We start from the raw sequence: 72,089 nt of genomic DNA, 5'->3' as shown, positions 1-72,089 counted from the left end.
GGCAAAATAGAACTTCAAGATGATAATTGGCCTTTTTGATTGTTTGCATTGATGTATATATTCAAAAGCCCAAGCCAGGCAGTCTTGAATAGCTCTTCTCTTCAGAAACCCATATTGATTCTTATGGATGCATTGCAGAATGACCTTCTGAAGCCTATTTGCCAGTAGCTTAGTAAGGAACTTGAGGCATGTGTTGGTGAGAGAGATTGGTCTAAAATCCTCAGGTCCTCCAGGAGATAACATCTTAGGAATTAAGGTGATAAGGGATCCATTAATATTTTCCAAAGATAGGCTCCCACCATAGAACCCCTGAATTAAAGCCAAAAAATCCTTCTAAATGATTGGCCAACACCTCTTAACAAACATACCATTAAAGCCATCCGGCCCAAGAGCTCTATCAGTCGGCAACTCTTTTAGGACAGTGTTGATTTCTTCAGCAAAAAATGGTGTAGACAGACTGTCCAGACCCTCAACAGGTTGAATAAGGGCAGGCAAATCAAAGCCCATATTGATGCCTTGGGCCTGGCCCATTCTACTTTTAAAAGAATTCCAAAGGATTCCCGCCATTTGGGAATGGTCAGAAACTGGGTCAACACCTGCAACAGAGAGGCTAGCAATCGTATTCCTGCGCAGACGTTCAGAAGCCATTGCATGAAAAAACTTAGAATTCTCCTCACCCACCTTAATGTAACGGATTGTACACCTCTGCTTCCAATAAATATAGTGTATCCGGAGCAGATTCTCGTGGTGAAGTTTAACAGTCTTCCGAAAGATAAATTCAGGTGTGGTGAGAGGCCTCAACTCCTCCATATTATCAAAGAATAAGATAACTCTGGAGCAATCCATAGTCAGCCATTTAAGGAACGACAAGTTCTTGCTCCAAGACTTGAGGGAAGATCGCAAACGCTTAAAGTTGGTTGTTAGGACAGTAGAAGGAGACAAATCAGCAAACACCCACTGGCTCCAAGAAAGCTTGACACAGTCCATAAACCCTGGCATGTCCACCCAGAAATTCTCAAACCTGGAGACTCTAGATTTAGGTATGTTGGTATCAATTGAAACCACGTAGGGAACATGATCAGACGATGTTTTTGCCAGGGGTAGGACGACAGAGTTAGGATAAATAGAAATCCAGTCAGAGGTGGTGAAAAACCAATCAAGCTGCTCAAGCAATGGCTGCTCCTGCATATTGGACAAAGTGAGACTTCTACCCTTTAATGGCAATTCAAGCAAACCCAAATGGCCAATTATCTCATTAAAGAGGAATATATCATTGATATCACCACCTGGCCTGTTTCTATTATCAAAGGAACGAATGAAATTGAAATCTCCCAGAAGAAACCAATTCTCATCAGAGGGGATATTAAGGTGGTAGAGCCAGCTAACAAAATTATCCCTAAGGGGGCCATCATAGGGTCCATAAACGGACACAAGGGTCCACTTCTCAGCATTATGAACTGACTGAAAAGAAATAACAATGCCAAAGCTCTGAATTTCTACGAGGGTCCCATGGAAGATGGACGAGTTCCAAACCACAAGGATGCCACCAGAAGCACCAACTGTCGGGGAAAAAACAAAAGTATCGAAGCGCCAAGGACAAAAGGATCTAATTTTTCGAATATCAAAGTCCGCACACTTTGTTTCTTGCAAACAAACAATGGAGCATTGGCTCTCCTGAATCTTTGCTCTCACATCACGCTGACGAGCATCAGAATTCAGGCCACGAACATTCCAACAGAGCACACGCCAATTACGATAAGGTGTATTATCCATAAATAACTCGCGGCGATAAAATAAGTACTGTCAGGCATAACCTAGCAGTTTCATAGACCACAAACAGACGACCCAAAAGAGCATACAGAGCCACAAGTTCAGAAAACACATAACCACGAAGGAAATAAAAACTATGCCAGGCAATACTCCTCTGGCACCAATTCTGAAGACTAGGTTTACTCATCATCGGACAATGAATTAGAAGAAGAATTCTTAGGAGGAGCCGTAAGCTTCTCTGGAGTCAGAAGATCTGCAGGAAAACCAAGACGAGCGCCAAATTCCTGAAGGTCAGCGATGGGTGTTGGTGGAGGTATCGCCCGCGCAGCATCATCCTGATCGTCCGAGTCAACAACTGATGGCTGGGTCTTCTTGGCCCTCGGGCGGCACAAAGCAGAAGCTTTGATGGGAATGGCTGAAGTTGGTTTGTAGCCAGAGGCCTTAGCAGCACTGCATGTCATGCGTCTGATGGAGAAATCTGGAATTGGAGCCACTACAACTGATGACCGACGACCACGGCTGGCCTCACGTCCATGCTTGCCGAGCACTGAAGGAAGAACATACGTGAACAGGAAATCCTCATGGTTCTGTGGCAAGTCAGCAGATATAGGCTGCACAGGTTCATCATGATCATGAACAGAAGCTTTGGGCTCCATCTTATCTGAGGAGATCTCTTCAATAACAACAGACAAGCGAGGCGTGGAGGAGTTGATGGGCATCATCATGGATCCAAAAGAGAACTCATATTGCTCAGGCCAAACGCAGGTGGTGAGATGTGACTGCCATTATTGGAATGAGGACAGTGGAGCAGGCACTTTGCGGATGAAAAACTCGGGCAGCAGAGAACGGAAAGACCTCTCCCATATAAGATGTGGAGGAAGCGAAGGACCATAAACCACACGAACAATGCCCAGTTGAATTGGATCAAGGGGAGCCAGTGGGTGCTGCGCCACAACATGATGGATGGGCTGCTGAACTTCCTCCAAATCCATGTCATTGTCGGAATCCAAAGAAGGGTTAAGGACCATGGAATTCTGCTCTTGAACAATATCCTGCTGCTGGGCATGTACATCCTGATGTTGCTGCTGTGGCTGCTGAATCTGTTCATCCCAAGGGCCCCATCCATCATCATTGACATTATAGGCCTCAGTAGCACCCACACCCCAGCCGCCCACATTGTTACCCTGATTTGGATTATGGTTCGGTGGAACAGCATTCCAACCAAGCGCAGGATATGGTGGCATTGCCCAGAAGGGCTGTGGTGGGTTTACGCCTGGCATAGGATGTGGATTGCCGTCAAGAGGCATTGGGTCTTCGTCAGCAGGTATCATAGCATCTGTGAAATCACCAGTCAGGATGAAGCAACCAGCAGTCCAAGATACCATAGTACCACCCCAATTTGCAAAATTGCAAAAAAACACAGAACGCGGCACCAAGGCATTATCTGGAAAAGAGGCTCTGACCAGGGATCTAACCAGACGGCGGTCTGTTTGATTCCAGTAATGGAACTGACCAAAAGTTCCGACGACCTCCACCAAGCACTGCGTGTTGCGATAATCAAGAGGCACACCAACAAACATGAGCCAACCTGTCCTATGACCATGAATAGCCCTGAAACCTTCCCCCTGGTTGTGAGGAATAAACCTGACAAAAAATTCCTCTCCATCTTCATCCAATCCAAGGGGAAAAGGAGGATGCTGAGTAAACGAACCCCTCACTATAGGATCTTCCAACTCAAAAAGCCCCACCCCTTGGAACCAAGTCTGGGCAGAAAGCACCGGAATATGCAAAGTCTGTGTAAGAAAATCAAGCACCTGCTGACGACGGATAGCAACCAAGTGCGCTTCTGGTATGGGCTCAACTATTGCCACCATGTATTGCTCATGGTTGCGGGGTAGCGTGATTGCAGGCGTGTAGAATGTCCTTGGGAGCCGATCTTCTCCACCGTCAACGATATCATATCCAGCCAGAACAAAGCGATGCGGGTCAATCGCATAGACCGCCATTGGAGGTGGTAGCACTGATGCTGACGGCGCGGTGGAAGCAGGATCGGCCGGCAAAGATTGGAAGCTTGGCGGCGATGTGTGGGAGGCGGACGATTGAGTTTTTTGGGGGGGAGAGGCATCAGGTTTGGGGAAACAAAAGAGGCCGGAGAATTGTCTTGCTTGGCGCGAGCTCCAAAGCCTTTTGATGGGACTTTGGGCACCCAGAGAGGAGAGTTTGGTGGTTGGTCGGTACAGTCCCGTTTAATGTGACCAGACCGAAAACAATTCCTACACCGAATCCTGTTATTACAAGTCTCTATCCGGTGGCCCATACCCAAGCAATTTTGGCAGTCCCAAAACTTTGCAGCCATATCCACAATCATCTCGTCAAAGCTCTGCAAATCCCTGACTACATCCTGCAGCGATGGAGATGATTGCTCGAAAACTGTGGAGTCCCGTTGGGCCAAGATGTCCTCTTCATCATCAGAAATTTCAAAGGGCTGAGAGGAGGAGGAAGTGGGCTGTTGTGAAGGCCCAACACATTCCAACTGTGGAGAATCCGGAATGTCCACAAATTCTGGTCCAACAAACTTCAAACCAGCAAGAGATCCGGGGCTGCCGCCAACCGATTGCGTAGATTCCGGGGAAAGTTGGAACGAACCCAAAAAGATCGCCGGAGGCGGCAAGCTAGCTATGGACGGCACCGGAGATGAGGCGCCTGAGGCTTCTTGGGCTGACACATGATAACCAGCCTCACGTACTGTCAACACATCAGAGGGCATGGGATGATAACTATACTCCTTACGAGCAGGATAGTTGATGAACGTAGCAAAACTTAGCTTTTTCTTTGGGTGGCCAGAGGCAGATCTAGAACGCAAATAAGATTTACTAGGAGCATGTTTCATGGCCTGCAACCCAAGTAAAACCCTATGTTTTGTTGGACTAACTAAGGTCCATTCCTGCTGGCATTCAACTTGCCAGAGATGAAATTCTTTCTCCCAATCTGGACCGCCATGGCCCCAAAGATGAAAATAGCACTTGAAAAGATCGCGGACAAAACTACGTTGATGTAGAATGAAAAACCCCACTTGCTTGCAGGAAACCGTCAAAGAAAAAACCCGATCATGGAGGTATGATACCTTAAGCTGAGAGCAATATCCTCCAATAGCAGATTCAAGAGCAAGACCAACAGTATCCTCATCAAGACGAAATGAATGCCTGGCAAAGGAGACCACCATCGGGAAGTGGCCGGAGTCAGAGGTCGAATGCACAGATCTGTTGAACATGCGCTGGATCGCGGTTGCCAAAGCCATCCCTGAGCTAAAATCCAAGCCCAAGGAGATAGAAGCATGCACCGCCATGGAGAAGACAACCAACAAAGAGAGGAACGTGCGCCGGGGAGAGTGGTGCAATCAGATGTGAAAACCCATGGTCAGGTGGGCTGATCGCCGGTGGGGTGGGTGGCTAGGGTTAAGGTGGCGGCGGGGTGGAGGTGGGAGCCATACTTTCCTCTGGCTGCCTCGGTTGTTGCTTGACGTCCACTCCAAGTCTCCAGGTTTGCATTTGTTCCAAAAAGATCGTTCCCGAAGGTTTCATCCCGTTTCGACTCTGTTTGATATTCCTTTTCTTCGAAACACTGAAATAGGCAAAAAAACAACAATTCAGACTGGGCCTCCGGTTAGTAGGTTAGTCCCAAAAATGATATAAAAGTGTAAAGTAAATCCCATAAACATCCAAAACGGGTAATATAATAGCATGAAACAATGAAAAATTATAGATACGTTGGAGACGTATCAATTACAGAAATCGGTCTCACCGAGTTCATGCGACCGGTCTCACCGAGATGAGGTTTTGCCCTAACCCTAGTGCATCGGTCTCACCGAGTTGATGTTGTCTGTCCCACCGAAAAGCCTAACGTTCACATTTTCGACCAAGTCGCTCTCATCGAGTTTCACAATTCGGTCCCACCGAGTTTGGCAAATTATGTGTAACGGTTAGACTTTGTGTGGAGGCTATATATACCCCTCCACCCCCTTCTCCATTTGAGAGAGAGCCATCAGAACGTGCCTACACTTCTACTACTCATTTTCTGAGAGAGAACCACCTACTCATGTGCTGAGACCAAGACATTCCAATACAACCACAAGAATCTTGATCTCTAGCTTTCCCAAGTTGCTTTCCACTCAAATCATCTTTCCACCATAGCCAAATCTATGAGAGAGTTGAGTGTTGGGGAGACTATCATTTGAAGCACAAGAGCAAGGAGTTCATCATCAACACACCATCTATTACCTTTTGGAGAGTGGTGTCTCCTAGATTTGTTAGGTGTCACTTGGGAGCCTCCGTCAAGATTGTGGGGTTGAACCAAGGAGTTTGTAAGGGCAGATCGCCTACTTTGTGAAGATCTACCCAAGTGAGGCAAGTCCATCATGGGCGATGGCCATGGTGGGATAGGCAAGGTTGCTTCTTCGTGGACCATTTGTGGGTGGAGCCCTCCGTGGACACGCGCAACCGTTACCCTTCGTGGATTGAAGTCTCCATGAATGTGGATGTACGATAGCACCACCTATCGAAACCACATCAAAAATCTCTGTGTCTACATTGTGTTTGCTCCCTCCAAACTCCTCCCCTTTACCTTCATATGCAATGATTTACATTCTGCTTCTATACTCTTAGAATTGCATGTGTAGGTTGTTTGCTTGACTAGTGCTAAGTTGCTAAAATCTCCCAAATTGGGAAAAGGCTAGATTTTCATTTGGTCTAGTCTAATCACCCCCCTCTAGACATACTTTCGGTCCTAAAAACTCCAAGATGGGCAAATGCACATATATCTTGGACAAGGATCATCTTTCCAATACAAAAAAATACACTTCCGTGATGATCCGTGTTTGTCACAGTAGGTCGCGTTTTTTGTCATGCATGTACATCCATGACGATTTTATGACAGAATGAAGATAGTCATACCAGTGCTGTCGTAGAAGTGTTCCATGACATTACCAAAATTATCATCACAGAAGTGTCCACTTCCATGACAATAAATCGCGCGTCACAGAAATGCTTTAGTCAAGGGTGACCGACACGTGGCATCCACCGTAACGGAACGCCGTTAAGCTATCGGGTCCGGTTTTGGATCCAGTAACCCGTTAACAGCCCGGAATTATGGGGATTTTCCACCTATAAATTGTCATTGGCTGGAGGAAACACGTATCAGCTCCGTGTTGGCACAGGTGTCACTCATCCAATGGGCAAGATGCGTCTATGATATGTTGACACGTAGACCGGCCCAAAAGTGTCCCATAAAGTTTAAATGGGTCGGCCCAACTAAAGGCCCACAAGATTTTGTGGACCATAATGGGTCAGCCCAGCTAAAGGCCCATGAGATTTTGTGGACCATAATGGGCTGGCCCAGCTAAAGGCCCACAAGATTTTGCGGGCCATAATGGGTCGGCCCAGGTAAAGGCCCACAACATTTTTGTCAGCCATAATGGGTCGGCCAGGTAAATGCCCACAAGATTTTTGTGGATCATAATGGGCCGGCCCAGCTAAAGTCCCATGAGATTTCGCCGACATTAATGGGGCGGCCCAGTTGTAGGCCCACAAGATTTTGAGGACCCTAGTAGGCCGGCCCATTAACTGGCTGCCATGTTTTGGGCCAAATGCCGGCCCATATTTGATGTGATCCATTAATGGCCTGCCACATTCCGAGCCTATTAATGGCCCATATGAGATCTGGCCCGTTAAAAGCCTACCACATTCTGGGCCAAATTATGGCCCAGATCAGGTCCGGCCCTTTAAGAGGCTTTGGGCTAAATTATGGCCCATACCAAATTCGGCCCGTCAACTGGACGCTATGCTTTTGGGCCCACTTGCTAAAGGCCCATTTAGTAATTCGGCCTGCTATTAGTTTTGGCTTGTTAAGGGCCCGTTTAACATTTCGGCCCTATATTAATTTCGGCCTGTTAAAAGCCCGTCATATAGTTGGGCCTAACTACGGCCCGGTTTGCATCCGGCCTGCTCGCAGTCGATAATCTGATTGGGCCAAACAAGGACTGAGACAACTTTGGCATGTTAAAAGCCCGGGATTTGATTCGCACAATCATGGCTGGGGTCCATTTTGGGCTGCTGCCGGCCCGTGAGCTATTCGGCACGTTTCTGGCCCAACCTACTTCTCAGCCTCCTAAAAGCCCATTGAGTTTTCTTGCAAAAAGAGGGCCGGCGGTTTACTCAGCCTATTAAAGGCCCGAATCTACTAGTGGGCCAGTTTACATTTAGGCCTTTTAACGGACCAAGATGACGGGGCCCATGATGCGGATCATACATCGTGATTGCATGACGTCCCGATCATGTACCGTAAATTTACGGTTTGGCCGGTTTACTGCGAAGACATGATATATATACATTAAAAATACTACAGCATCGTGAATAAGAAAAAACCTAGACTATACAATAAAGAATTACGGCATATTACATCCACAGGGCATCAAAGTTCGCCACTATGATAATAAAGCACAAGCAAACAGAAGATTACATACACTGGGCATCAAAGATCGCCACCAGTGCAAATAATCACACCGACAAAATAATATACAAAACCGACAACACTTCAATACAGTTCAAGAAATGTTAGCCCTGCTGGGGAGCTGTAGCGCAAGCAGCTGAGCAAGCTGATGAGACTACGCTTGTTTAACACTTATATCCTCCTCACTCTGAAAGATAAACAAGCAGATAGATGACATGTTTTGCACATAAAAGTATCAGTGCTGAAAATTCATCACATTTCTTACTGACGAATAAAGTGACATAGTCTAAAATTGCATTAACACAATATGGTATTGTTCAGGTCAAGACATGGTAGGAAATAACATTGTGAAGGAGTTAGCAGCTTCACGACACCACTGGATAACAAATCAAGAACTCATAAGTATCAATGGTTAGTGTGCTGTCAATTTATCCCATTTCAGATTGGCAAATAAAGAGACGGTTTAAATAATAGTAGAATGATATGACATTGTTCATAGTTAAGACATTATAGAATATGACATTGTGCTATAGTGGGTAGGTTCACCACACCACTGGATTACGGATCAAGAACAAAAGCATACATGCAATGCAAAAGAAGATCACTTGCTATGTATAGTTTAATTTACATGGTATAAAGAAGGAACTTGGTTGTACAACTGAAAACTTAAATTGAGAAGGACAAACTTTTGTTTATGAACTACATAATAAACTTTAAACATGCAATATGATGCAAACACCAAAAATAAATAGTTGTTGCAGTCATGCCTAACCAAATATACACGACAAAGTTTGGAGGCTTGAGAAGGATAAACTTACATTATTGGTGAAGACAGACTCTATAAAGCCCTTATCCATGCTGATGGGGAGGGGGGGCAATTCAAGAAGTTTACCACATAATCTTCTTCATAAGCATTGCCTTTATTCTACATTTTGTTAAGAGTAAATATAGATGTGATAATATAAGAAAAAATGGAGAATATTTAAGATAAGATGAAGAGTGATGCTACATAACCTAGTAGCTATAATGTAAGTACAGCGATACAGGCAAAAGGTACAGCCAAGAACAATGAACAACTAAACTTCTTCAGTACCATCAGTGTTATCCAACCTTATGGTAAGAGTAAACAAGGTTGTTAGAATCGCGATTCTATTATACGATTCTATGACTTTACGATCCAAACTAACCCCTATGATTCTATGATTTTACTTCATAGAATCTACGTTTCTACGATCCTGATAGTGAAGATTCTACAATTTGCGATCCTACCATCGGAGCTCCGATCCGATTCAAAATCACGATTCTGACAACCTTGAGAGTAAATATAGATCTGATGTGTAGAAAATGGAGGGCAAAGGAAAATAAGTTGCAGAGTGATGGTACATGAACAACTACCTATCAATATCAGTACACTGATCAAGGACATCATGTACTTACAAGAACAATGCAGAGCTAAAAAAATTCATTGTTATTGGATATATTCTACACTAATGTAACCATTCATACAGATCTGATAATTTGGAGCGACAGTTGATAAGCAAGCTATCATGCATACTGCTGTCACATAATGAACCAGGTATGTATGCAAGTATAGTAATACAGGACAACAGGTACTAACAAGAGCAAACCAGTAGGCAGCATATTTGCGATATCCTGCCGTTCTTTTCAAACCGGAATTCTTCTTCGAGCAGATTTCCTGCAAAAAAGATTCATAAGGCACATGCGGAAAAGTAGAAGTTCAAATTGTCATGTGATTTCATAGACATTACCTCATCCTGGGAACGAGACCAGTGCATAACAAGGTTTTTCCATTCAATGTCTTCTAAATTTAGCAAAGGAGACTTCACCGGAAATTCGTTTGTAGACTTGCCATCAAAGTGTGATTTCCTTAGGTAACACCGATACTGCTGCAATGCTTCCTTGAAAAGCACAAGAAAGCTTTGCTCGTCATGACTATCCAGATTGACCCTCGCCTACTTACAACAATGTAATGTAAATCATTGATGTGTTCAATCAGCAGAAAACAGGAAAATAATAACCATGAATAATAGCACTTACATGTAAGTTGGACATGAAGATGTGAAAATGGTCTTTGTCTTCACTATAATCTTCCCACGATGGAAATATATGCACGTAGTCCCTAACAACATTGAAAGCATTGTCTTTTAAACAGGGAATAACTGGAATAGGGTTCCAATATGCAGGAATTGGCCGTCTCTGCAGTTGGGATAGGTCTTCAGTCGGTGGACTTGCTATACATTTTGCTGGAGTGGGATTTTTCTGTGGTACGGCTGGTGCTATGGCAACTGAAATTGGTATACCTTTTGCTGGAGTGCAGGTCCTGTGTGGTGAGGCTAGTGGTGTGGCCAGTGAAGTATGGGTACAGTCTACTGGAGTCGGTCCTACGTTTGGTGTCACTGGTTGTACAACCAATATAAGTGGGGTGTTGTCTAATTTCTCCGACACCACCATGTTTTTCAAGGACTTTGCTGGTGCTCCTTCGGGTTCGGCAATCACCCTCTTCCTTTTTGATGTTTGATGCATAAGAATAGCATTTGAGTGGAAAAACATGGTATGATGACAGATGGAATATGTATTGATAATGGATGGGCATGGCATCTCAACATATATGATGAGTAAACTAAGCAGATGGCGGTGCAACAAAGTAGAAGAAATGCAAGACAACATATGCAAGATACGGACAGTCAATAAAACCCTGCCAAATTAGAACAGGCACCTTGATGGGTGAATAGGACATGCCATCTGCCTTTGACTCCTCGAGGTTAGAATAGTCATTAGGATCATATTCTGACCAAGAATCAACAGGTGGGGAGCGTATGAGTTTCATTGCATCAGGATGGCACTCAATGCCTTGGTGCCAATTTTGTAAGTCATTGCAGTGTTTAGCTTCAAGAGTGGACTGCTTCTAGTGTGACACAAAGCAGCTACACAGATCATAGTGTAGATATAACGGGAAAACCGTAAGCATCAGAGTAAAATCAGCAAAGTGGAACTTGCTGGAATATATGTGCTAGTATTGCCGGTGCGGCTAGAAAGGCTTCGGATACCAGTTCTCTTCTACTGAAGGTGTGGTACTGTTAATATCCGTGTAACTCTCAAAGGCCACACGGGTCCCTGCATTTCCTTGCTATTCTTATAGGATTAAAGTGGGCAGGCCACCACAAATCCTATTCCTATGTTTACAAAATCCTACGAATCAAAGAGGCCCGAAGAGTTCAAAGTGTCCATCACAACCGACCGTATAGACCTCTACACTGCAAATGTCCCTGCTCATCTTCACTACAAGGAACATATTGTACTACTATCATACTCCATCCATTCCAAAATATAAGTCTTGGTAGAGATTTCCACTATGGATCACATACAGATGTATCCAGATACATTTTAGAGTGCAGACTCACTCATTTTGCTCCATATGTAGTCCATGGTGGAATCTATACAAAGACTTGTATTTAGGAATGGAGAGAGTACTTATTAAAGAAGAACGGAAGAGTAACATGGTAATGAAGAGCAAGAAGATTTGGGATAATAAAATGTTCGTTGCGCAGTGCCCACACATGATGAACCAGAGCGCATTAAGAATGCAACTCCCTGCTGTCTCTTGACCATTTCAGGCGGTTGGATGAAGATCCTATGTCTCCTAACCCTTCTTCTTCCTCGTCTCTGATTCTTCCCATACAGAACACCGCATGGGCCGCCGGCCGGAGCACCGGCCCCCATCGCCTGTGTTCCTCCGCCCCCCCCCCCCCCCCCCCGCCCCCACCCGTGTCGAGTTTTCTTCGTTCAGCGAGGCCCCACCCCTGCCCCCCCCCCCCCCACAACAACTATCCCCACCCGAGCCCTTTCGTTCGCACCGGCGAACTCTGGCGAGCTCTAAAAAATCGACTGACCCAATTTTGAAATTTAGTCTACTGTGATTTAACTAGTGTGGAATATAAAAGGGGAAAACCATAAGCATTGGGAGTATAGTGTTGAGCGTGCCATGGCGGATCTGAAGGTGCAAACCGGACAAAGGTAACTTCGCAACCAATGATTGCTTTCAACTAGCAAATAAGTGATGGACAAGAAATCAGAGTAAAGCAGTGGTGATCTATTTTCTTGCTGCGATAAATAAGTTGAGTAGATACGAAAGAGTACCGCCTCTGGTGCGGCGCTATGTATGCATCTGCTGAGAATTTCATGGTGCTGCGGTAGCGATGGCTATTGGCGGCGTGGAAGCATATCTAGGAGGGTAGATGGTGGCGGCGAGGCGCGGTGGACGAGACGGTCGTAGGAGCGGCGCCGGCCAGGTGGATGACAGCGGGGATGAAGCGAGAGGACGGGATGCAAGGATCCCGGTTCGAAGTCGTGGATGAGAGAGGTCGATCTCTTGTAATGGACGATGGCGTCGGGGTATCAGCTCCGGCATGGTGGAGGAGGACGACAGTAGATGGGGTGGCGGACGGAGGAGGCTGGGGTGGATAGGGTGTTTTGGCGCCCACGGAGTACGAATGGGGAAATGGAGGTAGAGAGGAAGGGGGAACCATGTCTTCAGGGCACGCTTGTCTCAAATGCGAGGAAATTTACAAACTTAGCCCCTGTTTCAAATTTCCTACATCGCAACAATATTAGTCGGTTGGGGATAGGACGGTAATCTCGCATACACCGAATATTTGTTGACGAGAGTTTGTTTTTGGCACCCACCGTGTATGAATCGGGGAGGGAGTCGATTTCGGCCAAGGACACACTATGTTTTGGCGCCCACCATGTATGAATCCGGGTGAGAGGCGGTTATGTCACGTTTGAGTGAAATTACAAACCTACCCCTATCGAAACCTATAGAAATCGAGCACATAGGCTTTGCGTGGCAGGGATAGGCAGTATAGTAATTTCCATCTCGCATATTTTGGTTTCGGGCAGTTACTGCGACTTTCCCCGCTTCGTTCAAATTTTGCAGAGTGCATGTTTACCGTGCCAACTCAATTTGAATCCCGTTTGTATTATATTTTTTTGGTGGGATCCATTTTCGATTGGAATAAAATTCCATATACATCATTTATATATATATACTTTCAAAAGCACAACAAAGAATTCTGCTCCTTTATATGTATAATATGATTTACAAATACAATGATCTCAAAATCATAAGGTTGAATTCAAAAAATTTAAACCAAATTATGTTCTACTAAAATGTATGGATCAGTAATATCTACATATTAAATAACATAGATGCGCGTGAATTCATATGAGTATGCATGTTTGATAGATCAATTTTAGTTCGAGTACGGATTACATGTATCATCATCTCGAATTCAAATATTTGAATCCCTTTTATGTTCACTCCTTTCACGCCCATCTCCCTTGCATGCATGCTCCTTCATGTAGATATCACTCTCTTTTCTCCAGCTCACCCGCACACTCACTTCATGTTACTCCTATCCTCGCAAACATGGTCTCTCGACGTCTCCCTTGAGAAGTGTCACACTCTCCCTATCATTATACATTACATGGTTTTCATTATCTTTCACGTCTCTACTATTCTCTGGTATCACTAGGTACCTAAGCTTTCTTTTTCACCGCCACACACACAGTCTCTACTCGTCTTTCACTTTGTCTTTCTCTCTATGGGATTCTCTCACAAACACTATATGTCTCTAGATATGACTCATACCACTAAAATTACTCTCTCTCTCTCTCTCTCTCCTGTAAACAGAACATTTGTTGTGGTCTCCTTTTTATCTCCATCCCAGTCTGACATTATTCATTTGTTTACCGATCAGAAAAACTCCCCCCCCCCCTCACACACACACACACACACAACTCCTGCTTCCACTCCCCTTCCCAACTACCATCTCTCTCACACACAAAAAAAACTCTCGCTTTCACACCCCCGACTCGTATTTCTCTCACGAACATTTATCGACTAGCCTCTAGATAGGTTTATACACCCGCACACTCGTGCTTCCACTATTGCATACATGTCTCTCTCCCGCTCATTGTACCTATGTAGATTTTTCTTCCCTTCTTGAGACACGCCCTCTCGATCGTGCACACACACACTATCACCTCATTTTAAGTTGATACCTCTCGCACACACACTCTTTGTGTCTTTGTCACACATGCACTCCGTCCTCCTCCTCTCTCCCTCTCTCTCTCTCTCTCATACACATGGGCTTTTTGCAACAACTAGCAAGATGCCCATGCGTTGCACGGAACATCAAGATGCATTTGTATGAGTAGTTTATCTTGTGGGAGAAAAGGATGAACGAGGGAAGGCCTTATTTGCAAATGCAGAGAGGGGTGTGGGTATCTTTTTGCAAAATTGCCATAGTTTCCTTCCTATCCGTGAGATATAGATCGGACGGCCTATATTGCAGGATGGCAGGCACACGATCATCACTGACTATGCTTTTTATAAGAGTAGGGATAAAAAACAGAGTTGGTGATGATGGTGGGCCTGCCATCCTGTAATGTAGGCTGCCTGATTTATATCTTACGGATAGGAAGGAAACTATGGCAATTTACCCGCACTCCTCTCCACATTTGCAGATAAGGCCTTCCCTCATTCATCCTTTTCTCCCACAAGATCTTGATGTTCCATGCAACACACGAGCATCTTGCTAGTAAGAGTAGAAATTAGACATATACCACTTCTCAAATCTTGAAACCAACAACATTCCTCCCTTATCTCATCAAAACCGCGAAAGGAATATATTTTGAGTGAAACATAACATATTTTTAGTGATATACGTATTTCAAAACTAGACTTTTTTTCTATCAAATCAGTGAATATGTATTAATCTACTTTGATCGTGTGGCAATGCATTGGCACATCGCTAGTAGTTATTATAATTTTTTGGACACCAGACAAATGGTGGAGTACATATACGAAGAGAAGAGGCGCATGCACGAAGTCAGTCTCTCGCTGTCTCGCACACATGAGTGTTACAGAAAGGCAACATCAACAAATAAACCCTAAAACCCTAGGTTCACGATTGCTGCATTCGCGGGTACCTTTGTAGGAATAGTCAGCTCGCGTGATAATTTGATCCATAGGAGTAGATGGTTGGGACTAAGGGAGTCCTGGATTAGGGGGTATCCGGACAGCCGGACTATATACATCGTCCGGACTATTGAAGCGTGAAGGTACAAGACTCAAGACTTCGGCCCGTGTCCGGATGGGACTCTCCTTTGCGTGGAAGACAAGCTTGGCGATCCGGATATTATATTTCCTTCCTTGTAACCGACTCCATGTAAACCCTAGCCCTCTCCGGTGTCTATATAAACTAGAGAGGATGGTCCTTAGAAGACGGAACACAATTACAATCATTCCATCATAGGCTAGCTCTTAGTATTTAGCCTCTACGATCTCGTGGTAGATTTACTCTTGTACTACTCATATCTTCAATATTAATCAAGCAGGAAATAGGGTTTTACCTCCATCGAGAGGGCCCGAACCTGGGTAAACATTGTGTCCCTTGCTTCTTGTTACCATCAGCCTAAGACGCACATATCGGGACCCCCTACCCGAGATCCGTCGGTTTTGACACCGACATTGGTGCTTTCATTGAGAGTTCCTCTGTGTCGTCACTTCAAGGCTTGATGGCGTCTTCAATCGTCAACAATACTGTCCAGGGCGAGACTTTTTCTCCCCGGACAGATCTTTGTGTTCGGCGGCTTTGCACTGCGGGCCAATTCGCTTGGTCATGTGGAGCAGATTGACAACTACGCCCCTTGTCACCAGATCTGGTTCAGAAACCTGAACTACAAGGTGGACATTCACGGAGACTTGATCTTCGACGGATTCGGGCCTGTGCCAGGAGCGCCGGACAGTCACGACGAGGACGGCCTAGACCTGCTGTCGGACAATGCTCAGGACATCATCCCTGCAGCAGCCCCAGATTCCAATCCGGAACAGGTTGCATTGCCCAAGGACGGAGGGTTAGACCCCTCCCCGCAGGCCACACACTCATCGGCGGTGGAGCCAAACACAGGTCGCATCTTTGTGGAGGCCTATATTCCCAGGCCCCCGGACTTGTATCCAGTCATTGGTCCCGGTCCGCACACTCTCGAGCCAGCCGAGCCAGGTTGGGCTCCGGTAATGGAGTTTACCGCTGCGGACATGTTTCAGCACTCTCCCTTTGGCAACATGCTGAACTCATTAAAGTCTCTCTCTTTGTCAGGAGGCTCCGGGCCAAACTTTGTTCGGCTTGAGTGGGAAGTAGGCGACGAAAAAATTCGCTGCCCACCCACCACCCACTTCATTGCCATGATCGATGATTTAACCGACATGCTTGACTTTGACTTCAAAGACATCAACAGTATGGACGATGATGCCGGAGACATACAGGAGCCACCGCCCACAGGACGGTGGATAGCCACCTCTTCATATGATATATATATGGTGGACGCTCCGAAAGAAACCAATGGCGATGAGGCAATGGAGGATAACCCCTCCAAGAAAAAAGCAAAGCATGGGCGTCGCCAGCACCGCTCCAAGCCCCGCCAAGGCAATACCGGCACCGGAGACGAAAACAATCCGGGCGGTGCCGATGATGAATACAACCCCAAAGAGCCTGCCTTCGAGCAGGCCGAACAGGAAGATGGACATGACAGCCCAGATGAACAGGCGACGGACGGGTATCCGGAGGAGGACAACTACATGCCCCCCTCCAAAGACGAGATTAGCCTCGGCGACGACGATTTCGGCGTGCCTGAGGACCCCGCGGAGCAGGAGCGCTTCAAGCACCGGCTTATTGCCACTGGGAGAAGCCTGAAGAAGAAGCAACAGCAGCTTCAAGCTGATCAAGACCTGCTCACAGATAGATGGACAGAAGTCCTGACAGCCGAGGAATATGGACTCGAGCGCCACACGGCTGACCGGCCGCCTCGAGGCGGGGATAAAGCGGCATATCAGCCCGAATACTAGCCTGCACCATCGTGCCAGTTTACTATGCCCCGGGGTAATACTCAGGACCTGCGCGATAAACTGGATAACACCGCAGGACAACCCAGATCGATCTACGGATCACGGGGGCGCGCCACAGCACATGACGATGACCGTCATACCGGATACACTAACAGCAAATCCGGCCGGGCCGAATACAACCAGTCATACGCAGCCGGACTGCGTCGCGACATAGCCCGACACAGAGGCGCCGCACACCCCCTCTGCTTCACTGATGAAGTGATGGATCATGAATTCCCAGAAGGGTTCAAACCCGTAAACATCGAATCATACGATGGCACAACATACCCCGCGGTATGGATTGAAGACTTCCTTCTCCACATTCACATGGCCCGCGGAGACGGTCTACATGCCATCAAGTATCTTCCCCTTAAGCTCAAAGGGCCCGCCCGACACTGGCTAAACAGCCTGCTCGCAAATTCCATTAGCAGTTGGGAAAACCTGGAAGACGCATTTCTTGACAACTTCCAAGGCACATATGTGCGACCTCCGAATGCCGATGACTTGAGCCACATTACTCAATAGCCCGGAGAATCAGCCAGGAAATTCTGGACTCGCTTCCTAACTAAAAAGAACCAAATAGTCGACTATCCGAACGCCGAAGCCCTGGCGGCCTTCAAGCATAATATCCGTGACGAGTGGCTCACCCGACACCTCGGCCAGGAGAAACCCAAGTCTATGGCAGATCTCACGACACTAATGACCCGCTTTTGCGTGGGCGAGGACAGTTGGTTGGCTCGCAGCAGCACTGCTCCACATTCTGGCACGTCGGATGTCCATGACAATAACGGCAAGCTACGGCGCAATAGACACAAGCGACGGAACAACGGTGACAACACCGAAGACACGACGGTCAATGCCGGATTCAGCGAATCCAAATCCGGTCAGTGGAACAAGCCAGTCAAGAGAAACAATCAGGGACCGTCCAGTCTAGACCGTATACTGGAGCGCTCATGCCAAATTCATGGCACCCAGGATAAACCAGCCAACCACACCAATAGAGGCTGTAGGGTATTTAAACAGGCCGGCAAAATAAACGCCGAAAACAAGGACAAGGGACTGCACAACGACGATGACGAGGAGCCCCGGCGTCCGAACATAGGGGGACAAAAGAAATCCCCCCCAAGGTGAAAACGGTCAACATGATCTACGCCACCCACATCCCCAAGCGAGAACAGAAGCAGGCACTACGGGACATCTACGCGATGGAGCGAGTCGTCCCCAAATTCAACCCATGGTCAGCTTGTCCGATCACCTTTGATCGTAGGGATCATCCTACTAGCATCCGTCATGGCGGCTCGGCCGCATTGGTCCTAGACCCAATCATAGACGGATTTCACCTCACAAGAGTCCTTATGGACGGAGGCGGCAACCTGAACCTGCTTTACCAGGACACAGTGCGCAAAATGGGCATCGATCCTTCAAGGATTAAGCCCACCAAAACCACCTTTAAAGGTGTAATTCCTGGAGTAGAAGCCCGTTGTACAGGCTCTATAACATTGGAAGTAGTCTTCGGATCTCTGGATAACTTCTAAAGCGAAGAGCTCATCTTCGATATCGTCCCTTTCCGCAGTGGTTACCACACACTGCTCGGACGAACCGCATTCGCTAGATTCAATGCGATACCACACTATGCATACCTCAAGCTCAAGATGCCAGGCCCGCGCGGGGTCATAACAGTCAACAGAAATATGGACCGCTCTCTCCATACAGAAGAGCACACTGCAGCCCTTGCGGCGGAAGTACAATGCGGCCTCCTCCGGCAAACCACCAATCCGGCGACGATAACCTCAAGCTCCGTCAAGCAAGGGCGGAACACCCCCGCAACAGGATCAGCAGGCACACCAAGAGCATGACTAGCAGTCCGGCCTCTGCTCAAATCCCATCAAAGTAGCATTCATGCCACGCGTACACAATTACGTACTCAAAATACCATGGGCACAGGCGGAGGCGTAGCAGTGGCTCAGTCAACAGTAGGGTATTGCTTCGTAATCTTTTCTTTTACCTTTAAGGACATGGCTTTAGTGCAGCTTCTCCAGAAGAGCCGGATTGTCGGACTTACATAGGAGAGCAAACCAAGGAGGCAACAGGCTTTGCGCACAGAAGGAAATACCCAGGTGGAATCTATTTGTGATTGTTATACCTGCTTTATCTATATGTACGTAGCCTGCCTCTAGATAGGGTATGTCAAATAATCCTATTTATCTCCATTTATGCATTCATTGTAAACATACGCCTAAACGTATTATTCATCAATGGGAGATCATATATAGCGTCAGCTTATTATTCTTATTTGAGCATTTTTTTCTTACAAATGTCTTCTAATATTACATCCGTACACTTTGGTACGTTGTGTTTGCCAGGGGCTTCTTATGGCGCCCGGTAATACGGCACGACAAGTCTGAACACTTTCAACAGTGTGGCACCCAGAACTTATAGCATTATATGCATCAGCTCTGAATCATGTCTTGGGTCTACAGTTGGGATAGCCCGGCTCCCTTGTTTTCGTGCCTTACGTTCCGTTATATCGGCTAAGGTAGCGCCGAGAGAACTACTGCGATCGTGCTCTGGTTCTTCCGGACGAGCACCTCAGTCGAGAAAGCCGAAAATTGACCGGCATGATGTGGCGAGAGCTGGTCGCTGTTCGAGAGGTCTTAAAATCCTTAAAGATTTTTCCGCTTTAGGCGATAAATCGGCTTCATCCGATCTAGGCGTGTATAGCGCCCCAATTCGGTCTTCCGGATTCTAGGGGCTTCGCTGAAATTTAAAATTGTAGACTTCTATGGCTAAATGAAGGTTATAAAGCCGCATAGTCCGATTGCCTTGTTCGCTGTGTTGGACACCTCCTTAAGGGACCAAACATTTGGATAAAGAGTGTCCGGCTTATCCACGAGCACCCCGGTACTAGTTACATGGGGGCGGAAGCCGAGGATTGGCCTACTTTCAGAATTTGATAAACAGCCGCATAGAAGGTAATATTTTAAATAACAAAACCGCTACTTAGCGCAAGTAACTTCGTCTTTCAATTACAAACATGACAGAAGTGAATTCATTCAAAAATTATGTCCTTGATACATTCATCGTCCACGAGGCGAGCACCCTTCATAACGCTATCATAGTACTTCTCGGGAACGAGATGCGGCTTGCCCTCCGGCGGCCCGTCCTTCACCAGCTTCTCCGCATCTAGCTTGCCCCAATGCACCTTCGCACGGGCAAGGGCCCGACGGGCACCCTCAATGCAAACGGATCATTTGATGACTTCCAGTCGCGGACAGGCATTCACCATCCGCTTGATCAGGCCAAAGTAGCTGGTGGGCAAGGGCTCACCAGGCCACATCCGGACTATGAAATCCTTCATAGCCAGTTCGGCCGCCCTGTGGAGTTCGACCAACTGCTTCAGTTGGTCACTCAGAGACATTGGATGTTCGGCCCCAGCATACTAGGACCAGAACAACTTCTCCATTGAGCTCCCCTCCTGAGCACGGTAGAACTACGTGGCATCTGATACACTGCGTGGCAGATCTGCGAATGCCCCTGGAGACCTCCGGACTCGTGTAAGTAAAAGAAACGCCTCCTCCACATGTTTGCTTTGCATAAAGAATTTCTTACCCGCCGCTATCTTTTTGGCCTCCTGGATTTCCTGTTGTGCCCTCTTGGCTTCGGCCTTGGCGTCTTTTACACTTGTAAGGGCCTTCGCAAGCTCGGCCTCTTTTGCTTTAAGCTCATGCTCCACGGACTCGAACGTTTTGTCGAGCTCCTGGAGCTCTTCTTGTACTTCGCCCACTCGGGCCTCTTGCTTTTTGCGCTCCTCGCGTTCCAAGGCCGCCTTGTGTTCAGCCTCGGACAGTACTTTCTTAAGAGACGCCACTTCAGTGGTGGCCTCTGTTACCAAATCACGACGCCTCATCCTTAGAATAACCAATTTTATTTATACTTTAATATATGAGAGAGGGGAATCATTCACCTTTGCTCTCCTCGAGCTGCCTCCTTGTGAGGCCGAGCTCTCCCTGTGCCTGCTACTCCCTCTGTAAACTAATATAAGAGCGTTTAGATAACTAAAGTAGTGATCTAAACACTCTTATATTAGTTTACGGAGGGAGTACAAGTCCTGCTTTAGGCCGGCGATTTCGACCGTACGGACAGCAGCGGCCAGCAGCACAGCCTGTTTATTTACATTCAAACTTATTGTTAGACTCCTACGGATTATAATTGACCCTCTGTTTGGTTTTTCCTTCCGAACACCAAACAGACTATCAGGGGCTACTACCTATCGAGTGGTAATTTCACACACTTTTACTTACCTCAAAGCCTGTCAGGAGGCTGGTGCAGGCTTCGGTTAGTCCGCTCTTGGCGGATGAAACCTTCTGAATCACCGCATTCATAAGAGTACGGTGCTCTTCATCTAGGGAAGCGCCGCGAAGCGCTTCCAGCAGACAATTCGGCGCCTCGGGTGCAACGGAAGTCCTCGATACAGACGGCCCTCCCTCCCTAACGAGGGGCTGCCCGCCTGAGTCCGGAACCACTAAAGGCTCTAGAATAGTCTTCGGCTGAGAGCCCGGCTTACCGTGGCTCTCATCAACATGATCCGCGGGGATCTTGAACCCTGCGAGTCCGATGTCTGGGACGCCTCCTTGAGGCGCCTCCAGGTCCACCTCCCCCATCTCTGGGAGCCTTTGGACAACACCTCTGTGTCGTCCGCAGGCCGAGGAGAAGTGGCCGTCGGGAGTGAGTTCATTGCTGACTCACTCAAGGACCCGTCCGAAGACGACACTTCGGGATGGGCCCTGGCCGGACTGCATACAAGTTCGGCATTACAACAAAACTATGTAGCAAAATTACGATGGAGTGCGGGTACTTACGATCGCACTAGGGGCTTCTTCCTGGGCAGCCACCCTTCCTCGCTATCGGCGGAGGTGGCGGAGTAGTCCGGAAGTGACACCTTTCCCTTCTTGGACGTCCCAGCCTCCCCCACCGGGGCAGCCTTCCTCTTCCCCCCCCCAGTACGGGGAGGCGGAGTTTCTTCTTGTTTTCCCCCGCTTCCGCGGGAGGAATCTGCCTCGTTGTCATCAGACGACAAGGGTATGACGGCCTTGCATCGGGGGCCTCTCCTGGTCCGCCCTCTCAGGCCCCTCGTCCTTTCTGGATGGGGCGGCCTCCTCTTCTTCTTCTTCCCCTTCGAGGGAGGAGTGCGCCTCGTCGCCTTCGGACGAGGCTTGCACAACCTTACGCCGGAGACCCTTTCGGGTCCCCGGGGCCTTCTTATCGGCCTTCTTCTCCGGCCCCTTGTAGGGTGCCGGGACCAGCATCTTCGCTAGAAGATCATTAGCTGGGCCTTCTGGCAGCGGAGCCGGACAGTCGATCGGCTCCGCTGTCTCCACATAATCTTGCACAAATATACACAATTACTTAAGGATTCCCCGTGAATATATTGGGAAGAACCAAAATCGATGACAGCCCAAGTACTCACCTGAATAGGATGCCACGTGGCATGGAGCCCACGGTCCTCGGATATGAGATGAGGTACTTCGGAGGCCTTGAACAACGCCTTCCACGCGTTTTTGTGCTTCATGCCGTAGAGCCTCTAGAGCGTCTGGTGTTCGGCCGAGATAAACTCCCACATATTGAATGTCTGCCTTTGGCATGGCAGAATCCGGCGAAGGAGCATGACCTGGATCACGTTGACAAGCTTGATGTTCTTGTCCTTCATGCCCTTGATGCGGTTTATGAGTCCGGTCAGCTCTGTAGATTCGCCCCATAACATGCCCTTCTGTTCCCAGGAGGTGAGTCGCATAGGGGTTCCAGATCGGAACTCGGGGGCCGCCACCCAGTTGGCGTCGCACGGCTCGGTGATGTAGAACCACCCCGATTGTCACCCCTTCACGGTTTCCGCAAAGTAGCCGTCAAGCCAGGTGACGTTAGGCATTTTTCCCACCATAGCTCCTCCGCACTATGCTTGCTGGCTGCTTACGATCTTCGGCTTCACGCAGAAGGTTTGGAGCCACAAGCCGAAATGAGGCTTCATGCGGAGGAAAGCCTCACACACGACAATGAATGTCGAGATGTTGAGGATGAAGTTCGGGGCTAGATCATGGAAATCTAGCCTGTAGTAGAACATGAGCCAGCGGACGAAGGGGTGGAGTGGAAACCCCAGTCCACGGACGAAGTGGGCAAGGAAAACGACGCTCTCGTGGGGTCCTGGAGTTGGAATGACCTGCTCGCCGTCTGGTAGCCGGTGCTCTATGTCTGCGGCCAAGTATCCAGCCGCCCGAAGACTTGCGATGTTCTTCTCCTTCAAAGTGGAAGCCACCCATTTGCCTCCTGCTCCGGACATGTTTAGCTGTGCAAAGAAGACATGGACTAGGGCGCTGAGCTCGAGGAGGCGAGAGTGGGCAAATGAGGAAGAAGGCGTGGGTAAGAATGGGGAACTATTATCCCTTTATAGAGGCGACAAAAGCAGTTCACCTCCCCACTAGCCTGTTGAGAATCGCTTACTTCCCAAGTGCTACGATTGATGGCATGGGGGGATTACCCATACCCGTATTGATGAGAATCCCGTGATAAGGGGACATGATCTCTGCTTTGACAAGACGTGTCAAGGAAACCGCCATGCAATGCGCGTTGTGGCTGGTTGTGGAAAAATGGTTCGAATAATGACCTGGCTGTAATGGCATGTCACGTCGTCTAAAAGTTGTTAGCTGAAGCATCATTCTCTCTAGGGTGGTATGTGAAGATCATTTTGCAGATCCGAACACGGTCTACGTGTTCGATAATAACCTTGGAGTATTCGGAGAAGGAACCCGCCTTGCAATGCCAAAGACAAGACTGCGCGTCGGACTCATTGTCATTGAAGCCTGGTTCAGGGGCTACTGAGGGAGTCCTGGATTAGGGGGTAACCGGACAGCCGGACTATATACATCGTCCGGACTATTGAAGCGTGAAGATACAAGACTCAAGACTTCGGCCCGTGTCCGGATGGGACTCTCCTTTGTGTGGAAGACAAGCTTGGCGATCCGGGTATTATATTTCCTTCCTTGTAACCAACTCCATGTAAACCCTAGCCCTCTTCTATGTCTATATACACCGGAGAGGATGGTCCTTAGAAGACCGATCACAATTACAATCATACCATCATAGGCTAGCTCTTAGGGTTTAGCCTCTATGATCTCGTGGTAGATCTACTCTTGTACTACTCATATCTTCAATATTGATCAAGAAGGAAGTAGGATTTTACCTCCATCAAGAGGGCCCGAACCTGGGTAAATATTGTGTCCCTTGCTTCTTGTTACCATCAGCCTAAGACGCACAGATCGGGACCCCCTACCCGAGATCCGCCGGTTTTGACACCGACAGGGACCACAGGTGAACGACTTGGAGGCGGTGGCTCGCCAGTTGCCGCAGATCAAGTAGCCATGTTTAAAATATCATTTTTAGCGGGGTTAAGAGTTCCGATTTTCAATGGCGCGTTATAAGTACTAAGTAGTTTTTAGAACGATTGGTATGGAGCAAAAATGGAATTCATCGTACTATGTACTCCTTGGTGTATGGTTGTATGGGTTTATGTTGCGAGATGTTGAACCTGGTAGTTCTAGGGCAAATACTATGGTTTAGATTTAGATGCTGGCTTTCAGTAATGAAAATCGGAAGGGGAAATCCCTTCTAAGGTTAAAAAAACTACTACCTCAATTTTTCTTTACTAGTCCCTATCGTATTTTGGGTCAAAGTTTGTCCACGAATTTTACTTGTAAAATGTGAATGGAAAACGAGATTTTGTTATACCCAAACAAAAAAGGACTGGAGGGAGTGATTTCTCTGACACGGACGCGACCTCTCATAGTGCAGGCATTGAACCGGTGCGCCAGCCAAAGAGGGCCCCACTTGCTACAGGCCCGGCTGAACACCCTCCTCGCTGCATGCAACCGGCTTCAGACTGCCCCGCCTACGCGTGTGCCGGCAACACGTCCTTCCGCGATCCGGCCGACATTTTAGAACACAAAAAATGACCAAAATATAATTAATTACGCATGGTCTTGACTTGTTGTGCTTGCACTGGTAGCACGAACTAGAGGTTTTCCTTTATTTATAACTCTCCTCACATTTTTTTTGGCTTTGAGTGAATTATGGTTGTGGACATTATGTATGAATGTGCAGATATCTGTTGTAACACCCCGGATGTAACTTTCCATCTTTGTAACTCCAACTCTTGCCATTTTCGGCTATGTGTTATGATATTCCCTCCGTGGTTAGGTTTTTGTCTTTTGTTTTGCATTTTATTCGTGTCATGCATCTCATATCATGTCATCATGTGCATCTCATTTGCATACGTGTTTGTCTCATGCATCCGAGCATTTTCCCCGTTGTCCGTTTTGCAATCCGACACTCCCACGTGCACTGGCGCACCCCTCTTGTCTCTTTCGTGTGCGGGTGTTAAACGTTCTCGGAATGGACCGAGGCTTGTAAAGTGGCCTTGGTATAACACCGGTAGACCGCCTGTCAAGTTTCGTGCCATTTGGAGGTCGTTTGATACTCCAACGGTTAACCGCATAACCGCAAAGGCCTCTTTTGGGTTGCAGCCCAACACCCCTTCAAAACAGCCCAATAACCTATCTAAGTCACTTCCATGCTCTCCATCGTCGGATCACGATCGTGTGGGCGAAAACCGCACTCCATTTCGAGTCTCCTAGCTCCATCTACCTACAAATATGTCCTCCCCGTGCAAATCCGGATCAAAACCCTAGTCTTCCCCTTCCTCCGTGCACCGGACACGTCCGGACCGCGCCGGACGCGTCCGCCCAGTGCCGGACGCGTCCGCCCTGCCGCCCAAGCCAACCGTCCGCTGCCACGTGCCCCCGGTGCCCGCGCGACGCCGCCGGCCCGCCAGGCCCGCGCGGGGCCCACGCGGCCCGTCCGCCGCCGCCCGCGCCCGTCCACGCCTCCGCCTCGTCGTCTCCGCCGCCGTCCAGCCACCGGCCGCCGCCGCCGCGGATCCCTGCCGCGCCGCCATGGTCGCCGCGCCGACCTCCGCCGCCACGTCCGTCCTCCGGCGCCTCGCCCTCCGCGGGGCCGCGCCGGCCTCCGCCGGATCCGGCCGACCCCGACCGCGCTCCGGCCTTCCCCGAGCTCCTCTCCGGCCCCCTCCTGACCAGCAGCTCCGGCGAGGCTCCGGCCCGCCTCGATCCACGCGCCCGAGCCGGATCCAGATCCAGTTTCTAGGTTGACCCCAAAATCCTCTAAGTGTGCAGTATTTTATAGCCCTGTTCATCGCATCATAACTCCGTCATCGTAGCTCCGTTTCATGCGCACGATATATCAAAATGTTCATCAGGATGTGCTTTTCATTTAGTTCCATTGGGCCATGCTCATTTGAGGTCATCTCGATGCCCAAATCTCTGATGCAAGAGTGCTATATGATGTTAGTTTCTGATTCTTAACAGAATGTGTGCATTTATCATTTTTGCTACATTTATTGTGTGCATCTTATGGGCATGAGCTCTACATGTGTTTTGTACTATGCCATGCCATCCTTATAGAGGTGCTTGCCATGTATTTTTGTGATCAATGTGGTGACTAGAAGAAGCATGCAAACTAGGCTTCGTGATGTTGCTGATTTTAGTCCCTGTTCTGCTGTTATTTTGATGTCATGTAAACATGATGCTACAGAGAGATCCATGCATATTTAGAGATACTTCAGTAAGTATGTTTTGAACATATGGTTATGCTCTATCCATTAATGCCCCTTTTTGCAATTATGGAGTAGTCTAGCATGTCTTTTTCGTGCTCTACTTTTGCTATAAAAATTTTCCTGACAGATTGTTTACATGTTATTCAATTTTGCCAAGGTTGTTGTAGTTGATCCTTGCATGCTATGAACTTATTCTTGCTATGGGTAGCTTCATAAACATGTCTTCTTGCTGATTCTATGCTTATCTTGTCATGCAATGATTTGTGGTGAGCGAATCGAGCTCGCGAAGATGCCTTCATAATTTTGTCAATGCCATGCTCTGTTTGCTGAATCTGTTAATGGAACTTGCTATGTTTACATGGGTGCCATCATATTTTCTGATTCTTTTTGGCTGATGGTCAGTAAGGGATTTTTGTTCTATGCTTTCAGTAGAATCATGCCATGTCTTGTTTGGATATTATAAGTTCCTGTAGCATGTTGATTACTTGCTCTGAACATTGCTACCTGGTGCTGTTTATGCCATGTCCAAGCTGATATCTTTTGTACTTTTGCCATGCTTGTTTGAACCTGTTATGGTGTGATTTAGCCATAGCTCAGTGTTCCTCTTTTGTCAAGCATCTACTGTAGCTTACTGCCATATGCTTGGTTATTATGTTGGGGTGTTGTAGCATAGTTTCTTGTTGCATGCCAAGTAGCATCGTGTTGTTAATCGCAGATTTGTGTCATTCTTGTTTTGCTTGCCATTTGTAAACCGTGCATCCGTTTCCGGTGATCTTTATATCGATTTCAACCGAAATCATCTCATCTTTCCAGAATCATACTTGGTTTTCCAAGTTGATGCCTTTTTCATCATTTTCCTTCTGAAGCATGCATACGCATTGCATATCACATCTCGCATATCATGACATGTGTTGCATCATGTTGCTTGTGCATTGCACTGTGATTTATTGTGGTTTCTTTGCTTGTGTTCTTGCTTTGGGTAGAGCCGGGAGACGAGTACATGCACGAGGAATCTATTGAGTACGCTAACGAGGATCAAGCCTTCGACAATTCTGAGAACTTTGCAGGCAAGATGACCATACCTTCGATATCACTTCTATCTTTGCTTGCTAGTACTCGCTCTATCGCTATGTTAGCTCTACCTGCCACTGTTTATCATGCCTCCCATATTGCCATTTCAAGCCTCTAACCATCCTTTCCTAGCAGACCGTTGTTTGGCTATGTCACCGCTTTTGCTCAGCCCCTCTTATAGCGTTGCTAGTTGCAGGTGAAGATGAAGTTTGTTCCTGGTCGGAACATGGATATTTTGGGATATCACAATATCTCATGTTTAATTAAGGCACCTTATATACTTGGTAAAGGGTGGAAGGCTCGGCCTTATGCCTGGTGTCTTGTTCCACTCTTGCCTCCCTAGTTTCCGTCATACCGGTGTTATGTTCCTTGATTTTGCGTTCCTTACGCGGTTGGGTGATTTATGGGACCCCCTTGACAGTTTGCTTTGAATAAAACTCCTCCAGCAAGGCCCAAACTTGGTTTTACCATTTGCCACCTAAGCCTTTTTCCCTTGGGTTTTCGCAAGCCCGAGGGTCATCTTTATTTACCCCCTCGGGCCAGTGCTCCTCCAAGTGTTGGTCCAAACTAGAGCCCTTAGCAGCGCCACCTAGGGGAAACTCGAAGTCTGGTTTTAGTTGTACGGACTGCTCATCTGTTGTGCCCTGAGAACGAGATATGTGCAGCTCCTATCGGGATTTGTCGGCACAGTCAGGTGGTCTTGATGGTCTTGTTTTACCATTGTCAACATGTTTTGCGAACCGGGATTCCGAGACTGATCGGGTCTTCCCGGGAGAAGGTATATCCTTCGTTGACCGTGAGAGCTTGTGATGGGCTAAGTTGGGACACCCCTGCAGGGTATATTATCTTTCGAAAGCCGTGCCCGCGGTTATGAGGCAGATGGGAATTTGTTAATGTCCGGTTGTAGATAACTTGACACTTGACTTCATTAAAATGCATCAACCGTGTGTGTAGCCATGATGGTCTATTCTCGGTGGAGTCCGGGAAGTGAACACGGTTTGGGTTATGTATGAACGTAAGTAGTTTCAGGATCACTTCTTGATCGCTTCTAGCTTCTCGACCGATGCGTTGCTTCTCTTCTCGCTCTCAATTGCGTATGTTAGCCACCATATATTCTTAGTGCTTGCTGCAGCTCCACCATATTACCCCTTTTCCTACCCATGAGCTTATATAGTCTTGATCTCGCGGGTGTGAGATTGCTGAGTCCCCGTGGCTCACAGATTCTACCAAAACATATGTACGTGCCGAGGATACCAGCGCAAGCGGCGCAACCGAGCTCAAGTGGGAGTTTGATGAGGACCTTGGTCGTTACTATGTTTCATTTCCAGATGATCAGTAGTGGAGCCCAGTCGGGACGATCGGGGATCTAGCATTTGGGGTTGTCTTCTTTTCATTTGGATTTGACCGTAGCAGGTCTATGAGTGTAATGTGAATGATGTATGAACTTATTTATGTATTGTGTGAAGTGGCGATTGTAAGCCAACTCTCTTTATCCCATTCTTGTTCATTACATGGGATTGTGTGAAGATGACCCTTCTTGCGACAACACCACCATGCGCTTATGCCTCTAAGTCGTGCTTCGACACGTGGGAGATATAGCCGCATCGTGGGTGTTACATCTGTGAACATGAGTTTTATGTGGAAGTTGAACTTGGAATGTCGGGCTTGCGCGTGAACTATACCATGTCCAATGCTTCGTCTGTTATTGTTTGGAAAGTAATTGTTGTTATTACATGACCCCAAAAAAGTATATTTTGTGCCACATCAGTAGATGCGCGGACATCACAACAGGCATGCTGACTGGATAAAGATTTGAACCTAGCTATTACAGTTTCAGATAGCAGGAGACGCCTAGCCTGCTCTGCCTCTGCTAGCTTATTTCTGGCTTCTTCCATCTCTTCTTTGGCTTGGGTGTAGAGAGCATCTGATTGCTCTTTTCGCTTCTTCAGGAACTCTGCTACATTCTCAAGGTGTCAGGGAAACTGATCCACCAACACCTATGGGGACCGGGCCCCTTTCGGTTCGGAGGGGGGCGGAGGCCGCGCAAAGAGCGGATCAAGGCAGTACACGCGAGCAGTTTTACCCAGCTTCGGGCCGCACGGATGCGTAAAACCCTACTGCTGCTTCTTTGTGTGTATTGAATTCTTGCTCAGGAGCGATGGACGCTGCCAGACCGAGCGTGACAGTGTTCTTGATGTTTCGAATGAGCCGAACCCCCTCTACGTTGCGCTTGGGCCTCCTTTTATACTTTCAAGGGGTCACCGACAGGTGGCAACGTAGACTAGAAGGGTAAAAATGGAAAAGGATGCGGTAGGTGCAGCTACCGCTACTGTGGACACAATGCACCCTACCTAACTCTGACGGCAGGGGACAAGGTCATTGAATGCCTGTCTGAGTTGCCTAAACAGTGCAAAAAGTGACCGTTAGGAGCGCCACCGTTTGCCACGATGGCCTTCTCTTCATCTCCGCTTGCCACCGCGTACCCCTGGCTGCACAGGCTCCCGCCACGCGCCCATGAGGAAGCCTCATGGCGACGCGTGGGTGGGTGCGCTGGAGCGTGGGTATAGAGTGGCAGCGGGCCCCCGGTGAGTACCTTGTCGGGGTCGTCGTCTTGTCGAGTCCAGAAGCTTGTCGCTCACCGGACCTTGCCGGGACGTGCGGTGCATCGCGGCAAGTTTCTTGAAGTGTCGTGGTTGGCCTTCCCGGCAAGCTCCTCTTGCCGGGGCCTTGTCTCTTCCCGGCAAGATCCTCTTGCCGGGGCCTTGTCTCTTCATCTTGAATGCTTTGTTCTTGAAATGCTCCAAAGGAACCCACGGAGGACTCTGGCGGTCGTCCGGCAAGCCTTGCCGCGCGGCGCTGCAACTGCCCGTGCACAAGTTCGGGATACTAGGGTACCCCTACTCTAGTACACCGACAGGAGCCCCGGGCCTGGGCCACACACGGTGCCGAGCGCTGTTGGGCCAGGCCCAAAACAGGGCACGGGCACGCGCGGAGCCTAGGTTATGCTGAATCTAACTCCGTATCCACCGCGCCCCCCGTAACGGCACGCGTCAATCGCGGAGTCGTGGGAGAGATCGTGGGTGGTTGTTTATTTGGAAGGCCGAAATGTCCGCCCCGTCCCTCTTTATAAGCAGGGGAAACAGGGGCATTTCCCCCACCTTCGCCCTTCGCTGCTGCGATCTCAGAAATCTCCGCTGCCCTCCTCCGCTTGCAGAGTTGAAAGAGGGCAGCGCTCCGCCCCCGTCGCTGCCGCCACCACCAGCGCTGTCGATCTCCCCCACCGCCTCCGCCATGCCTCCGAAGCCCGGGAAGGGGAAGGCCACGAAGGCCGCGGCCGTGAAAGCTATGAAGTCGACCGAAGCGCAGCAGCTTGAGGCGCAGCGGAAGGAGCGGGCCAGTTTCCCCCCCCCCCTGAGCTCTCCGCGAAGGAGCTGAGGGAGTGGTACTATCACTTCTGGTAGACGGAGACGCGGGCGCATCCGCGCACGAAGGTACTCTCCACCGTCGCCTCGCAAGCAGCTCCAGTTGGCGGATATCCTTTCTTCGCCGTGTTCTTCTACTGCGGGCTCTGCCCGCCATTCTCTGATTTCTTTTGCGACGTCATGAACACCTATGGACTCCACCTCCTTGACTTCACCCCCAACGCCATTCTGACCATGGCAGTTTTCGCCCATCTATGCGAAAACTTTGTCGGAGTCCACCCAACGTAGCTCTCTTCCGCCATTTCTTTATGCCTCGTGTCGAGAGAGGGGAACCTCTTGCCGGCGGGATCGCCTGGATCTTGCGGGCCGGCAAGAAGGAGACCTATCTGGAGGGGGAGCTCCGCAGCAAGTGGGACGAGTGGAGAGCGGATTGGTGCTGGGTTGTAGAAGAGAGCCCGCAGCCGTTCACCGCCCTGCGCCAAGCCCCAGCAGTGCGTGGAAATGACTGGAGCGCTTTGTTCGTGGACGACGACAAGCTGAAGATCGCCACCACTCGGATCTTGCGTCTCAGGCTTGCCGGGCTGACTGTAGGAGCTGTCGGCGTAGATTTCCTTCGCCGGCGCATCGCCCCTCTGCAGGCGAGGGGGAGACCCGCCTGGGAATTTGGAGGCCCGGCAGATATCATGAGGTTGCGCCCAGGCCTCAACTTCAATTTCACCGTCATAGAGTTGGACGGGATACTCAAGGAGATATTCAAGCATGACCCACAGCATCCCGAGTGGTTCACGTTGCCGGCAGGCGTCGTTCCTCTATGCAACAACTCCTCGCGCGACCGCATATGCGCCATGATGCCGTTGTGTGATTCGCACGGGATCGCTCCAACTTGGCAAGAGACTGCCGGAGACGTTGTGCAGCAGTTCTTCGACAGCCTAGTGGAAGTAGCGGTTAATGCTCCTCACCCGCGACACCACCGATCAAGAGATGGAATGCATCGCCACCAGGGCGGAAGAGGCGGCGGCAGCCGCAGCTGCGGGTGAATTTGGGTTCACGGTGGAGGAAGCGGACGCGGCATCGGCGATGAGTCTTGCTGAGCGAGAGTGGCCCGAAGACAAAGAAGAGCTTGCCGCGCCCGACGCCGAGTTGAGCGAGCCCGCCGAGGGTACGAGCGGCCCGCCATCTCCGGGGAGCTTGCCGGGAATAGGGCCCGGAACGCAGCCCCCAGTGCAGCCAAGAAGGCGCCTTCGCAGGATCGGGGACGCAGCAGGACGGCAAGCTGGTCAACAGCCGCAGCGCCGCGCGACGCGCTCCGCCGCGGCAAGTACGGTTGCCTCGGGTGCGCCTCCCGCCGCAGTGGCAACTGGGGCGGGGTCATCTCGGGCTGGCGCCGCAGTCCCCGCCAAGCGGCCAAGGGATCCCACCCCTCCACCTCGTCACACTGGAGGTGGTCCGAACTTCGACCTCTCCGCGCCCAGCTCCGACGAGGAAGAGGAAGAAGAGTAAGATTCCCTTGTTGTTCTTGTAGTTCTTCAACTTGCCATTCCTGTCTTGCATCTGATCTAACCCACCCTGGACTCTCCCTTTTCAGGACTCTGGCCCAGAGGGCGGCGAAGAGGGCCAAGGCTCAGGTGGTGATCATCGAGGACGAGCCCACTGCGACGGCAGGAGGCGCGCCCGAGACCACCTTGCCGGATCCGGCCATCACTCCGCAGAGCAGCCCCCAACGCAGCCCCCAGCGTAAGCATATGGTTTACTTTCTGCTTCTGGGTGCGCGTGGTTGCTCTTTTCCTTTGTTGACATCTGATCACTGGTTTGTTTGTGCAGGAGCAGAACAGCTTCATCAGGAGGGCGTGGTGATCACCTCCGACTCGTCGTCTGCTTTGACTACGCCGCCAAGGGCAGACTCCCCGGCAAGGGAGCGTTCTCCGGTAAGGGAGGAGCCTCCGGCAAGGGAGGAGTCTCCGGCAAGGGACAGCGCTAACGATCCGCCGGTGGTGGAGCTTATGAAAGCGGATCCTAGCACAGGTAATCCTTCTTGCCCGAAACTTTCTTTGTATTCTTCTGCTGATTTTTCTTCTTGAGTGCTTGTTTGACTTCTCATTCTTCTCCGGTCGTCAGGTCCACCCTCCGTGGATCAGATGGAGACCGAGGCGGGCGGCGGAGAGGACGCGCGCGGCAACACTGATGATGCCGCGGCCTCTGAAGACAGAGCTGGTGCCGATGTGCCTGCCGGTGAAGAGGCCGCCAAGGCTGCCACCGAGGAAGCTGGCGGGGGATCTGGCGATTGCACTGACGGCCCTGAGGAAGCAGGAGCGTCAGGCGCTGCACCGACCGCCGATCCCTCCGCCGCTGCCGCAGTGTCAGGCTCCGAGGAGCCCCAGCCCGACGCCTATCTGAAGGCTGGCGAGGGCATCTTTATCAAGCTCCCTTGGGCGTCAAGCTCCAAGGCGCCGGTGGAAGGAGAAGTTTTGGATGGGGAGGTGCTCGCCTCCGCCGGGTTGTCGATCGTTGACGCGCCGGGAAGCAGCAGTGACGAGCCCGAGGAGGAGCGGGTGCTGCGGAGGCTACTAGCGCTCTATCGCGCCCGTCAAGTCAAGTTGGAGTCCCGGGAAGCGCTCGTCGCGAAAGCGAGCGTGGATATAGAGAAGCGCGCGGAGGAGCTCCGGGGTTTTTGCCAGGAAGCTCTCTGGGCCTTGGCGGAGGAGCGGGAGCAGCTTGCTGAAGAGCGGAAGGCCTTCCTCCTCGAGAAGGCCGAAGCTGAAGAGCAGCAGCGGCTCACCGGCGAGAAGCTGTACGCACGAGAAGGCGAGCTGGCTCAGCAGAAAGTGAACCTCGACAGCCACGAGGAGGAGCTTGCCGCGCGCGAACGGGCACTTGGCGGGTCGCTCCAAGAGGCAAAGGATGCGGCTGCGGCTGCCGAGACCGCCAAGAAGAAATTGGAAGTAAAGGTGGCGCAGCTGGAGGCTGATCTGAAGGTGGGTGGCGAAGAGCTTGCAGCGCTCAAGCTGGAGCGCGAGAAGGACGCCCTTGCCCACGGTGAGCTGCAGGGCCAACTCTCCGAGAAGGCCAAAGAGCTGCGCGCCGCCAAGAATTCCAATGCTGATCTGGAGCTGAAGCTGGCCACCCTGACAGAGACGTTGGACGGCGCCAAGAAACGGGAGGCGGACTTGAAGAAGGACATCAAGGCCAACGAGGCGCTGCTAGCGAGGGCCACCGAAAACCAGAATCTTCTCAGAGATACTGTGGCGCTCTGGACGGAGGGCCTCGTGAACATTGCTGCAGTCATCGAAGAGGAGCTGGTGCAATTGGGGGTGGAAGGCTTCGGGTACTCCTCCGACGAGAACCTCCAACCCAGCGCCAAGCTCACTGTGTTCTTCAAAGGCGTGGCGGCGGCGCTCCAGCAACTCCGGGATCGGATCCCAAAGCAGTTGGCCGACGAGTCACGCTCGATTTGTGCCGGAGTTCTGGAGAAGGTGCTGGTGAAGGTGGCCTTCCGCAATCCGGGCCTCAATCCCCGACTTGTACAAACCAGTGATCAGATGTCAACAAAGGAAAAGAGCAACCACGCGCACCCAGAAGCAGAAAGTAAACCATATGCTTACGCTGGGGGCTGCGTTGGGGGCTGCTCTGCGAAGTGATGGCCGGATCCGGCAAGGTGGTCTCGGGCGCGCCTCCTGTCGTTGCAGTGGGCTCGTCCTCGATGATCACCACCTGAGCCTTGGCCCTCTTCGCCGCCCTCTGGGCCAGAGTCCTGAAAAGGGAGAGTCCAGGGTGGGTCAGATCAGATGCAAGACAGGAATGGCAAGTTGAAGAACTACAAGAACAACAAGGGAATCTTACTCTTCTTCCTCTTCCTCGTCGGAGCTGAGCGCGGAGAGGTCGAAGTTCGGCCCACCTCCGGCGCGTCGAGGTGGAGGGGTGGGATCCCTTGGCCGCTTGGCGGGGACTGCGGCGCCAGCCCGAGATGACCCCGCCCCAGTTGCCACTGCGGCGGGAGGTGCACCCGCGGCAACCGTACTTGCCGCGGCGGAGCGCGTCGCGCGGCGCTGCGGCTGTTGACCAGCTTGCCGCCCTGCTGCGTCCCCGATCCTGCAGAGGCGCCTTCTTGGCTACACTGGGGGCTGTGTTCCGGGCCCTGTTCCCGGCAAGCTCCCCGGAGATGGCGGGCCGCTCGTTCCCTCGGCGGGCTCGCTCAACTCGGCGTCGGGCGCGGCAAGCTCTTCTTCGTCTTCGGGCCACTCACGCTCAGCAAGACTCATCGCCGATGCCACGTCTGCTTCCTCCACCGTGAACCCAAATTCACCCGCGACTGCGGCTGCCGCCGCCTCTTCCGCCCTGGTGGCGATGCGTTCCATCTCTTGATCGGGGGTGTCGCGGGTGAGGAGCTTCTTGTCGTCAGCATTGACCGCTACTTCCACTAGGCTGTCGAAGAACTGCTGCACAACGTCTCCGGCAGGCTCTTGCCAAGTTGGAGCGATCCCGTGCGAATCACACAACGGCATCATGGCGCAGATGCGGTCGCGCGAGGAGTTGTTGCACACAGGAACGACGCCTGCCGGCAACCTGAACGACTCGGGATGCTGTGGGTCATGCTTGAATATCTCCTTGAGTATCCCGTCCAACTCTGTGACGGTGAAATTGAAGTTGAGGCCTAGGCGCAACCTCATGATATCTGCCGGGCCTCCAAATTCCCAGGCGGGTCTCCCCCTCGCCTGCAGAGGGGCGATGCGCCGGCGAAGGAAATCTGCACCGACAGCTCCTATAGTCAGCCCGGCAAGCCTGAGCCGCAAGATCCGAGTGGTGGCGATCTTCAGCTTGTCGTCGTCCACGGACAGAGCGCTCCAGTCATTGCCACGCACTGCTGGGGCTTGGCGCAGGGCGGTGAACGGCTGCGGGCTCTCTTCTACAACCCAGCACCAATCTGCTCTCCACTCGTCCCACTTGCTGCGGAGCTCCCCCTCCAGATAGGTCTCCTTCTTGCCGGCCCGCGAGATCCAGGCAATCCCGCCAGCAAGAGGTTCCCCTCTCTCGACACGAGGCATAAAGAAATGGCGGAAGAGAGCTACGTTGGGGTGGACTCCGACAAAGTTTTCGCATAGATGGGCGAAAACTCCCATGGTCAGAACGGCGTTGGGGGTGAAGTCAAGGAGGTGGAGTCCATAGGTGTTCATGACGTCGCAAAAGAAATCAGAGAATGGCGGGCAGAGCCCGCAGTAGAAGAACACGACGAAGAAAGGATATCCGCCAACTGGAGCTGCTTGCGAGGCAACGGCGGAGAGTACCTTCGTGCGCGGATGCGCCCGCGTCTCCGTTGACCAGAAGAGATAGTACCACTCCCTCAGCTCCTTCGCGGAGAGCTCGGGGGGGAAAGTGGCCCGCTCCTTCCGCAGCGCCTCAAGCCGCTGCGCTTGCGTCGACTTCACAGCTTTCGCGGCCGCGGCCTTCGTGGCCTTTCCCTTCCCGGGCTTCGGAGGCATGGCGGAGGCGGTGGGGGAGATCGACGGCGCTGGTGGTGGCGGCAGCGACGGGGGCAGAGCGCTGCCCTCTTTCTACTCTGCAAGCGGAGGAGGGCGGCAGAGATTTCTGAGATTGCAGCAGCGAAGGGCGAAGGTGGGGGAAATGCCCCTGTTTCCCCTGCTTATAAAGAGGGACGGGGCGGACATTTCGGCCTTCCAAATAAACAACCACCCACGATCTCTCCCACGACTCCGCGATTGACGCGTGCCGTTACGGGGGGCGCGGTGGATACGGAGTTAGATTCGGCATAACCCAGGCTCCGCGCGTGCCCGTGCCCTATTTTGGGCCTGGCCCAACAGCGCTCGGCACCGTGTGTGGCCCAGGCCCGGGGGCTCCTATCGGTGTACTAGAGTAGGGGTACCCTAGTATCCCGAACTTGTGCACGGGCAGTTGCAGCGCCGCGCGGCAAGGCTTGTCGGACGACCGCCAGAGTCCTCCGTGGGTTCCTTTGGAGCCATTCAAGAACAAAGCATTCAAGACGAAGAGACAAGGCCCCGGCAAGAGGAGCTTGCCAGGAAGGCCAACCACGACACTTCAAGAAACTTGCCGCGATGCACCGCACGTCCCGGCAAGGTCCGGTGAGCGACAAGCTTCTGGACTCGACAAGACGACGACCCCGACAAGGTACTCACTGGGGGCCCGCTGCCACTCTGTACCCACGCTCCAGCGCACCCACCCACGCGTCGCCATGAGGCTTCCTCAGGGGCGCGTGGCGGGAGCCTATGCAGCCAGGGGTACGCGGTGGCAAGCGGAGATGAAGAGAAGGCCATCGTGGCAAACGGTGGCGCTCCTAACGGTCACTTTTTGCACTGTTTAGGCAACTCAGACAGGCATTCAATGACCTTGTCCCCTGCCGTCAGAGTTAGGTAGGGTGCACTGTGTCCACAGTAGCGGTAGCTGCACCTACCGCATCCTTTTCCATTTTTACCCTTCTAGTCTACGTTGCCACCTGTCGGTGACCCCTTGAAAGTATAAAAGGAGGCCCAAGCGCAACGTAGAGGGGGTTCGGCTCATTTGAAACATCAAGAACACTCTCACGCTCGGTCTGGCAGCGTCCATCGCTCCTGAGCCAGAATTCAAAACACACAAACAAGCAGCAGTAGGGTTTTACGCATCCGTGCGGCCCGAAGCTGGGTAAAACTGCTCGCGTGTACTGCCTCGATCCGCTCTTTGCGCGGCCTCCACCCCCCTCCGAACCGAAAGGGGCCCGGTCCCCATAGGTGTTGGTGGATCAGTTTCCCCGACATCTTTGGCGCGCCAGGTAGGGGCGTCGAGATTGTGCGAACCCGATCCGGCGTGCACGCGAGCTAAATCTTCATCGTCTTCATCGACATGCCACCGAAGAAGAAGGATTCTGAGGCAGCTGTTCCGTCTGCGTCGCTTTCACCGCCTCCAGAGCAAACGGGTGGTGGAGTGGACGCCGGCGGAAGAATGGGCGTCGACGAGGGAGCCCTTAGTGCGGCCAAGTCCAAGGACAAGGCGGCACAGACCTCGGCGTCCATGCGCGCACCGCGCCCCTCTCAGGAGGCGCGGGACCAGCAGCGCCATGGCGTTCGCAGCGCTATACGTCCGCTGGGCCAAGATCAAGTTGGTGGTTCTCGTGGCGCTCAAGACCAACATGCACGTCAACATGCTGGCTCGAGCGAAGTACGGTCGCCTGGACGGGGCACTGCTCCTTCTAACGTGGTTAGGAGTCCGAGCACGCCCCACTCCTCGCACCGTTCACCTCCGCCGCCCACCACTCTAGCAGAAGCCTTAGCACGATCTCAACTGCTCCTAGACTATCCTCCAACGGCGGACAACACCGACGAATGGAGGGCCACTATCCAGAGCCTCATCGGCTTCGCCAACGGCGACACTGCGCGGCAACCAAGCACCTCGCTGCCGCGGCAGGACAGCCAGACGCGAGCCGATGGCAACAAGACCGGGGGAGGTGCGACTTCCATGCACTCTCCACTACGAAGGCCAAAATCGCCGACTCGCCGGGTCCACCTCGACAGCGGCTCCACCGCATCGTCGGACCCACGAGCTCGTTGCGACCAGCGTCAAGTTCTCCATGAACGACAACAAGAAGACGCTCGAACCCGCATCGAGCGCCGAAGAGAAGCGCGACGTCAATCCGACAAGCGCGTTGGGCCCTCTGTTGACATGCATGCGCCAGGGGAACTAGGCGATCTGCCGTACGCGGTAGGTTGTCCTGCGTTCACCCGTGAGCTGCGGCAAGTTCAGTGGCCCAGCACAAAGAATTTCAAACCAGACGTACCAGAGAAGTACGACGGCAAGACGCATCCATCGGAGTTTCTCAGCATCTACACCATCGCGGTGCAGGCTGTCGGGGGACGGGACGACAAGATCCTTGCCAACTACTTCCCGCTGGTACTCAAGCCCAACGTCAGGTCCTGGCTCATGCACTTGCCGGACAATTCCATCTCCTCTTGGGCAGATTTATGCCATCAGTTTGTCGGCGCCTTTACAGGCGGCCACAAGCCACATGGCCAAGAGAGCGATCTTCATTTGCTCGCCCAGAAGGAAGGAGAGCCACTGCGCAAGTACATTCAGAGATTCAGCCGTGTACAGCACAACATCCCAGACGTCCACCCCGCTGCGATCATCAGCGCGTTCCATCAGAACATGCGAAACCGAAGGATGAGGGAGGAGATGGCGATGTGTAAGATCAGAGACGTCAGCGAGCTTTACGCCCTGGCCGACAAGTGTGCACGCGCTGAAGAGGGGAGGAGGCTCCCGGGAGAGAGTACAGGAGCAGGAGGATCCGACACTGAGGATGCCGCCCCGACAAGGAAAGGCCGGCGGCGGAACAACAGAAGGAAAAAGGGCAAGGAAGTGCTAGCTGTCGAGCAGACCGGCAATGGAGGTGGCGCCAAAGAAGCTAAAGCTGATGGCTCCGACAAGGAGGCCCAGCCTGTGGCGGCCGCCGACAAGCAGGATAGCTCCGGCAAGCAGTATTGTAAGATTCACTGCACCAAGGGTCACGATCTCCAGAACTGCAAGAAAGTCAAACAGCTTGTTGAGCAACAGAAAGCTGAGTACGAGCGGCGTGACAAGGAGAAGGCCCAGGAAGGAACTGGTGGATCCGGCAAGAAACGTCCCGGCCGAGGAGGACGCCGCGGCAAGGCCAAGCAGCAGCAAGGAGACAGACCTCCCCGCGGCCGCGACAAGGATGAAGATGACGACGACGACGAAGACATGGATGATGACGAGGCCGACGAGCAGGAATTTCAGAAAGCCACAGAGGTCCTGTGCATTGATGGTGGCGCCTCTCTGCATACTTCGCACGGCTAACTCAAGCAGTGGATGCGGGAAGTGAATGCAGCAGAGCCATCCACAGAGTCACGCAAGCCCCTGAAATGGTCCAGCGCACCTATCATCTTCGACATTGAGGACCACCCTGATCGCGTAACTGCGGTCGGGTGTTTGCCGATGTTGGTTTCTCCAACTATCCGCAATCTCAAGGTCACGAAGATGCTAGTTGACGGCGGGGCTGGCTTGAACCTGATATCCTCTGCGGTCCTCCAGAAACTTCAGATCCCTGACAGCGAGCTCGAGGAGACCGGCACATTCCAAGGAATCAGCCCGGGAAGAAGCAAGCCGAAGGGAAAGATCACGCTGCCGGTCACATTTGGCAGCGAGCTGAACTTCAGGACTGAGAGGGTCACGTTTGACGTTGCCGACTTTCCATTACCTTACAATGGAATCCTTGGCCGTCCGGCACTCGCCAAGTTCATGGCAGCATCTCACTATGCGTACAACATACTGAAAATGCCAGGCCCAATAAGTGTCATCTCTGTCCCTGGCGACAAGAAGGATGCTCTTATATGTGCCGAGAAGATCTACCGGGAAGCGGCAGCCGCAACAGAGCGCAAGACACTTGCCGCTGAAGCTCCCGGAGGGAAGAACAAGACCAAGTCCGGCAAGAGCTCTGATGCCTACTCCGGCAAGCGCACCTCTTCGGAGTGCTGCGCTACCGTCGAGGATGCACCATCGAGCTCCACCGGCAAGTGTAAGAAGGCAATGGCAGCTCCACCTGAGACTAAGAAGGTGTCCGCCAAGGAGGATGGCACTGGTGGTACCTTCACCATCAGCGCCACTCTTGACCCCAAATAGGAAAGCGCGCTCGTTGCTTTCCTACGGGCGAATGTCGACGTGTTTGCATGGCAACCGTCTGATATCCCCGGTGTTCCCAGGAAAGTAATCGAGCACCACCTTGCCGTCTATCCTCATGCGCGGCCCGTCAAGCAGAGAGTCAGGAAGCAGGCAGTGGAACGCCAAGAATTCATCGCAGAAGAAATCAAGAAGTTGGAAGCAGCAGGCCTTGTCAGAGGAGTGCTCCATCCCACGTGGTTGGCCAATCCTGTTGTTGTGTGCAAGGCTAACGGAAAATGGAGACTTTGTATTGACTTCACTGATGTTAATAAAGCTTGTCCCAAAGACCCATTTCCCTTGCCGCGTATTGACCAGATTGTTGACTCCACAGCCGGATGTGATTTGCTTTCATTTCTTGATGCATACTCAGGATACCATCAGATCTTCATGGCAGAAGAGGATGAAGAGAAAACCGCATTTATCACCCCATGTGGCACGTACTGCTTCGTACGGATGCCTTTCGGTTTGAAGAATGCTGGATCAACATTCGCAAGGGTAGTCCACCGTGCTTTTGAGCCGCAAATGCACAGAAATGTGGAAGCCTACATGGATGATATAGTGGTCAAGAGCAAAAACAAGGCTACTCTGATTCAAGATCTAGATGAAACTTTTGCAAATCTGCGCAGGATCAACCTCAAGCTCAATCCCGAGAAGTGCGTGTTCGGAGTCCCTTCCGGCAAGCTTCTCGGGTTCTTTGTGTCACAGCGGGGGATTGAAGCCAATCCCGACAAGATCAAAGCCATCGAGCAGATTGAAGCACCAAAGCGCGTCAAGGATGTACGAAAGCTTGCCGGTTGCGTGGCTGCTCTCAGCAGATTTATCTCTAAGTCCGCAGAGCGCGCCTTGCCGTTTTTCAAAATATTGAAAAAGGCAGGTCCGATGAAATGGACTCCAGAAGCGGAGGCCGCGCTACAGGACTTGAAGAGGTACCTGTCCTCCACTCCAATACTTGTCGCACCTAAGCCACAAGAGAAGTTGCTGCTATATCTGGCAGCAACCAATCAAGTGGTTAGTGCTGCGTTAGTAGCGGAGAGGGAGGCGGACGATGAGCCAGCAACCGCGGCAAGTGAATCCAGCGACAAGCAGGGGGCTTCTCTGACAAGCTCTAGCCCCGACAAAGTTGAGTCTGCGCAGGCATGCAAGGAGGTGCAGAGGAAAATGGTGCAGCGCCAAGTTTACTTTGTCAGTTCCCTTCTACAGGGGGCTAGATCAAGGTATTCTGGCGTACAGAAATTGCTTTTCGGCCTTCTCATGGCCTCGAGAAAGCTGCGCCATTACTTCCAGGCACATGAGATAACAGTTGTCACTCGCTTTCCGTTGAAGAGGATACTGCAAAATCCAGAAGCAACCGGCAGGATTGTCGAGTGGGCACTAGAACTGTCAAGCTTTAGCCTCAAGTTTGAGAGTACTTCCACTATACAGAGCAGAGCATTGGCAGAATTCATAGCGGAATGGACGCCGACACCAGACGAAGAAACTCCAGAAACAAGCATCCCCGTCAAAGAGGCAAGCAAAGAGTGGCTGATGTACTTTGATGGTGCCTTCTCGCTGCAAGGCGCCGGCGCAGGCGTGCTGCTTATCGCACCCACCGGAGAGCACCTCAAGTACGTAGTTCAGATGCATTTTCCAAGGAGCAAGCAACGAACAATACCGCAGAGTATGAAGGTTTGCTTGCCGGACTCAGAATCGCGGCAGACCCTGGGATCAACAAGCTCATTGTCAGGGGTGACTCGCAGTTGGATGTCCGCCAAGTAAACAAAAGCTATCAGAGTCCGTTGATGGAAGCATATGTTGATGAAGTAAGGAAGGTAGAAGCACACTTTGACGGCCTGCAAATGGAACACGTTCCCACGAGCTCAGAACGATATTGCTGACGGCCTGTCAAAGTGCGCAGCACTAAAGTTACCTATGGAACCAGGGATTTTTGTGCTCAAACTGACTCAACCGTCCGTAAAACCGTCGACTGGACAGAGAAAGAAGAGGAAGTTGGTTTCTGATGACTACTTTCCGGCAGAGCTTCCCGAAGCCGCCGCCAAGAAGGTCCCCAAGATCGACGCCAAGAGTGCTGAGGAGCAGTCTGCTCCGGCGAACCTCTTGGTTTGTTCCGTTGAAGCAGACGCTCCCGACAAGTTTTGCTCCGGCAAGCTTGCCGGGGAATATCACGCTCCGGCCGAACCGCAGGTTCTTGCCGTAGAAGCGGATGTTCCCACAGCAACAGATATGCCTTTAGCCCTTGTTGTCGAGCCGCAAGCTCTAGCATGGGCGCAGCAGATCGTCCGTTTCCTTCAGACAGGAGAGCTTCCCGAAGAGCAAGAAGAAGCGGAAAGAGTAGCCCGGCAGTCAAGTATGTACAAGTTTGTCGACAACACACTGTACAGAATAAGACTCAACGGTGTGAAATTGAAGTGCATTCACCGGGAAGATGGACAACAGCTGTTGGCAGAGATACATGGAGGCATATGTGGTCACCACATTGGCGCAAGAGCACTTGCCGGCAAAGCATTCCGACAAGGTTTCTTCTGGCCGACAGCCCTCCAGGATGCAACTGCACAAGTAACCAAGTGTGAAGCGTGCCAGTTCCATTCCAAACAGATACACCAGCCAGCTCAAGCTCTCCAGACGATCCCTTTATCCTGGCCATTTTCGGTCTGGGGGCTCGACATCCTCGGCCCCTTTCCCCGAGCTGTCGGGGGCTTTGAGTTCTTGTACGTCGCCATCGACAAGTTCACAAAGTGGCCGGAAGTGGAACCAGTGAGGAAGGTGACAGCACAGTCAGCAGCCAAGTTCTTCAGGTCGATTGTTTGCCGTTTCGGGATCCCTAACAGGATCATCACCGACAACGACACGCAATTTACGAGCCGCACCTTCATGCAGTACGTCCAAGATCTTGGCGCCAAGGTCTGCTTCGCTTCTGTTGCTCATCCGAGAAGCAACGGTCAAGCGGAGAGGGCAAATGCTGAAGTGCTGCGAGGCCTCAAGACCAGAACTTTCGACAGGCTGCACAAGTGCGGAAGAAACTGGATCGAGGAGCTGCCGGTGGTTCTTTGGTCGATCAGGACGACGCCAAATCGAGCCACTGGCCAGACACCCTTCGCTCTAGTCTACGGAGCAGAGGCAGTTCTCCCCACGGAACTCGTTTACGGGTCACCTCGAGTGCTCGCTTATGATGAGCTCGAGCAAGAGCAGTTGCGCCAAGATGACGCGCTGCTCCTTGAGGAAGACCGTCTTCAGGCTGCTGTGCGAGTCGCTCGCTACCAGCAAGCTTTGCGTCGCTACCATAGCCGCAAAGTTAAAGCCAGGAGCTTCGAGGAAGGCGACCTTGTTCTTCGGCGTGTTCAGTCCGCCAAGAATTCTAACAAGTTCACGCCGAAGTGGGAAGGCCCTTATCGGGTGAAACGAGTCACTAGGCCCGGCGCTGTCCGCCTTGAGACCGAAGATGGCATTCCGGTGAGCAACTCCTGGAACATTGAACATCTTCGTAAGTTTTACCCGTAGGGCGCGGTTGCCGGAAGCTTTTCCGGCAACCACCTTTTGTACATGTCTTGCCGCTGTTGCATGTAATCCTTTGTACAAAGCCGGGCGCAGACCCCGTGCACCAGTAAAGTTCACGTGCCCCGCACATCTTGTCAATTTTTTTCTTTTTTATGCTATAATCCTTTTTCGCATAGGTTATCTGACACTTTGTGCAGCACCAGACCCCGGTAAGCGATAACGAGCCCAAGGCTCCATATCATTACTTTATTTCTCTGTTTCTTTCTCAAAAGAAGGAAGGTTCCCTCGCCCACAAGGTTTATCGGGGGAGGAAGGAGAAGATAATGGTGTGGACCAGGCCGTTCAGGAAAGTTTCTCCTTGCCGGGAAGCAGGCGACAGAAAAGCTAAGTTGCTAAAGTTTGAGCAATCAGTTTTTTAAGTTTTTGAGTTATTTTCCTTGAACGACCATGCTTTGTATGGAAAACCTGTGCGAGGAGGAACCAACTTGTAGCTAGCTGCGCCCTTACTTTGTTTCGAGTCCGCTCAACAACTTAAGTGAGCTGCAACTAGTTGCGACAAGGTTGCTTGTCGGTAGCGACCCCGCCAGCAGGCTGCTGAAGTTCCGCACTCGGCGCTCGCAGCAAGGGTGCCTGCACCGGCAAGTTTCCCTAGAAAGCGTAGGGCAGAACCATACAAAGCCAAGAGTCGAGTAAAGGAAGTAACACAGCAATTTTTTGCCTAAGATAGAGTTATATTACAAAAATAACCTGGCGCGCCAAAGATGTCGGGGAAACAGATCCACCAACACCTATGGGGACCGGGCCCCTTTCGGTTCGGAGGGGGGCGGAGGCCGCGCAAAGAGCGGATCGAGGCAGTACACGCAAGCACTTTTACCCAGCTTTGGGCCGCACGGATGCGTAAAACCCTACTGCTACTTGTTTGTGTGTATTGAATTCTTGCTCAGGAGCGATGGACGCTGCCAGACCGAGCGTGAGAGTGTTCCTGATGTTTCGAATGAGCCGAACCTCCTCTGCGTTGCGCTTGGGCCTCCTTTTATACTTTCAAGGGGTCACCGACAGGTGGCAACGTAGACTAGAAGGGTAAAAATGGAAAAGGATGCGGTAGGTGCAGCTACCGCTACTGTGGACACAGTGCACCCTACCTAACTCTGACTGCAGGGGACAAGGTCATTGAATGCCCATGTGAGTTGCCTAAACAGTGCAAAAAGTGACCGTTAGGAGCGCCACCGTTTGCCACGATGGCCTTCTCTTCATCTCCTCTTGCCACCGCGTACCCCTGGCTGCACAGGCTCCCACCACGCGCCCCTGAGGAAGCCTCATGGCGACACGCGGGTGGGTGCGCTGGAGCGTGGGTTCAGAGTGGCAGCGGGCCCCCGGCGAGTACCTTGTCGGGGTCATCGTCTTGTCAAGTCCAGAAGCTTGTCTCTCACCGGACCTTGCCGGGACGTGCGGTGCATCGCGGCAAGTTTCTTGAAGTGTCGTGGTTGGCTTTCCCGGCAAGCTCCTCTTGCCGGGGCCTTGTCTCTTCCCGGCAAGATCCTCTTGTCGGGGCCTTGTCTCTTCATCTTGAATGCTTTGTTCTTGAATGGCTCCAAAGGAACCCACGAAGGACTCTGGCGGTCGTCCGGCAAGCCTTGCGGCGTGGCGCTGCAACTGCCCGTGCACAAGTTCGGGATACTAGGGTACCCCTACTCTAGTACACCGACACAAGGGCTGCTGCACGCTTTCTTTCAGCCTTTACTAGAGCCACGAGGACACGAATAGTTGACAACTCCACCTGGCTTGTGTGTAATCCAGCATCATATGGCAATTTGCACCTTGTGTCTAATCCATCATCATTAGAGAACTAGCACCTTGTGTGTAATCCAGCCTCATTTTGGAAACATGATCTCGAGGTTGAACATACTTCCCTCCTCGCAGGAACTACATCCTGACATGAAGTTACTTCTTTTTTAGATCAATACTCAGAGCAACCCAGATCCATTTAGTAGAAGCCAGATAAATAGAACTCGAAGAAGTGAATTCAAAAGAAAAAAAATATAAAAACAGACTAAAAGGTGAGAACACACACTTCCTACATCAAGCTAAAAATGAAAACATTTGGACGATTAAGACTCTTCTTATTACACATCAAAGAACACGAGGCTTAAGAGAAACAGAAACTACAACATATACACATCGAAGAACACGAGGCTAAACGAAAGTAATTGAAAGGGTGTTACTTACAAAGCTCGTTTTACAGGTTCGGTGCAACTCCTCTTTAACTTGCCATGCTCCTTGAAGATGTCCCCAATATCCCGTGTTTGGTCTTCATTGCTCCTCTGCATGTTCGCACTCGTGGTTTTAAAATCTCAACATGGCAAGAAAAATATACTACTAGTAATACTCGCGCATCTTGTGGGAAACACTAAAGCACTCGTCTACCATGTTAGAGGATCTCCAACAGAATCGCAACGCGCAGCACTTTAAAAAAGCGTTTACAGTGCTGAGATTGAGAAGTAGAGATATTATAGAGTAGAGGATAGTTCTCAGCATAGATAGATAAAAAAATAGATCATTCAACTACTCCTCGTCGTCCGACTCCTCCTCGGTGATGTCCTCCTCCGACGTCTGACTGTACGCGTGAAGATACTGATCATCGTCGGATTCCCAGGGTGACGCTGCTCCTAGCCTCATGTTGAGTTGAGCGTTCGCTTTTCGCCTACGCTTGTCCTCGCGATAGGCGGCTCGCTCCGCCCTCCTCTTGTCCCTCTCCGCCCTCCTTTGCACGTAGAACTCGCGCTCATTGATGATGTCATGCGGCAAACGTTGGCGCCACAGTGCCATGGCTTCCTCATCCATCTCGGCGATGCTGAGACGGTGCTCCCGCCTCCGGTTGTCGCGACGATCCTCGTCGGTGATAACCGCCGCAGAGGCGCGAGCTCCTGAGCCCGCTCCCGCGTCAGCAAGTTGGGGAAGTTCAATGTTCTATGAGGCCACCAGAGGCTCCACATCGCTGCGTCGTATGCGCGGGCGGTGTCAAAATTGCCAAGGCCAAGGCGCATCCCGCGGAACCGGATCTCGCGGGAGAAGCCGCTGGAGGGGCGCACGCGGACGCCGCGTTATCCCCAAGTTTCCCGGCGAGGCAGCGGCATGGTGGCGACGCGAGAAAGAGCGGGGAGAGAGTTGTGGCGAGGCACAAAGTGGGGAGAGAGCGGTGGCAAGGCACAGAGCGGTGGGAGGGCGTTGGATTTTATAAAGCGCGTCGGACGCCGCGCACCAAAACTAGCGCACGCCCGGCCGCTTTTTCCCACACGCGCGCGATCCTTTCCCGACATCTCTGCTATCTCTGCTCTCTTCTCTATTGTTATATTTATTTTATATTTAATATTTATCTCTACTTCTATATTGTCTACTTTTTTCCTCTATACTTCTTATAAAAAACAGAGTTGGTGATGATGGTGTGCCTGCCATCCTACAATATAGGCCGTCCGATTTATATCTGACAGATAGGAAGGAAACAATGGGAATTTTGCAAAAAGATACCCACACCCCTCTCCAGATTTGCAAATAAGGCCTTCCCTCATTCATCCTTTTCTCCCACAAGATAAACTACTCATACAAATGCATCTTGATGCGTGCAACGCATGGACGTCTTGCTAGTTCTAAAAAACTTTCCATCATTTGCCAAACTACTGGTTGCAGATGAAATACCTACCCAAGCACATCGTGATACAGGAGCGATGCACAATTACAAGGTGATATTTTGTTGGACAATGGAGGCTATAACCAATTACTTTTACGGGAACAATAGCACCCAGGAAATTTGAAGGGTAGTTATGAACAAAATAGGAACTGCACATGTACTGCGAAGTGATTCAAGACACACATTACCAATCGAGAAGGAGAACGATGGTCGCGGCAGCCTCTGTGAGTCATGGTCGGCAATGGGAGTCAGTTCATTGTCCACGACGGTGGTGCTTCTGCGCTCGGCTTCGGCTTCCGGGAAGCATATCCGAGACCGTGGAAGACGGTGTTGGGGAAGAGGCTCCGTGTATGACAACGACGGTGGACCGACTCCAGTGCAGCGTATGAGGTCGTCGATGAGGCAGATGCGCTGCGGTGGACGAGTGCGTCGATGTAGAAGGGGAGGAGCACGAAGGCTGCGGTGCCATGGAGAAGTCTATTTTTTAGTGGGGATAGAAAATGGGGAGTATTCAGGTATACTACTCTAGGTGCCGGGGTGGGGTTGGCTGGGTAGGGTGAACCTGAAGTTACGAAAACAGCCCCCTACCAAGCGTCATCCGTAGGCCTGTTCTGAAGGCTATGATGGTAACTTCCCACTGCTCGAATCAGGGTCACGGGAGATTTTCCCGCCAACCTCAAAATTTTGTGACACTGAACTCCCCGTGTGGCGTGTTGGGTGATTCGGCTAAGCAACTAGCGAGTAGTACTAGTAAACTATGCATATTAGGTTTGACCAAAGTCAAACTTCCTAAAGTTTGACCAAGTTTATAGAAAAATATAAACATTTACGATAAAAAAATATGTATGATGTGAAAGTACATTCAATAATGAATCTAATGGTATTTATTTGTTATTCTATATGTTAATATTTTTTGTTATAAACTTTCTGAGAGTTTACAAAACATGACTTTGACCAATGCTAATACGCAGACTTAAATAAAAACGGAGGGAGTACACACTTGTTTCCTTAGTTTTTAGTGAAGTAATCATTTGTTTAAATTGTGAAATAAATATATTAGGCTACTGACTTAGAATGTAATGGTCTATACAATTCAATAGTTACAATCATTGACGAATTCCAAGATGTATACGAGGTCTATAGTACTTCACAACATGCTCAAACTCACATAATCCCAGTCAAATGAGAATGTAAATGCATTTCATAGTTATTACTTTGTAGGATGCAACAAAACCAACCATAAGTCTACATCAGCCATTATAAAAGCAACATTTTGAACATATCCCAATGTGTGAATGAAACGTGCAGAGAGAGCTTGCGAAGATGGAGCAGATAGGGCGGGAAAGATTGTATGTATGTGGAAGAGAAGTAGGAGACAAACCTAACGAGATAGAGAGAGAGAGATGGAGAGAGAAATAGAGAGGAAGAAGTTAGGTCTGTGAGAAAGATGGAGACATGTAATATACGTGAGATGCATGTGCATCCAGATTCTGTACACGTGGAAGGATAAGAGACAACAGGTTCGATGAGAGAGCTAGAAAAACATGGACGAGATGGGAAGGATCTGTGGGTTGAGGGATTGATAATTTTGTGCGGGGGAGAGAGGGATTGGTAATTTTGTGCGAGAGAGAGGGTGGGGGAGGTTTCAGTCAGCCATCATCACATCATCCTGCTTCCAAATGGCCCCGCATTCTCTAGCACGGTGTGGTCGCCGTCTTCGGTGTCCTCGATGCCCTCTTAGAAGATTTAGGTGTTGTGCATGTTGGGGTGCAGAGAAGCACAAGCGAGAGTGCTCTCCATATAACCTTGGATGGGGATGAATTGTGTGCTCGGGGGAGGGGGTGTGTGTGATGTGCTGTGTGTGTGTGTGTGTGTGTGTGTGTGTGAGTGTGAGAGAGAGAGAGAGAGAGATATTGAGAGAAAACAAACCTAAGGAGAGAAATGTGTGTGTATGTAACGGAAAGCTACATGCTAAACAGGGTATTCACGAAGAGATTGTGCGGGCCTTGAGGTGGGCAGGGGCCGGGTGAGGGTGTCAATATGTGCGTGTTGATGCATGTGTTACATGCGATCGTGTGAGGGACGGACGAATCGAGAGAGATGGTTGTTTGTGTTACGGATGCTCCTCTCTCTCTCTCTCTCACACACACACACACACACAAGTAAAATAGAAGACCGTTCTCTCATGTATACACAACGTATCGGCATCTGTCTATGTATCACTCATGCATGATCATTTGCACATTCACACCTCTCTATGTCTCTATCACACGCACACCATCTCCACATTGCCCTTCCGCCACAACACACATATGGACACATACACACGTTCTCTCTCAGTCACACACACAAAATCAGTATTAAAAAAACTAGGGGCACCTAAAACGTCCAAATCCAAATAAACACGAACTGGAGCTAAATTCAAATATATGGAAATATTGTAGTGTCAAGAACTTTTCTAGGAAAAAAAGTTGAGTAATATTCGGGGATTGTTTTCACACACACAAAAAGGTTCGGTGGATGTCTTTCACCCGCTTGCACAGGATTTCGTATCGTGGCTATCGTAACTAATAAAAGTGTTGCCTAAGTCTATTTACGTGTACTAGTACGGTTTTCTTTTAAGTTTGACCAACCCTATATAAAACTAAAGTAAGCTCCCATAGGCGCACTCATCAATATGCCGCCGTTGTCGTTGCGCATGTCGGCACCCGCCTGCTCGGGCCAACAATTTCTCTCCCATCACCGCTGTGTCGCCGCCATCTCTGTGGCATGAAGCCGAAGGCTCGCCCGCTCATGTCGTCTGCAGTCCCTCCTCGTGATGCCGCAGTGCTGCCAAGCACGCGAGCAGATGGTGGAGCCGCGTCCATGCATGCAGCATACGAAGAGGAGGACGAGCGCGTGCTCCGGCACGCTGGTGAGGAGGAACTAGCGTGTCATTGTTGTCTCCACCCGCATGGAGGAGGCGCGCATGGTGGCTGTCGCGGCGGAAGCCAGTTGCGCAGGCGTCGAGCCCGCAAACTGGGTGCAGACGTGAATCTACCTTCGAGAACTTGAATGCCACATGGATCCTGCAATCTGAAGGAGCAGTTTGGGTCAGTCGACTATTGTGAGCCGTTTGATGCAACATGGATGGCTAGAAGGGCTTCTTAAACCTCCGAAATTGATGGACGTTTCATCTTCTCAGCCCGCCACACGCCTAACCGCCTACCGCCGCCGCCCTGCCCTCCCCTAGACCGCCTGCCACCGCCATGCTCCCCTAACCCCCGCCGTCCGTTTAACCCCGGGCACGATCAATTTTTTCCGGCGAACTGCATTCCACACCCAACACTCATAAGATAGATGATGGGCACCCTGCCACCCTAATATAGATATCGGGGTAGCTTCTCTGCCGTCTTCTTCCTTCGCTCTATGGAACTTCTTTCACAAATCGACTCACCCAAATTATACTACTAGTACAAATGTATTAAGTACAGTAGGAACACAAAGATACAAGTAGTAGTACCAACTGCAAGAAGAACAGTAGTAAGACATAGTACTAGTACTACTGTACGTACTAAAGAGTTCAAATAACGAGAAAGAACATAAACATAGTTCTGCTGGGGCCTCAGCACAACACACCCTTGAAAATAAACTAAGCAACTAGTCCGCTTGACACTGCAGTAGAACTAGCATGAGTGAAGACACTGCCACCTACTCGTAGTCCGAGTCCACGTCCTCGACTTCGTCCTCGTCCCTCTTCCTCTTCCTCTTTGTCGATGCTTCTTTGCTTGAACCGGACACTGGGCTCTGCTTCTTCATCCAACCCTTGTAGATATTTAAACAAAGGTAGGCATCCATTGATGCGTACAGGATGTGATCTTCATCAAATGTCTTCGACTCCCATGCATGATGAAACTCGTGATGAGATTTCTTCAGTTTAGTGTATGAAGGATCAATCATGGTTGCTGCCAAGGTTAGCATTGGAGGCTGAGAGGAGGACACCAGGCTTGCCTTCTGGAGATCGAAGGGCTGGCCTACAACGAGGCCTATCCAACGCAGGACATCCCTGTCATTCCTAAAGTCTACAGTAACGAATTTCACTCTTTCGTCCTTGAGGAAGTTCTTAAAATCCTGGCACTCAACGTCGGCATGGCATATGTGGTAGACCAAGTACACGTTATGTACGCAAACCTGGATCACGGCAGGCTTCTTCTTCTCTTCCTCCTTTAGAATCTTCTCTCTTTCCAGGATTGTGGTGTACTCAACATCTAGCCCAGTGACCCACTCATCCGTTGAACTGTTGAACATGCGTAGGAAGTGAGCAAGGCATGCTTTCACCGTCACAGATCCACGTGTGTAGATGACGATGAACTCATCATCGGTGATGGCTCTAACCTGGTACTCAGTGGCGACCATGGAGATTTTTTGGGAGGCCATGTATTTTGGAGGAGGGTTAGGAGAAGTTGAACTGGTGTACCCCGCAAAAAAAAGTTGAAGTGGTGTAATGTGAAAGAACGGGACGACTGGGAATGAACTGTTGTAAGGTAGAAGACAGGGACGAGTAGGGCATGCAAACAACATGGGGTTGCTGGCTTGCCCGGTGGATAAACGCTGCAACCCCCAAAGAGTTCTCAAGAACCATGCGGGACCCACAAGATGTCCTGTCTACTAGACCCATATCGATCCAGGATGGCTCCCACCCCCCGCCCCCTCCTAAACCCTAGCCCACCCACCACCGGCGACCTCCATATCCCTCTGTGGGTTTTTGTTTTAGATCCGGCCATCCCATCCGGTGTGTTCTCCTCTTTCTCCTGGTTGTCATCTCCATGGCTATTCACGCGGCCATCTCTCTGGGCTTGGATTTCTCCCCTGGGATTGATATGGCAAAGGCGATCTGGCATTCTCTTCATCGCAAGGTGCATCCCTCGGATAGATCTGGCTATTTCATCATGGTGGTGTCTTTTGCACGCCACAACTTTTGGCTTGATGAGGAGAACATGGCTTTGGCACTGGAATCTGCGATTGGAGGATATTGTTCTTCTCTCAAGGTATCTTGTCTGCGTGATCAGGTTTTTGTCGTTAATGTTTCTTGCAAAGAAGTGGGGTTTTTAATCTTGCATCAGGGCTCTTTTGTTTGCCTGCAATTCAAATGCTATTTTCATCTTTGGGGCCATGGTGGCCCAGATTGGGAGAAAGAGTTTCGTCTTTGGCAAGTTGAATGCAAGGAGGAATGGACTCTGGTCAGCCGCTCTAAGCGTCGAGCACGCCTGGGTCTCGATGCCATGAAACATGCACCGGCCAAATCCTCTTTGCAATCATATACTCATGACGTAAAAATATCCCTATGTTTTGCCACCTTTCTGAATTATGATGCTTGCAAGGGTTATTGTTATCCGGTCTCTGTCGAGGAAATCAATATTGTTACTCAAGATGCTGGTTACTCAATTGATCCTCAAGAGTGTGTTGAACTCCAGCGGGTCGATTTACTCTCGCCGCCGGCGCCTCCGCCGGCCACCTCGCCATTGAGGGTTTTGCACTCTCTGGATGTCACGTTTGGATCGATATCCCCCCATGATCTTCTCCCGGAGTTTTCGGGGTCAGGTACGTCGCCTGGTTTAATTTTCTCCCATGCAAGTCATGTTGGGCCTGAGTCCACCTCATAGCCCAACACGTTGGGATCGGCCTAGAATCTATTGGAGCTTTCGTATGATGATTCTGACCAGGTAAAAGATTTATTTAACTGCATGCTAGGGTTGGATATGTCTGAGGAATCCCCTCCCAAATCTCCAATTGAGTTAGTTCGTGACCTGCAAGGTCTTGACCTTGTCGTGGAAGAGATGGCTGCCAGGTTTTGGGATTGTTCTAAATGCCTGGGCATGGGGCATAGTTTGGATTGTTGCACAAATAAGGTTAGATGCCGCAAATGCTTCCGGTCCGGTCACGTTAAAAAAGATTGTACCCGGTCTCCCCCAAATATTAAACTTTGGGTTCCCAAAACCAGAGCAACTAGCATTGAGCCTCGCGCCTTCAACAAGAACCTTGACGCTTCGACCTCCACCGCCCCCTCTACCAACTCTGATAGAGCCCCACAAAAATCTCCAGCCCCCTCCGCTTCCCCAACAATACCACCATCGACATCGCTGCCATGTAGCCCATCGCCAAGTAGCACACCACTTCTAGCTCCATCGCCGCCTCCACCCATGGCAGTTTATGAGCTTGATCCTCGGTGCTTCCTCCCGGCGGGCCACGACATCGTAGATGGTGGGCCTTTCCGCGTCCCGAGGACTTTCTACACGCCGGCGCAAGCTCCTCCACGGTGCCATGAATATTTCATGGTTGGCATCATGGAGCCTCCTCCGCCTCCCGAGGATGTGGCTATTTGTCGGCAGCAGGTCCATGCTTTCATCACCAACCATCTTGAGCTTCCGGTACGATCTACCCAAACTTGGTTCCAGGGAGTAGGTCTGTATGAGATGCAGGATCCTGTCATCAGTGCTGCTCTGGTTTCTCATCCACCTTGGCCGCTTGTTCTAGATCAACATGGCAATGAGTTATTTCTCAGATTCATTAGGCATGATGATGGAGAGGGTTTTCATGCTTTGCAAGGGCATAGAATTGGTTGGCTGATGTTTGTTGGAGTGCCCTTGGATAATCGCAATGAAGTCAATCTAGCTGAGGTCGTAGGAACTTTTGGTCAGTTTCATTATTGGAATCATCAGGATGACAGGCTTGTAAGATCTCTCGTTTATGCCTCTTTCCCTGACAATCAGCTAGTCCCACGTGATGTGGTCTTCGGTCAGTTTGTGAATATTGGTGGCGTTGTGGTTTCTTGGACTGCTTCTGTTTCTATTCTGACTATTGATTTTGCTGAGCAATTACCACCTGATGAGGATGTTATGCCCTTTGATGGAAATCCGCATCCAACGCCAAGAGAACTGCAACCTCTTGAAAAAATTTGGGTTCTGCCACCGTATCCTGCTCTAGAGTGGAATGATGTCCCCCAACCAGCGGTACCAGAGGAGCAACCATAGCCTAATCCACAAGATTTACATGGTTGGGGACCTGATAACAATGAGGATGAGGTTCAGCAAGTGCAACCGCAGGTGCAGGAGGCTAACTCTATGGTTTTAAACCCTTCTGTGGGTTCTAATGAGTCAGGTGATCACTACAAAAAAAATACACTTCCGTGATGATACGTGTTTGTCACAGTAGGTCGCATTTTTTGTCATGCATGTACATCCATGACGATTTTATGACAGAATCAAGATAGTCATACCTGTGATGTCATAGAAGTGTTCCATGACATTACCAAAATTATCATCACAGACGTGTCCACTTCCATGACGATAAATCGCGCGTCACAGAAGTGCTTTCGTCAAGGGTGACCGACACATGGCATCCACCGTAACGGAACGTCGTTAAGCTATCGGGTCCGGTTTTGGATCCGATAACCCGTTAACAGCCCAGACCAATGGGGATTTTCCACGTGTAAAATCATCAATGGCCGAAGGAAACACGTGTTGCCTCACCGTTGGGACAGATGTCATCCACTCATTGGACAGGAGGCGCCTATGATAGGTCGACATGTGGCACGGCCCACTAGTGGCCCATTCCGATGAAAAAGGTCGACCCAGTAAAATTTAGTAGGCTGGCCCATATAAGGCCTACTTGTGTTAGGTCCATTTAAGCCCACGGCCCATACGAGATGTGCCAATTCGGCCCGTTAACGGCCCGTTAAATTTTTGACACCATTGCTGCCCATCGTCAGTTCGAGCCCGTTAACAGCCCGCTATATATATGGGATCAATATCGGCCTGATGAGATTTTGGCCTGTTAACGACCCATTCAATGGATGGGCCAATTTTCAGGATGTACATCTTTCGGCCTTTTAGCGACCCATTTAAATATTGGGCTAATTTCTGGCCCGGTGTGTCTTTCAGCCTGTTGACGGCCCATAAATCTGATGGGCCATTTGTAGTCGGACCTGAGTTTCGGCCTTTTAGTGGTCCATTTAAGTGTTGGGCCAATTTCCGGCCCGGTGTCACTTTCAGCCTGCTGACGGCCCATAAATCAGTTGGGCCATTTGTAGTTGGACCTGAGTTTTGGCCTTTTAGCGACACATTTAAGTGTTGGGCCAAGTCCCGGACCTGTGTGCCTTTCGGCCTGTTAACGGACCATAAATGAGTTGGGCCATTTGTAGTTGGACCTTAGTTTTGGCCTTTTAATGGACCATGCCCTTCATGGTCCAATACCAGCACGGTTTCTCTTTCGTCCTGCTAAAGCCCCACAACACAGTTGGGCCATTTACAATATGACTTGACTTTCGGCCTTTTAGCGGCCCATGCTCTTCATGGTCCAGTACAAGCCCGCTGTCTCTTTCGGCCTGCTAAAGGCCTATAGTATAGTTGGGCCATATGTAGCCCAAACTTAGTAACGGCCTGTTAACGGCCCGTGAAATAAATTGGGCCCACCTGTTGCCCGCTTCGATGTCAGCCTATTAACGACCTGGGAGGTAAGAGGGCCGACCATTAACTTTCGGCCTAGTAACGGCCCATTAACTTAATGGGCCCACTAAAGTTCGTACATGTCTTTAGGCCAAATTAGATAATTTGATCCCATTACGACGAGCAATTATGCACAGGACCAAAACCGATCAAGCAAAGGTACGGCATACAGGGAATAACATTGCACATCCAGCATATATTACAGGAAATTACATCCACTGGGCAATCAAAGATTGATGCCAGTGCAAATAAATGAGCAGAACCTAACCATCTACAACGTCACAATCTGCAACCCCAGCACAGATGACACCCATAAGCATGTGGGCAAGTTCTTGCTGCTTTGCTACACTGTCTCTGAAAACATTGATCAGTTGTTGTGTCGCACGACTCTGCACCTCTAATTCATCCACCATTTCCATCATTGCTTCAACCATTAATTGGTTCACAAACATACATTTATTCCATTGCATTTGAGACACAGGATACTGAACATGTTCAGATGGCGATTTTGGCAGGCTTGTATTATTGATAGTGGAGAGTGTCTCGACCACTGCATCATAACATAAATTAGGACGGGAACCAAACACATTAATCATGAGTTATTGCCATATTACCTGGCCTAGATTTACTGGAAAGAAACAATGGGGCTGCCTTGCTGTTTTTAGAGTTTGTCTTCTTATCTTCAGTAGCCTGCACAAAATTAACACACTAGCATTGCTATCATTGGCCAAGTCAGATAATAGGAAAGCAACATTGACACAATGAACGTTTGGGCAACTAGCCTACACCAAATTAACACAATATGGCACAGCTATCATCAGCCAGGTAAGGTAATACGAAAGCAACATTGACACAATGAATGAATGGGCAACCAGAGAAGCACTACAATTCAGTAATGTGTGTGATATGAGATAGTACATTCATGCAACTCAGTATGCAAAACTACTAGGCAGTTTTCCTTACAAAAATCAACATTGGCACCTTTAACATTTTGCTACAACTAATTTTAGATAAGATAAAGGTTAGATTCACGCTGATTAACAAAATACATGCTGATGTAAAAATATAGTGATATACAACAGGTACTTACATCAGCAATTGAGCACACAGAATTCCCGCAAGATATTTTCCTCGAATACGATCCCAATGGAGGAAGTCTTCTATCGTTTAACCTTATTTTCTAAAAGAGAGATGGGTAAGAAACATGTAGAAAATATGATCAGAATGCTATAAAATTTCATGATGCAAGGATACGCACACGCTTCTTAGAATGGAGTTGACATTCTTTTGCTGGACTGGAGCGGACTAGTCTTTGTCCACTAGAATCTGCTTATTATCAGTGGGAGTTGGGTTTCTCTGTGCTGGAGCAGTATCTATGAAAAATGGAGTTGGTTTATTATCTTCTGGCATTTGGATCTTTTGCAAAGACCTAGTTTGTAACCCTTCAGATTCTAACATAGCCGTCTTCCCCTTGCATGCCTTATATAGAAGAATGGTGATTCAGTTATAAAACATGCTATAGCAGAGATGGAATAGGTACTGAAGAATAGAAAGGCATGACATATTGACATGTATTCCCTCCATCCGGAAATAAATGGATGGGTCTAGGCGTATTTCAGTTCTAGATACATCCAGTTTTATCCATTTCTATGACATGTAATCCAGACGGATGGAGTATGATGTAAGAGCTAGGGATACGACAGGACAACACAGTAAAAAAAACACTGAACACCCCACTACAGAACCAAAGTATTCAAACCCACTGATATGAGGTAGTACATTCATGTAGCTCAGGATGCAAAACTACCAGGCAGTTTTCCTTACAAAAATCAACATTGTGGCCTTTAATCATACATTTTGCTACAACTAAATTTAGATCAGATAAAGGTTGGATTCACGCCGATTAACAAAATACATGCTGATGTAAAAATATAGTGATATACAGCAGGTACTTAGATCTACATTGGAGCACAGGGAATTCCTGCAAGAATCTTTCCTCATAAATGATACCATTGCAGAAATTCTTCTATCTGTTAAGCTTATTATCTAAAAGAGAGATGGGTAAGAAACAAGTAGAAAATATGATCAACATGCTATAAAATTTCATGATGCAAGGATACGCACACGCTTCTTAGAATGGAGTTGACATATTTTTGCTGGACTGGAGCAGACTAGTTCTTTGGCCACTGGAATCTGCTTATTATCAGTAGGAGTTGGGTTTCTCTGTGGTGGAGCAGTATCTATAAAAACTAGAGTTGGTTTATTATCTCCTGGCATTTGGATCTTTTGCAAAGGCCTTGTTTGTAACCCTTCAGATTCTAACATAGTCGTCTTCCACTTGCATGCCTTGTATAGAAGAATGGTGCTTTAATTATAAAACATGCGACAGCAGAGAGATGGAATAGGTACTGAAGAATAGAAAGGCATGACATATTGACATGTATTCCTTCCATCCAGAAAAAAATGGATGGGTCTAGGCGTATTTCAGTTCTAGATACATCCTTTTTTATCCATTTTGGCAAGATGTAATTTGGACGGAGGGAGTATGGTGTAAGAGCTAGGGATACGACAGGACAACACAGCAAAAAAACACTAGTTGAATGTAAAACTGTATGCTAGCGGAATACGTACAAAAATAACTAAGGCAACATACACGTGTATGATTGGGAAAACTAAGATGGCATTGCAACAGAGCACTAGAACAACACTTCAATGTAAAAAACATGGTATGGTAGACAGATGAAGTACATACTGATGAATAACATTGCATAAGATATTCAGAAGCATGATGTCCAAATTAAGACAATGGCATTGCGATAGAGTAGAATGATAGTACTTGAATTTGAAAACATGTTATCATGAATGGAATAGGTACTGAAAAACAGGAAGGCATGACATATTTACATGAATGATCAGCATGCTAAGCACATGGCATTGCAACAGAGTAGATACACTCTAGGACATTATATGCATGTTGTACCCATATCACATGCCAAGTTAGAGCAAGGACCTTGTGGGGTGAAGAGGATTCATCATCTTTCTGCAAGTCTTCTTAAGAACTGCCTTTACATGTTCCATCATATTGGGTATCATTGACATCAAGTTTATTGGCCTTTACATTGCTCCATGAGGTTCTTGTGGATATATCAGTGTGTACAATTATATCTGACATGCATGGAAGACAACTAGTAGTTAGATTTATGTAATGAGTGCATGTAGGAGACGACATAAATAGTAGGACTGGGGTTAACTAGCAGCAACAGGTCTCATAAACTAAAGGGAGAACACAGATGAAAGCTACAGAATATGTATCGTTTGTACTCGAGATTAACTAGATGGCACACAAAAGTATTAAAGAACAACATAGGTAATACTAGAAGTGGTATAATACTATAATCACCCGCCTGTGGGATAGCATTGGCTGATGGATGATAACTATGGAACAACGTTACCTAAAGAACAAGTATCTTAGCTGAACTATGGAACAACGCTAACTCCTAAGCAAGACCCGTAAGAGATCAGCATGAATATACAGTGAAATGTCATGATCTATTTTCCATGCTTAGATGAATAACAAAGCCATAAATGTTGCACACAAGTAAGATGAGGGTACAACCTATCTGGCTGTCATCGATAGGAGTGAGCATCATGTGCTGACTTGTCGATGGCCCTGCAGTTGTTGCAGTTGTCCATGTCGGGCACGCGCATTCGATGCAGGGAACTGTTGAGTGGGGACTATAGCTCCCTTCTGGTGTATGCTTTCCTTGTTGGAGCAGCTGCGGTGCGTCGGAAGACGGTGTGTCTGAAGATGCAGATAACGCATAGTGTTAAGAACGACATATCTCTTTGATCTGAAGAAATACACTAAGAGATCAACAGCAAGGTACGAGAGTGGTCACATGTCTATTGACTGAAGACTAAATTGGGGTCACACGATTTTATTTTATTTTGGTACTGCCCGATCTACGCCGGATTGCTTGATGACCGTCTTGTGCCTCCCGGCTGACACTGTTCGGAATCTTCCCCGAAGAGCCAGCGACCAACGGCAGAGCAGCCTGCCTCCGCCGTCCGTGGCGCCGGCCAAAACCCCGCTCCCCGCCCCACCGCACTGCCATGGTTGCGCCGCCCCCGGGCCAATCCACAAAGACTCCCCGTCATCCAGATCCGGCGGCGGCAGTACCTTCAACCCACGCAACTCTAAAAGATAGCCATCTAAGCATTGCTTCCGCGGCGAACTTGCGGCCCCACACCCTTACGTTAGACACCAGCCAACCGGCAGCCTAGGAGCTCCGCCGCCTCGAGGGGTTCTGCTTCCCATTGGGAATTGATTGGCCCAGAATAAAAATTCAGACAACTGACGCCTAAATAAAGTGATTTGAGATGAGGGTGCGAACTATCTGGCGGCATGGTGAAGTAGGCAAGTCCAGCTGCCGAGTCGGTGAGGCCGGCATGGTTGCGGTGGCGACCGGCGGCAGGGAAAGAGCGATGTCGCGACGGTCGACGGCTATGGGGAAGCAGCACCAGGACTCTGGACGGATCCGAAGTTGGAGCCGCTTCGGCGCCGTGAACAATGGCGGGGGTGAATCGGCTCCGATACGGTTCACGAGGCCGTCATCGAGGCAGCACCAGCAGCACGGAGTAAGAGGCACACGACCCAATGCACGACGGCTAATGGACATGGTCTCCGACATTAGGGAGGAGGGCGGCTATGAAATTGGTGCGGTGGGGGGGTGCCATGGAGGTGGGGCTGAGATTTCACGGCTTGGGAGAAGGGAGCTTCCCGGGGAGAAGGTGATTTGGCGCCCACGAGGTATGAATGGGGGCGGGCTGGGGGGGGGCGATTGGGAGGGGAGTGGAACCATGTCTTACGGACGCATTGTTCTGAAATGTGAGGGGGAGTTACAGTTCTACCCTTGCCTATAGGCTTCTCGGCTTGGGTCTGTGTACTGAGGGTCGGGGATATTAGAGTAACTTTGCTTCTCCCCAAATAGTGGGCGGGAGCAATTTCGGGCGAGGAGGGCGTGTTTTGAACTATAGTGGGCGCGAGCGATTTCGGGCGAGGAGAGCGTGTTTTGAAATAGTGGGTGCGAGCTATTTTGGGCGAGGAGAGCATGTTTTGCCGACCATGGTTTATGAATTATTCAGCAAATGTCATTTCGGCCTAGGAGAAGGCGCGCTTGGATGAAGTTACGAACCTACCCTTGATGTACAACGGGCCAATTGATGTGTGTCCCACATAGGACCGTAATTTCGCGTCTCCCATTTATTTGCTCAGGCGAATTCCACCGAGCAGAGAGGATGTTTAACGGTTCGTTCAAATTTTGGGAGAATGGGCATCCACGTCTACCTTACCAAGTCGATTCGAATCAAATTTTGAAATATTAGCTTGCCACTTCTTTTTTAGATGGAGAGATGATGCTCGGGAGTAATGTGTTTTTACATGCTCGTTGCTAGTGATTTACTATATGACAAATAGTTGACCCACTCAAAAACGTGAATCAAACCCAAAATGAAATATCTCGATTCAATGAAATAGCTCATTCAGTAGGTCAAAATAGTGAACTAAATCCAAATTTGAGCACCTCAATCGAGTAGCATGTTGTACATTATTATAGTACTCCATGAACATGTTGAAAGTCAAATTAATGAACTTGTTTGATATACGCATATATCCGTTCATGTGTGGATTGCATACAACATGTTCTCCTATTTAAATATTTGAATGCAAGTTTATATCGAAACATGGTTTATATCAGTCTTTGATTCATAAAACGCGACCTCCCCCTCTCCCGGACTCCTGTTCTCTCTCTCTTTCTCTCTCACCGACAATCTTCAATTCTATCGCACGCATCCGACAAAAAAACCTTGTTGGTCCCTCTCCCTTTCTCTCCATCTCTCTCTCTTTGTGTGTGTGAGGGGGGTCTTTCTAGTTCGCATGCATATATACACCATCTATAGGTCTCTCTCGCACACTATGTATGATAGCCTAGCTAGTCCAAGCTAGATATCTTGGGTGCACTCATCGTACGCACACAAATTCCTTGGCTCTTTGCCCTTAACTCTCTCACGCACTACTCTGTCGTCTCGGAGCTCTTCCCCCCTCCCTCTCTCAAACTCTCCATCCACCTGGGTCACACATACACATGCATATCTCACACGCACTCGATAGGCCCATCTAAAACTCTATCTCTCTCCCTCATTCTCTATCCATCTCACACGCACACACACACAATCTCATGCCTAGCTATCCAAGTACAATGGTCCCTCACTCAATTGTAGGCACACGCAGTCCCCCCCTATATGTATATGACTAGCTAATCTTAGTCTCCATCACAAACATGTGCATGGTCTATCTCGATTTCTCTCAGGGCATCTTTCTATCGTGCACGCACTCCCTCGATCTCCCACCCATATAGTCCCCTCACGATCTTGAGGGGATCTCTCTATCATAAACACACCCTCTCTCCCTCCCCATGCGTCCATGCCATCCATGTGTCCCTCTCGACCTTTGTTCCTTGTTGACCAGACCTCTATTGTACATGTGCTACAGGGGTGTCTCTCTCCGTTGCAAACAATCACACACTAGCTATCTTCGTGTATCTCCTCGCCTCGCTTTTCCATCTCGGAGATGCATGCGTGATATGTTCGCATAAGAAATGAAAAAACACATACTCTCTCTAATTTATCGTTTGTTGTCACTTTCTCTTTCACACACATACTCTTTTTGCACACTTACTCATTCTCCTTCACACGCACTTCATTTGTCTTGACTTAGGCACTCTTCTCGGTGCATAGCATATATATTTATTGAAAAGTCAAACATCACAGAGTTTGACATGTACGTGGACAAAAACAATTACATCTAGTACGGCAAACATATACCATTAGATTCACCATGAGATGTAGTTTTGTATGATGTATCTTTGGTATTGTAGATAGAAATAACATTTGCATAAACCTGATCAAAGTTTCCAAAGTTTGACTTATAAAAAATTTACATGCACTGCATTATCGAGCGGATGGAATATCTCTTTCCCCCTCTCAGCTATCTGACGCGCCACTCAGCCTTATCGGGGATCCTCAATCTTTCTCAAACTTTATTGGTCAGTTTGGTTCGTGATCTGACCCTCATGCCTTGATGGCCAGTACTGCCTGGTGTGGACATGAGATGTAAAATATTTCTGCCTGGACAGGCTTGTGTGGTGTTGAAGCATTTGGTTCATGCCTGGGCCAGGAAAAGCATCAACGTCCCATCAATCAATCCATGCAGCAATTATTTAATGCTAATATCCATCCATGTTGTTGTTAGCCTCGTGGCCGTAGGACCAGGCACGGCCAGGCATTCGAAATTGGTCGCCTGGGCCAGGCTACTTGCAGTGTCTGGAGTCCAGCCAGGCTAATTAAAGTGCAAGGGAACCCAGGCGAGGCGGGCTTTCTTTTTCACACGGTAGCAACCAAACAAGCGTGCATGAAATCTAGCCACAACCCCAGGCCAGGCAAAAGATGCTTAGGACGCAAGAAATCTAGCCTTATATCTCCCTGGTTCACACATACACATGTCTCGCTCGCGCTAGACATATAGACCCATCGAATACTCTTCGCCCTTGTTCTCTCTCCATGTGACACGCACCCCCTAAGTACCATAATCCCTCACTCCATCATAGGCATAAGCACTCCCCCCCTCCTAAGTATTATTATCTCCTACTAGCCATCAGGAACACACGTATTGTCTCCTTCCATCCATACGTCTATCTCGATATCTCTCAGGGCATCTTCTATCGTGCACACACCTTGTCACTCGATCTCCCACCCATGTAGTCCCATCACGATCTCCAGGGGATCTCTCTATGACAAACATACACTCTCTCCTCCCCATGTCTGCATTTTCTCCGTACGTCTCTCTCGACCTCTCTCCCTTGTTTGTCAGACCCCTCTTGGCCACGTGCTAGGGGTCTTGCTCTCTCGGTTCCAAACAACCACACACTATCTCCTCACCTTGCCTCAGTTGTCGAAGATGCATGTGTGATATGTTTGCATAAGACACGCATGCTTTTTCTCAACTTTTATCGTGTGTTGTCCATGTCTCTTTCACACACGCACACACACTTCTTTCACTCTCTCTCTCACTCCCTCTCTCTCTCTCTCTAGTTAGGGACTCTGTCACGTCCATAAGCATATGGATGTTTTGAAAAGTCAAACCTCAGAAAAGTTTGACCAGGTATATGTGGAGAAAAACATTTACATCTGGAACGATCATTAGATTCATCACAACATGTACTTACTTCATACTATCATTTATCTTTGGTATTGTAGATATAAGTAATTTGTTTATAAACTTGGTCAAAGTTTCAAAAGTTTGACTTAAAAAAATGTTGGAACTACATTATCGAACGGAGGGAGCAGCTCTTTCTCTCTCTCTCTGCTATCTCTCACGGGCCTCCCCTCTCACTCGAACTCTCTATACCGACGGATTATACGCTCACTGTGTCAGCGTATAGCTCCATATATTGTTTAGTTGACCCGTCAACCAATCCACATGCTACCTTGTCAGCTCGTTGTATCTTCGTGTGCTGGCCCATGTGGTAGTGGGTGAAAAATGTAAACTAGAGGCCCATCTGACACACGGTGAAGTAAACAAAGTTGAAACCACTCGGGGTAGCACCCCACATGCTAGTAAATTGAGGACGCATTGAGGACACACTTCTTTCACGCGAAGGACGCACTCGCGCACAATTCACCACTGCGCGATGGCATGCACAGAAGGACGCACTCGTGCACACCCAGCACACAACACACACTAGCACACAACACACACCAGCACACGTGTACACCGGCGTCGCCGCTGGTTGAGATGGACGGCGAGGAAGCCAACAAGCGGAGGCGGCTCGAGCCAAAACCGCATCCGGCGAGCCTGGACTTCATTAGCAGCCTCCCCGATGACATGCTGCTCGTCATCATCGGCCTCCTCCCCACCAAATCTGCCGTGCGGACCGCCCTGCTCTCCCGGTGGTGGCGCCCCCTCTAGCGCTGCGTCCCCCTCAACCTCACCGTCGACAGCTGCCTCTGCGACGGGGATTGCAAATGCATGGCCGCAGTCTCCAAGATCCTTTCATCGCACCCTGAGCCAGCCAGATGCCTTGACATCCGCATGTTCAGTAGCAACTGCAAGGTCCAACCCAAGTTCGACGAGTGGTTCTTATCCCCCACCCTAGATCAGCTCGAGGAGCTCAACTTTCAAGCTAGACGATGTCGCTCTCTGCCGTCGTATGCGCTCCGCCTCACGCCAACGCTGCGCCGCGCCAGCTTCAGCTCTTGCTATCTTCCCCAGATTAATGCCGCGCACTCCCTTCTTCTCCCTCAACTCAAGCAGCTCGACCTCTTCGACGTTGTCATCTAAAAGAAGGCTATGGAGCACCTACTCCATAGCTGTACTGCGCTTGAGTACCTTCGTCTTGAGCAGAGCCACGGGTTCATTAGCCTCCACATCGCCTCGACGAATCTTCGACGGATTTATATGTCTTGTTGGCCCCGCAACAAGACATCAATTGGGAAGAGATCACTCTAGCTGTTCCACGTTATGGTCATTGAGAATGCGCCTTTCCTTGAGAGATTGCTTGTATCGGATCTAGAAGGTCCAACAAAAATCAGGGTCATTGACCGTCGAAATTGACAGTGTTGGTGTACTCGTTTGCCAAATTCTCCGAACTCTTTATTGGATCCATAATCGTTCAGGTACATCACTCATCTTCTTCTTCGTCTTCTTGAAATTCACATTTTTAAATTTCTTCTTGATGTATTTACGACCGTCTTCCAGAAAATGATTCCCACAAGCTTGACCCAGTCCATGCGCAGAGTGAAGATCTTAGCACTAAAATCTATCGGCCCCAATCTGGATCAAGTTGTTGGATTCCTTACATGCTTTCCATGCACGAAGAACCTACTCATCAAGGTGAAACTTCTTTCCTATAAGTAAACGGTAATCACAACGTAGCTCAACTTTTTCGTAATTTTCCCAAATTACGATGACAAGTGTAGTGTTCAAAACTGCATCTACGCACTGCACCGAAAGAAATGTTTTTAGTATTGTTTTCTCACGTGATCACCTGCATCGTTTTTACGCTGTACTACTATAGTAGCCTAGGCTAGTCATAGTGGAAAGTAACTTAGACTACTCGAGTAACTCTACGGTTACCCTAAGAGCAAGTACTACCTCCGTCCTGGTTTACTCTTCCAATTTTGTAGTATCAAAATTTGACCATAGATTTCACTGACAAAATTTTAATGCATGTCACTAAGAAATATATCGTTGGATTCGTATTTGAACATAATTTCAAATGGTCTAATTTTTTGTGACATGCATTGGCATTTTCTTAGGTAAATCTATGGTCAAAATTTTATACTAAATACGAGGTAGTATTCCCTCCGTCCCAAAATTCTTGTCTTACATTTGTTTAGATACAGATTTATCTAACACTAAAATGTAACTAGATACATCCGTATTTAGACAAATTTAAGACATGAATTTTGGGACATAGGGAGTACAAAAGTGGGCTATGTAGGCCAAAACATGTGCCAAATTCACTTGTGATGCATTTGGCATCGATGCCCCTCCATTGCTCACCTGGTGCCCCAATCTGGATCACCTATTTTGCTCTGGTGCCAAATTAACTCATGCAATGAAAAAACACTACGTGGGAGAGAGAGAGGACTGAGGCAAAAAAAACACTTGTTTGGGAGAGTAAGAGGCTAGTGTAGTTGGTTTGATTGATTTGTTTATACATGTGGGTCTGTGTGCACAGCGGTGCCAACTCTCTCACATCGCGAGAGTGGTGCCAAAATCTTTTGATTTGACATCGATGCATATTATGTGGCATACTTTTGCGAAATATGGCATCGGCCACATAGTGGAAGGCAACAAATGCCCAAGCTCTTCACGTGCTCCTAGTTAAATGAGAGGAAACAGAAAGAGAGAGAGAGAGAGAGAGAGAGAGAGAGAGAGAGAGAGAAAGAGAGAGAGAGAGAGTGAAAAAATATCACTAGCCAGCCAACCCTATCGTATGAGCGAATGATATTGGTACCTCCTGATGACACGGCAATCTTATACAGCCAGCTACTCTAATATGTTCTCTTCTTTTGCAGATAAAAAAAGACCCGAAAGTGAAAAATGTGCTGCACTATAACAATCTCATCGAATGCCTTAATCTCCATCTACAGAAATTGATTTGATCGACTACCGAGGCAGCACATCTGAGATTAAATTGGCCAGGTTCGTTGTTCTGGAGGCAAGTGTGCTCAAGGTAATGAGGTTTGGCGTTCTCTGGCGCAACAATGAATGGCGTGCTGATCACCGCAAGCGTCTAAGCCTAAATGACAAAGTCTCCGCAGAAGCTGGATTTGTTTTTGGAACATCAAGTGGCCAGAGACTCGAAAACTTATTTGCCCATTAGTGACTTGTCAGGGCGGTGGATTTTAGTTTGTACGATAATGATGAATCCACCTAAAGTAACGAAAGTTCTTACGTAAACTTCCTAGTAATTCCCTCTTCGTAGGTGCACCATTACTCCTAACATTTGTAATATCAGTTTGAAACTTGTAATATTGTCGTGTCCTATTCCTGTGTTTTCAAAATCCTGCGAATCAAATAGGTCCTGAGTTGGTGATGATGTTGTGCCTCCCATCTTTCACCAATAGTCATCGGATCTAGATCTCACGCATACAAACCAAGCTTCTCCATTTTTGCAAAAAGATTCCCGCACTTGTTCCCTATTTACAAACAACTCCTTGTCTCTCACAATCAGCCTTATCTCCTCCCCACCACATCTAGAAGGTCGTGGAAAAATCTGGCGCGATGGCCGCTGCCAGCGCCGTCCACCCCTAATCTTGGTGTTCCCTGCAATGCACGGGCATCTACGCACGGGAAATTATGTCGAACAGGGCTAGTTGTAAGCAGGCTAGCTCTACAGCCATGATGATAGTGACTGCAGACGGTGAGGCTGACTACCGTATGCCGAACACGGCGCCTATACTCAGGTGTCATCTCCGGCGCAGGGTCTTGTCACTTCACTATGAGGAGCAGCACGTAATAATTCGACCAACGGGTAGTACAGTGCTAGTACTCCTACTACTACATTGGTAGTACTATTACTAGTACTAGTAGCACCACCGTCTGGATTTAGGAGTACTACCACGTCCATCTGGATTTTAGTATTTGACTAGCAATATCTAGTAATGCATGTCACAAAAAATGTACTACTCCCTCTGTAAATAAATACATGGTGTTTTATTCCTATCAGCGAGAGAACTTAATGTCTTTTTGCTAACTAGAGTACTAATAGGATTACATGCAATGAACTAAACACTGCATGTCATGTTTGGTAGTTATGTCACGAAATAAGAAACAAGGAGGGAGTTAATGCATCATGCCTAAGGCTGGTCATAGTGGGGAGTAACTTAGACTAGTAACATGCATATGTTATTAGTCTATGTTACTACCTTCATAGTGGGTAGTAACATATGGATGGTAACATGCAAGCCTTCATTAATTTAGATATAGACTCATTTTGTCTTGGGGTGTGTTATGTTACAGTAACATATTATGTTACCACAAGCATCTCTTTCCTCATTAACTCCATGCCACATAAGCAATCGTTTCTTGGGATGTTTTATGTTACTACCTAACTTACTCCCACTATGGCTAGCCTAAGTGTTTTGGGATTATTTAGTTTTCGTAAGGTGACTTACACAACATTTTTGTTTACATGCATTAACATTTTATTAGTTAAATCAAAGGTCAAAACTTGGTGCAAAATGCAAAGGGGACCAATAAACCAGTAAACATCAAACTTCTCTCGTTTGGCCCCAACTAGAGGTACGGTGAGATGACTATACTGCACCGGCACGGAGGGGGACGCACCTTCATTGACTTACGGCAACTGCCTTTGGGTGAATGACACGTGGGCCCAAGGGGTGGCTGGCCCACCTATCATACAGCCAAAGGCAGGTGCAGTAGAGGGCCGAGGAGTAGTACGAAATCCTACGCACCTACGCACGCTAACCAAGGGCAAGAGTGATCACTCGAATCGCAAGATCAGTTGACTAGAAGCTTAGCTAGACCCATGGAGGCGATGAGCGCGAGCATCAGCCGGCTGTGCCAGATGGTCCACAATGCCGGCCTGTGGCCTGGCACCGAGGAACGTCTCTAGGTAGTATTGCTTGAGGCCGCCAGGGCGAGGGGCCGCTTGGACGACAGCTTCGTCTCCTTATTCGACGAGATCCTCGTCGGTTTCCTTCGAGGACGACTTTGACGTACGCGTCCAGCCGATGCGCCCAGGCTCTGCGATGCCCGCCACCCTCAACGCCCACTATGGTGACAACCTCTTCGACGCACTGGTGGCCCTGCGACTGCCCGCTGTCGCGCCAGAGAATGTCCACCTCGAGGTCGCGCTCGCCGGGCAGCGCCTGGCGCAGCAAGACACCATCGACATAATCACTCACGTCTACGCAAAAATCGTCCACAACGACTACTACATGCGAGAGGAGGACGATATGATGCTGGCCTTCTTGGACCATAGGGTAACCTTGGATGGCATTGTTCATAAGCACGTTGAGCTTGCCGCCAACACCGCTGCTCCTCACACGTCGGTTGGTGACCCGGCGCACTAGGGCGTGAGGATGTCGTTGATGGATCCGTATGTATTTTTATCTTTCCGTCAAATCCATGTAGTAGTATATAATAGTACTAGTAATTATCTTTCCTTTCGCATCAACTTCATAATTTTCGTATGTACTCCATGCATGAACGGCGCTAGAACCAAACTTCTCATTACTCTACGCAAAATCATTATTTTCTATCTATCGATCGCGCCATGGAGCAGAACCAAATTTTACAAGTTACGAGTTCAAAAGGAAAAGCCTGCCGTGTTCGCGTCGCACCCCCACACGGTTGGTCCGGCACGCCGCTCAAGCGGGAATGCGTGCGGTGTTGCATTTTCAATTACAAGTGGGACCGCAGTTGAGCAAACTGGCTATCGGCAAACCCCCACCGCGCCCACCGCGCAATGGCTGAGAAAACAGGAGGGAGAAGAGATGGATGTAACACAGACTCCAAGAAAATTGGTGTCATATGGGACTCATGTGGGAGGCGTGTGCCTTACTGCTAGACATGAATGCTAGTTATGGCCCATGCCACCCCACTATATCGAGCTTATATCGAGGTACGTAGAACCAATTTCCCGGAGTCCGTGCTCAGCCCTCCTCTATCTCTCTTCTCAGCCAGCCAGTGGACGCGCGGAGCCCATCGTCTGTTTGCTCACATGCGGTCCCACATGTCAGTGAAAATGCAAGAGGACCCACTGAACCTGCACATCTTTCACCTCGACGTGATGGTGATGAAAAACAAATCCAATAAAGATCTTCGGGCCGCTTTTGGAGATACTCAAGAGTAGTAAGATTCTTTTTACAGTTTAACCCAAGATGCACATCTCGTAGCTTCAACTACCACTCTATTTTCTTTCATGACACGACCTGGATGTTGGATGTCCCACGTGTCGGCAAAAGGAGGAAGAACCCGACCAAATCTTCGGTTGTGCTCTCGGATTAGACTAGTTGTGCTAACTTAAAAAATTTATTGTGTACTCCCTCCGTTCCAAAATACTTGACTTCCATTTGTCCAAAAATGGATGTACCTATATACTAAAACATGTATAGATACATATATATTTTGACAAATAGAAGGCGTATATTGTGCAACAGAGGGAGTAGAATGGATGCAAGTCTTCGTATTGGGAAGAAGAGTACATCCATATATTGACAGAGCGCAATTTAGTAGAGGTTCTAGCACTTTTAGCTAGCACAGAGACTAGAGATGAGACTAGTGCACTTGTTGATACTCCTACTAGAATAGAGGCCAGACATGAGACTAGATGCGAGGAAGCAATGTCTACTTCTTTACACTCGAAGAAGAAAGAAGCACGCAAGATCGAGCCTCCGCAGATCAACAATGAATGCATCGAGAAGGAACTAATCCAACTTACAGGAGTAGTAAAATGTGTTCTTGTGGTTCTTGTTTGCTTTGGTCTTGCTTGTCTAGTCAAAATTATCATTGGAGTTCGTGCAAAACGGAGGTTCGTTTGGGGTCGTGCGTTGGAGTTGGCCTTACAAGTGGGACCGCAGTTGAGGAAACCGACTATTGGCAAACCCCACCTCGCCCGCCGCACGATGGCTGAAGTTAGAGAAATGACGAGGTTGAAGAGATTGCTTTAGCACGGACTCCAAGAAATAATATGGTGTCAGATGGATGTCGTGGTGGTGGCGTGTGCCGTACTCCTGGATGTGAATGCTT

This window comes from Triticum aestivum, chromosome 4B (assembly GCF_018294505.1).
Source record: "Triticum aestivum cultivar Chinese Spring chromosome 4B, IWGSC CS RefSeq v2.1, whole genome shotgun sequence".
NCBI lineage: Eukaryota > Viridiplantae > Streptophyta > Magnoliopsida > Poales > Poaceae > Triticum > Triticum aestivum.
Note: the sequence above shows the minus strand (reverse complement) of the source record.